Source organism: Mya arenaria, chromosome 16 (assembly GCF_026914265.1).
Source record: "Mya arenaria isolate MELC-2E11 chromosome 16, ASM2691426v1".
Taxonomy (NCBI): Eukaryota; Metazoa; Mollusca; class Bivalvia; order Myida; family Myidae; genus Mya; species Mya arenaria.
This window is the reverse complement of record NC_069137.1, coordinates 37,374,583-37,435,530: the sequence shown is the minus strand read 5'-3', so window position 1 is coordinate 37,435,530 and position 60,948 is coordinate 37,374,583. Positions and strand designations below refer to the sequence as shown.

Sequence of the window (60,948 nt, the reverse complement as noted above, 5' to 3'; positions counted from 1 at the left end):
CTCATTTGAGGATTTATAATTTGCAAGAAGTTGTTTAAGATTTTCACAATACCTTGAAAAGTTTCATATTCCATTGAAGAATTTGATGTATAAGCTATCAAATGTGCCTACCATTATCATATTAATATTGATATCCTTTTTATGGCAATTTTTTCTGAATCAATTATATAAAAAATATAGCAAACATTTTGCAGTTGATTATAGATAAGTAATCATGGGTTTTAAATGTAAAAGTGATTCAATGTTGCTATTGCTCATAATGCTATAGTTTTCAAAATATTGGGAATCATTCAGAACATAAATTTCAATAAATGTGCGTCATATCTTTGCGTAAGCCTGTACGATCAAGTAATTTAGTAAGGCATCTTTTGAATTTTATTTATTGTTATATCGCTATCATGCAAATAGTTAATTAATCATGCACGCTATTTAGTTATTTATCTCATATTCAAAGCGGCGTAATAAAGCCGAGCGCCCTGATTATTATGGCAACAATGGTCTTAATCTATGATAGACTTTTGTAACGTTTCCTAAAGTATTCAACCTTCGGTTATTGATTCTGTTTGTATGTTTGCTTCAAATTTCAATCCTTTCTTTATTCATTCGTAAAATGTGATAATATTATATTTAGATAGCAGGGTATTTCTTTCTTCTACGCGATCATTGACGCCTTTGTTCACATTGCAAATGATGCCAACCAATTGAACAAAACAGAATTATTAAGTTTTTGAATAGCTTCCAAATCAGTTATAAATTTTAAAGTTGATTGAAGACCTTTTGTCATGCATATACATTTTTCGAATTTTGAGATTTAAGATATTTAATTACATTTAATTGGAATACATTGCAGTGCCGATTAAGCTTTTGAAAAATAACGCTTGGAAGTTAGTTTGAAAAAGAAACGTGTTTAAGGGCTTATATAAAAAAAACAGGTATTGTTATTGGTTATTTAATAGTAAACATTATTTGCCAAAAAGCTTTCCCAGATTAAATGCTTCATTACGATAGTACCTGTCCTACAACGATTGGTAAATGTTTTGAATCTGAACTTATATGTACAGTTTAAAATATATAGGTTATTGCCTTGTTTTTTGATTGCGATTGTATATAAAATACAATCTCCTGTGTCAATAGGGGAAGGCAATAACTCCTAAGCGTTATAATATTTCGTTTAAGTGTATATACTGTATTTATATCTAAAGTGATTTGATTTATTACGTGTTGCGCCAATATTATTTAAATAGATTATTGTTCATACTCTAGGCTTATTAATGTGTACAAAATGCATAGTATGTAAAGGAGCGTATATGTGGCCTTATTAGGTGAGCTCTTTGCGTTCGATCATTATCTTATTGAGCAGATTAGAGGTAAATAATATGTTGGTATATCATCAAAAAGGTCACCATTGTATGGGATAGTTCCCAACCATGAACACGTTCGTTCACTGGTGCTCTCAAACACGTCATAACTGGTTTCAAGCCCAGGCAATTGTTATAAGAAATGTTTGAATCGTCTTCACAGCCGTGCTTGAATTTTTTAGCATGATAAGATACAAGCATGAACTCTGATACAAGCAAGTAGGTAATTTAAATTACTACTGATAGATTGTATTGTAATTGATAGTGCTATCGATCAACACTTTGTTTAATGATACATTTAACAAAATAACATAAGATTACAGTTTTCGATTGCCTACGTCTAATCTTCATGCAATTGGTACTCGATATTTACCAGGTAAACGTTTCAAAATGGCGGGAAACTGCCTCAAGATGAGATGGATCAACTGAATTTTTTTTTTAAACTTTAGCATTGTTATCAGGGGCACATTAAGTGTGACTAATTTACAATTTACGAATGACACATTTTGTTTTCTTAATGTCCACTACATGTTTGAAAATGGTTTGAAGACTTACGCATGCCTAAAAATACCCATTTAAAGTTTTGCACGGGCGGATGGGTTTGATTGTTCTTTAAAGGGCCACTCAGTTCACCTGAACTGCCTGAAATGTTTTTAATAGTTTGAATTGTGAATCTCACAATACACATGTGAGACTCGTTTTGAGCCCTATATCATATTGGTTTCAGAATGGCGGGACGGCTAACTGAAAAACAAAAGGATCAACTCGAAACTTGGATTGGTTCTGGACCCAAGACTTTTAAACTCATATACAACATCACACGGGTCGAATGCAGTGCCCAAGAATTTCACCGAACATGCGACAACCAGGGGCCCACCGTGACGGTTCTCTATAACCCAGAGGGCTCCGTGTACGGCGGGTACGCTGGTATTAGTTGGCAGAGCAATGGAGGATACATGGAAGATGAGAGCGCGTTTATCTTTCAATTGATGTACTCAGGAAAACTTGTTTTGAATACATTTCGACCCAAAGACGCTTCAAAGGCGTTGCGGTTTCAAGCACAGGACGGTCCTTGTTTTGGTTGCCCAGATTTACTAACATTTACCGGTGACGTGGCGATGTCTGTTGAAGGATACTTCTGTCTAAATGGAAGAGTTTCTCTAAATAATTATTATAAGGACAAAAGTGTTCCGAACACAAATATAAACAACGGACATACGAAGACTGCTGAGATTGAGGTTTACTCTATCAACGGTAAAAAAACACAACAACATTGCTATTTAGCTTCAATCAATGCTCGTTCGTTCACTTTTCATTCATTTCACATCGATGAAAAATGTTTTCTGTTCATTTCTGATTCATATGTTTTAAGAACCGGTTAACGATATAGTATGTATTTTGCAACTAAACAATATTGTCCAAATAATAACTTATAGCTATCGTTAACACTTCTATTTGAAAAGAACTTTTTAAATTATGTTTTAACATTACCAACTATCAACTTATCTACAGATGTTAAACTACGCCCGGAAACGAAAGCTTTTATTAGCACCAAGAAAACGCAATGTACAGGTTACATTTGGAGAAACGCTTTGGACTTAACTGATGAGGTACAGTTTTGATAGTTGGTGGAACTGTATAAAGGACAACAGTATAACGTTTTAAGAGAATACGTTAATTGGGATAAGCCAGTCGCCATTTGTCGACAAATAGTCTATGAAAATATGTGTATCGTGTTATGTCGATTTATTATAGTATGATATTTTATGTATTTGTCTTAACAATAGTACTTTTTGATTTAATTATGGATATATTCCTATTTAGGAAATATATAATTATGAACATTCAATTCAAACATAGGATGAAGTCAGATTATCAAAATGTATTAACATTCAAATATACTCTGAACGAGAAATCTTTCGGAAGCACTAATCATTGTAGAATCTTTACAAAACAGTCATTCATTTAAATAAAAAGGTTTTGTTATCTTAAATAGTATGTGTGTAACGCTTATTTTGCAGACAGTGAAATCCCTCTGCCAGGAAATCAGAGAAGTCAGACCGAAGACTGGAACTGACGTCACAGACTTTCGTTTGCTGTTGATTGGTCCAATCGGGGCCGGAAAATCAAGCTTCATCAATACTGCCATGTCCGCTTTCACCAGTAGGGTCATGCACAAGGCTCCTGTTGGTACTTCGGAAACTGGGCTTACCAAACAGGTACAACAAAATGTTCAAAGTAATAACCCTTTACTGATAGAAAATAGTCAATGTATAACATACTATTATATAGATGTACACCTTACGTAAAGAGATAGCTCATCCATTGAATGCATATATGTCCATATATTAAATGTATACATTTATCAATTTCAGTTCATACCTTATCAAGTATGCGAGACGGACGGTTCGCTTCTGCACTTCCGTCTTTGTGACACGCCTGGCCTTGGAGAGACTTCCTCAATGGATGCAATCAATTTGCACTTTCTTTTGGACGGACATATACCGCCATCATTTGAGGTCATTAAGATCCTAGTCTTGATTTTTTTCATTTAGAAAAAAAAGAGTTCTGTTTTACTGATTTACAACATAGATTATTCAACTTAGTAACCTGGAAATGAATTGAAGCTTTACAATGTTTTTTTTTTCATTTTAAACCAAAAAGCATACTGCTTTGAAGGTTGGGCAGAATTCTTTCTGTAGATTTACAATTTTTAAACTGTTAAATCGCTTTTTCCGTTTGTGTGAATTAGTATTAAACAAACGAAGATCTTAAACTTTGTTTGATAAAATCAAAGTTCTTACCTTTATATTTTCAAAGGAACGCGTGAAATTATAAGATCGATGAAGCGTCATCACTATGTCCTTTCCAATCTACTTTTATATTGTGGAACTTCAAAGCAGCTAACTCTAACGAAACAATTGCTATTTTCGATGCTTCAATCTTAAATCACTCTTGCATATCTTTTTTTTTGTTCAGTTTTCCTCGTCGCGACATGTGAGCGCAAAGACTGTTGGCTATATTTCGAAACCTGCACTAGCACAAGAAATTCACAGCGTTGCTCTTGTGCTAGACGCCTCCACAGTCAATGGAATGTCTTCAACAGACACATCTTTGCTTAACTACTGCAAAAGATTGATATTAGAAAAAGGTATGACCATATTTTCTGTTCAGTACACAGTCTGTAGAGATGCAGATTCTATCACATGTTCAGACGTGAATTAAATAAATTGATGTGTCAGTATTGTTTTTCAGTTCGAAATTAAGATCGCTACAATGATTCTAATTTTAGCCATACCTTTCGTGGTAATTTTGACCAAAATCGACAAACTTCACGAAGAAATTGCAGACAACCTAACTGACGTATTTAAGCGTCCAGAGGTCAACCAAGCTGTAGAAAAGGTCAGCGAGGCGCTGGGTATTCCACCAAACCACGTTTTTCCTGTGAAAAACCACTACCGCGAGGTGGAAACAGAAATGTCAGTTAATGCTCTTTCTCTTATGGCGCTTCGGAAGATGGTACTCTTGGCATCGGATGTTTTGGACGTACGCACTTCCAGTAGCAAAGAAAATGAAGCGGATTCAGCCGTGACAGAAACTAATTATTTTTACAGATGAAGCGACATTAACAATTAACAATGAAGACAAAACTTAAAAAATGTTATTTCTGGATGTTTTGTCTTTCCATTACAAACCGTCCACAAAATCAGGAAACCATTGTATATTAGTTCAGCCTAAAATATATAATATGGTACATGTATTTATTTCTAGAAAGAAAAGTCGAAGGTATCGTTTTAACCACATCATCAATCGTTACCGAAATCAATGACATGGTTTCTAAGCAACCTGATTGTTTTGTAGAAGCTTTAAAAATCCATTAAGTTGTATATGTTGTCTTGTGTGTGTGTGTGTTTGTGTGTGTGCGTGCGTGCGTGCGTGCGTGCGTGCGTGTGTGCCGTTATACAATAGACAATGTTCTTCACCGAGGTCAAGCACTATGTGAGTAAGCGAGCCTTACATAATTTCGTGACGAGTTGAATAAAAGTGTGTATTTTATATCATGACGAGTGTCAGACTCTTTTTATCAGAGGCGTTTTCCAGTGAATAATAGCAAAAACGACTTACCTGTTTCATCTGCTCTAGTGATGTGCCGAATATCGCAAAGCAGTGCCACTTTCCGCGCTACATGCATTGCAGAAATGTACTACCCGGAATAATTTAGAATCATGGATACATCCGATATTATTTTAATCCGTTAATACGTAAAATGCATACTTAACATACATCAAGTAAGAATTACAACAAAAACCCTATACTTTTAACGATTTTTTTCACTTCAAAAAGTGACATATCAAGTTTGAACACATTAAGTTTCGAACGTCTAAAAATGTTTCTAATCAAAACACCAAGACACAATACCACGCTTTCATCGTTAAAATAAGAAAGAAATTACACTTTTGACTTACTAGAATATTGCAAATAAAGAAGTTCTTGTTTGTTCACAAATATGCGGATTTATATGTTTTCTGACCAATAAAAATAAAGCAATGTACACATTTGTAATACAGGAAAATACGTGATTTATTTAAAAGTATGCGTGACGGAAAATATCACTTTCAATGTAACTTTAAAGTAATTTTGCTGATCAGATTTCCATAGTATTTGGTTTGCAGGGTTCTGACTTAATTAATGTTGTTGTTTTGGGTTTTATTTAATCCTCTTGAAGGAGAGGAGTAAACAACCCTTATCATAATGTTGTTGCTGAGATAATAGATGCATTTGTTATACAAAAGCTGTTTTAGTTTCGTTTTCATGATAAAGTTGTTGCTTTACTTTGTTTGCATACATTGCATATGCGTTTGTTTTTATGTTTACTTCTTTCATTTGAAAGCTGTGTTGTAGTCTTGTTTTCATAATTTAGATTTGAATTCATTTCATATGCGTTTGTTTTAACATTTGTTGATATATACTTAAACAGCTGAGGTAAAAAACACATAATGTTGTGGCTACAGTTTTAGATACTTGTTTTAATGTTAAAGCTATGTTAAAGCTTTGTTGTAGCATTATTTTTACATTCTAGTTGATGTAATTGCATTTGAGTTTTTTTTTTACATTTGTAAGATATGTACTCAAAAGATGAAGTAAAGAACATAATGTTGTGCTACAGTTTTAGATACTGTATTAATATTTAAGCTATGTTGTAGCATTCTTTTCATAATTAGTTCGATTGAATTAATTTTAATACATTGCAATTGCGTTTGTTTTAACATTTGTAAGATATGTATTAACATATTTGAAGAAATATTACTAACCATAATGTATTGGCTATAATTTTAGATACTAGCTAAGAGATAAAGCTTGGTTTCATAATTAAGTTGTTAGTTAATTTGAATACATTGTACTTGCGTTTGTTTTAACATTGGTAAGATGTGTACTAACATATTTGAAGAAAAATCTAACCATAATGTTGTGGCTACAGTTTTATATACGTTATAATGTTAAAACTGTGTTGAAGTATTGTTTTCATAATTAAAATAATTTGATTAGTTTGCATACAACGCACTTGCGTGTATGTTTACAGTTTTTACAATGTTTAGATATGTTTTACAACTACTTCTCAATGCACTCTTCTTCACGCTCAAAAAACTGTGTATTCTCGCATAACTATGTGTTTTCCATTATTATGTATTTTCGCATAACTGTGTGTTTTATGTACATTCTAATATATAAACTAAAATTTCGTATCTGAAGACTGGAATAAAAGTTTGATGTTATTTACGTTTTAACATGTGAATAAGTCGTGCAGATAACGCTGTATAATTATTCAATGTCAGTGTTGCTGTTGTGCGCAGTACTCACTTGTTTTAGACAATGGTATTTTACCGATTGGGTGACTAAAATTTTGAGTGCGTTATTTATTTCGGATGTTCAAAATATTAAGATAAAAATTGAAAAGCATCAGTGCAATATATTATTCGTTCCATTTTCGCACCTTTCAGTTTTAATTTAGACAACAATGAAGTTTATTTTAAGATTTATTCTAAATTAGCTCGATTTTGATGAAAGCTGACAGGTTTATAGTGATGTCATGCTCGAGTGCGTTTCCGAGATAGAAACCAGTACTTCTGTTTATTTTTAGAAATACTGAGGATTACCCTTGAAGGGGATAAAGTCCACCTCTTAGGTGTGTGGCGGACACTCATACCACTAGACCAAATATTACCCTCGATGATGATTTAAGAATATATGCAATACTGAAGCCGTTTAAAACGTCAGCACTTTCGGAGACTGGACGGAATAGGTTTATGTTGCACTTCTATGGCAATATCAGGGTCCCAACAATTTCGCTATCCAAACACGCTTTAACAGTATATACGAAGTATTTTCACTTGCGCGAGTGCGAATTATTTGTCTTTCAAAGACAATTAACTTCATAGTCAATGACTTCAAAGACACTATTTTTACATCTTTAGAAATTTTCTATATGGCGAAATTTTTCAGTTATTGAGCCCGATTTGTAATACTGGCATTTGGGCCTAGAACTATTTTTCAAGAGTATTTGCCAATTTTAAATAGTTCCTTTAAATGCAGCAGCAACGTGATTGTGTAATCCGCCAAATTATTTACTTCTCATAGCTGATAATTTTTATTTCAGTTTATGTTTGTGATATCTTATTGTTAAATGAAAACATGTAAGTTTTCTTATTTATATTTCCGTTGATGAGACGATGTTTCCATTGCATAATCAATATACTAATTTAAATTATATATTAAAGCAGAAATGATTTGATTACAAAACAAGCAGTGTTCGATATCACTTTATGTGGCGAAAAAGACAAAAAGACTGCAAACACAATTAAAGGCATTTCAACGATACAATTATACAGCAAAAACTACAGGGACAAGCCCATTAGTCAAACATTCAAAAATAAAACCTGTAAAACATGACAATAAACTATAGACACACACGCACAACACACACAAATATGAACACCACACACAGACCACACACTCATTAAAATAGCTTAATCGATACATGATAAATGATCAATACGATGTACCATTAATGGCAAAAAAACCTAATCCATTTGTTGAACATTTCATCTGTCTTCTATTCGGGATTTCCGTTTACAGTCACAGGCAACCTAGTGCTCCTTTACTTTTATGCTTATATTTGAATTTACGAAATATATGGAATCATGTCATTTGAAATATTTCATCTAGATCTGTAAATCAACATACTTAGTGTAAATATTCTAAAATGGTCCAATGACAAGGGTATTATGTTTATGCGAGTAAACAATTCTTAAAATGTTTATCAATGGAGTAAATGAAATATTTTTTAAACGTATCTTAATTTAGTAAATCTTATTTTCCCCAAATTAAAGACATATTGTCCGCCTCAAAAAGGCATGGGCAGTTAATCAATACAAACAAATCACTGATCGGGTATCACCTTACCCTATAATACTAAGTTTTGTGTACTGAAATATGTCTCTTGGATTAGGGTATGGTAATCTCTTTACCAAACATCGCCAAGACTGTTCAAAGTCTATGCAGTATCAGACTCGGTCACTTCGTTCGGCTCCGTTGGACATTCTTCTTTGCTGAACATGCGCTCCTCCAGGAAATCCGAGGCCATGAAAATCATCTTCTGGAGCGCCATAAGAGCAAGTGAGTCTATTGACACTTCTGTTTCTACCTCAGTGTGGTTGTTCTTCACCGGAAACACGTGGTTTGGTGGAATACTTAGCGTCTCGGATGCTTTGTCTACAGCGGCCTTGACGTCTGAATGATTGAAAACGTCTGCCAGATTGTCTGCTACTTCTTCGTGAAGTTTGTCAATTTGTGTAAGAATTACCACCAGTGGTATGCCTGAAAATCGAAATCATATGAATTCATGTTAAGGTAAATTAAGGAAGGAGGCTAAAATGCCTAGTTTGTTTTAAAAGCAACTCTCCTTGCATTGGTAAAGAAAAGAAACAAAGGTTTGAATTTAAAAGCCATTTGACTGCTCCCGACTAACTACCTAATGTCGACAGAGTTAAACCTTTCTCTTTATTTACATAAATCCATCAACACAACAAGCCTAAAAATAAAATTTCAATTGCCTCACCAATGCTTGTTGGCAAAAACGGATTTTTAAATAATTAGAATCAATACAGCTTTGATATAAATCTTTGACGGTTTATCATTGAAACAATCATTTTGTTAGCATTTTTACATAATTTTCGTTCGACATATAACCGTTTCAAAACCTATACATGTCCCTTTAACTGACAGTCCTTTTTGTTTCTCTCTTGGATGCGATCTTCCTGATTCATTGCTGATATTTCTAGTACAAAGCAACAATAAATGCGATCTAACAGTGAAACAATAAATGCGATCTAACAGTGAAACAACAAATCCGATCTACCGATTTCACTGCTTATATTAATAGTTTATGATAAAACTAGATGTGGTCCACCTGGTTTAGACAACTAGATAAACATAATATAAAGCATTTACCTTAAAGATCTGAATAACACAATGCTAGTTACACTGCCTTGGAAATGAGTAAAGATGTTGAAGTAGAATTTTACCGCTTTTCAAACGTCAGTCCCCAAGATTTAATATCAATAATTCTAGATTAACCATTAAACTACAGGGGCAAGCCTAATTGCCAAACACTTTTTAGAAACCTAGAGACATTATGGTAAGACGGAAACCGACAAATGAATATTGGAACAAGACATAAAAATATAACAAATAAAACAAGTTTCGCTCAAATATCACAACACTTACCGTATTATTTTACACAAATGTAAGATATGAAAATTAGGAAATTCTGTTTTTATACAAAACAGAAAGAACAATTAAATACTACGATGAAAAATACAAAAATACTTGAAAATACAACCATGTACGAGAGAAAGCCACAGTCGAAAACTCGTATTTTCATCTTCATAATGTATTTCCCCAAGTGTATACTGTATCGTATCAATTAAAATACCTTTTTCTTGTACCATTTTCTTGCAGTCATTCAGCCAAGTTGTGACTGCTGGCGACATATCGCTGAGGGTTGAGGCATCTAATACAAAAGCAACGCTGTGGACTTCGTCGGAAAGAGTTGGTTGTTGAATAAGTCCATCTGTCTTGATGCTCACATGGCGAGAAGGAATGAACTGAAATGACATTTGAAATAATGATACATATACATACGAGAGAAATTCAAACACTATACGTACAACATTTAATAGAAAGAATAATTACATTTATATAAATGTGGACGAAGAACCAGGACATTAACGACTACACTTTGAAAGGAGAGCAATAACATTAACAACTACACTGTGAACGAAGAGCAAAGACATTAACGAGTACACTGTGAACGGAGAGCAAAGACATACACGACTACACTGCGAACGGAGAGCAAATACATTAACGACTTCACTGTGAACGAAGAGCAAGGGCATCAATGGCTACACTGTGAACGGAGAACAAGAAAATTAAAGACTACACTGTGAACGGAGAGCAAGGGAAATTAAGGACTACACTGTGAACAGAGAGCAAGGACATTAACGACTTCACTGTGAACGGAGAGCAAGGACATTAACGACTACACTCTGAACGACCGAGAGCAAGGACATTAACGACTACACTGTTAACGGAAAACATGGACATAAACGACTACACTGTGAACGGAGAGCAAGGACATTAACGACTACAATGTTAATGGAGAGCAAGGACATTAACGACTACACTGTGAACGGAAAGCAAGGACACTACCGACTACATTGTGAACGGAGAGCAAGGACATTAACGACTACACTGTGAACGGGAGAGCAAGGACATTAACAACTACACTGTGAACGGAGAGCAAGGACATTAACGACTACACTGTGAACGGAGAGCAAAGACATTAACGACTTCACTGTGAACGAAGGTCCAGGACATTAACGGACTACACTTTGGACAAAGGTCCATGACTTAAATTACTACATTGGAGACGAAGACCCAGGACATTTATGACTACACTGTGGACGAAGGTCCAGGACATTAACGACTGCACTGTGGATTAAGGTACAGGACATTTACGAATACACTGTGGGCGAAGGTCTAGAACATAAACGACCACACTTTGGACTAAGGTTCAGGGAATTAACAACTACACTATGGACGGAGAGCTAAAATATTAATGACTTCATTATTGACGCAGGTCCATGACATTAACGACTACACTGTGGACGAAGCGCCTGGACATTAACGACTACACTGTGGACGAACCGTCTGTACATTAACGACTACACTATGGACGAAGGGCCAGGACATTAACGACTACACTATGGACGAAGGGCCAGGACATTAACGAATACACTGTAGATGAAGGGCCAGGACATTTACGACTACACAGTGGACGATGAACCAGGACATGTATTGCTACATTGTGGACGAAAGACAGGACATTTATAAATGACAACACTGTGAACGAAGAACCAGGACAAAAACGATTTTTCTGAGAACGACGCACCAGGACATAAACAACTTCTCTCAGACTGAAGAACAGGACTTAAACGACTACAATGTTAACGAAAGACAGGACGTAAATGACTACACGGGGGACGAAGGACAGGTCCAGTTAACATTTACCCCAGCTGCATTGAAAGGTTACCATATATAACCCTGTCAAGAAACTTTGACTTTTAAACAATTAATAGCGATGCAAATATAGGTTGGTTAAAAGGAAGAAAAACAAGAGATGTTTGTCAAACATTATGCCCCCCCCCCTGAGCACCATGTTATCAGGATTATATGGACAATTGAATGAAATATGCATATACCGAAATGACAGCTGATTTGTCACTGACATTGGATGCCGTTGAGGCAGTTTTAAGATTATGAACATTCATAGTTTGAGGATAGAGTGTGTTATGACCATGACCTTTGACTTTATGACCTCAAAATCCATAGGAGTCATCAGCTGGTCATCAAAAATCTAAATGTCAAGTTTGAGGGCCATGGGTGCAGGCATTGACAAGTCATCACACAGACAAGCTTTTTTTGTTCAAGGCCACTGTGACCTTGACCTTTGACCCGATGACCCCTAAAATCATAAGGGGTCATCTACAGGTCAGACACAAATCCAAAGTAAGTTTGAGGGCCATGGGTGCAGGCATTGTCGAATTATCACTTGAAACATTTTCGCATTTAAGGTCACTGTGATCTTGACTTTTGACCCAATGAATCGTAAAACCAATAAAGGTCATCTCCTGGTCAGGCCACACTTCCATGTCAAGTTTGATGATGATAGGTTCAGGCATTGTTGAGATATCACTGCAAGAAGATTTGTTAACTTTTTTGCATTAAAGGTTACTGTGACCTTGACCTTGGCCCGATGACCCCCAAAGTCTTCGAGGGGTCATCTATTGGTCAGGCCCAACCTTGATGACCATAGGTCCAGGAACGGTCAAGTTTGCTTTCAAGGTCACTGTGACCTTGACCATTTGCCAAATGACCCCCTAAAACAATAGGGGTCATCTACTGGTCAGGCCCAACCTCCAAGTCAAGTTTGAGGGCCATGAAGGCAGGCATTGTTGAGTTATCACTGTGACAACCTTTTTATCGTTCAAAGCAGTGATTTTTTTGAAAATAATTTTACCGCCTGTGCCTTTTGAATTGGGAAAATAAGCGCGTTAAGTCTCCAAATTGGGAAAAAAGGAATTGTTGTTAAACATATACTGTAATTATTTATTTTTTTGCTCTTACTAATGTCATTTAATACATTAAAGGGGAAATACATTTAAAACTAGGTGCTACACATTCATAACTTTATAAAACATAAACTTTAGATACAGAACTACATAAAACAAAAGTCACAAGGTGTTACACATTAAGACTAGTCTTTCTCATTTTTGCCATCCAATACTGTTACTGAGGCTAACAGAGAAGCACATGGATATACTATTAACAACCCCAATACAAATGTCTTCTATTGTTGCTCAATACAAACACAGCAATATTTCAGTAAGAAATCATATTCTCATCAAATGGAATGGTCTAACAGAGAAACACATTAATGAACATTATCAATAAATTCTAATACAACTGTCACATATTGTCACTCAGTAAAACTGTACTAAAACAGCACTGTGTATATGTAGTAAAACTTTTTCATATAGATATTTAAATGGAATGATCTTGACTCATTGTTTCAGATATTCTTTGCTTATCTCAGCTTTCTATTTCTATGGCTATTGTGGGACATTTTGGAAATTATACCATTTTTAAACGTTTGACAGCTTAAACCGGAATATAAACAAACTCTAGGTCAGCTGGGCGATGTTATCGTACAAAATAAAGCGTCTTTTTAAAACCGGAACAAAAACAAACGTCACTGTCATCTGGGCGATTATTCCGTGCAAAATAAAGCGTCTGCGCGAATTTATAAAATCGTTTATGTAAAATCGCGTCTCCAATAGAAATAACATCAATACAAATTTCAAATAAAATTTGCCAGTTACAATTTAAAATTATTCAGTTAGTTTGGGAAAAAAGGAACAAAATTTGGGAATAAATGACGACTTTTTGGGAAAAATGGACATTTTTTGGCGAGGGTAAACAGCCGATATTCGGCAGTAAAATTGACGAAAAAAAATCACTGCAAAGTCACTGTGACCTTGACCTTTGGTCAATGACCCCTTAAATTAAAAGGGGCAATCTACTGGTCAGGCCCAACCTCCATGTCAAGTTTGATGGCCATGGGTGCAGGCATTGTTGAGTTATCACTCGGACAACCTTTTACCATTCAAGGTTACTGTGACCTTAACCTTTGGCCCAATGACCCCCCAAAACAATAGGGGTCATCTTCTGTTCAGGCCCAAACTCCAACTCATGTTTAACGGCTATGGGTGCAGGCATTGTCGAGTTATCACATGGAAAACCATTAACCATTCAAGGTCACTGTGACATTGACCTGTGGCCCAATGACCCCCAAAAACAAAAGGGGTCATCTACTGGTCAAGCCAAACCTCCAAGTTAATTATGAGGGCCATGGGTACAGCCATTTTTGAGTTATCACTCAGACAACCTTTTACCATTCAAGGTCACTGTGACCTTGACCTTTGACCCGATGAGCCCCAAAATCAATAGGGGTCAGCTACTGGTCAGGCCCAACATCCACGTCAAGTATGAGGGCCATGGGTGCAGGCATTTTTGAGTTATCACACGGACAACCTTTTACCATTCAAGGTCACTGTGACCTTGACCTTTGGCCGGATGGCCTCCAAAAAGGCCCAATTTCCATATCAAGTTTGATGACCATAGGTGTAGGCATTGCTGAGTTATCACTCGGACAAGCGTTAAAATTATTTTACAATTAAATGTCACTGTGACCTTGACCTTTGAACCGATGAGCCCTAAAATCAATAAGGGTCATCTACTGGTAAGGCCCAACCGTCATGTCAAGTTTGATGACCATATATCCAGGAATTGTTGAGTTATCATTCGGACAAGCTTTGGTCTACCGACGCACCGACCGACCGACCGACCGACCCACCTACCGACCGACCTACCGACCGACATGTGCAAAGCAATATACCCCTCTTCTTCGAAGGGGCGCATAATAACATTAAGCATATAAGAGTGTGTTGATTTATTTAAATTCTAACCTGAAATAAATTCGGTAAGTGTCCGTCTAGAAGGAAGTGCAGGTTTACAATGTCCATTGCCGAATGTTCGCCGATACCTGGTGTATCGCATAACCGGATGTTGAGACAAGATCCGTCTCCCTGACGAACTGGGTAAGACTTGTACTGGAAATGATATACATATTATCAACAAGTACATTGTAGAATACCAAAACAAAGTATGAAAACTATGTATACGGTTTTGGTTTTATTAGAATATACGCGTTTCTTTAAGCTCAATTTTGGCGAAAGCTGATAGCTTAATCCCGTTTACTGTGGGTTTTAACCTGTTCTTGTGTCTATTTTGTGATGTAATGAATAGTATCCATAGTGGAGTTCAAACTCTCCTTGGCAAAAGACGAACACCTAAATCATTACACCACTCCCAACCTTGAGTATTATTAGGATTTCATTCTAAAACAACATTCTCAAGCTTGACACTGCATACGCCAGTTATTTGAGTCCCTTTGAAGCACCATTTAAGCATATGTTTTTTCAATTCTGATTTCAATTTTGTGTCCAATTCACGCTCCCATAAAGTACGTTTTTTGCAAACTTATTGCCAAATATAAGCAACATTTATGCAAATGTTCTTGAAAGTCTATTGCAATTTAATGTCCCATTAAAGCACCCTTGTCGCATACATATATAATACCCCAAATAAATGAAATACCCTATTTCAGCACTTTTAAACATTTGCTCTTGCAAGTCTCATTGACATTTAATGTCCCAATTAAGCACCCTTGACGCATAACTTATGAATATTACTAGTCTCATTGACATTTAATGTCCCATTTAAGCACCCTTGACGCATAACTTATGAATATTACTAGTCTCGTTGATATGTAATGTCCCATTTAAGCACCCTTGACGCATAACTTATGAATATTACTAGTCTCGTTGATATTTAATGTCCCATTTAAGCACCCTTGACGCATATGAATATTACTAGTCTCGTTGATATTTAATGTCCCATTTAAGCACCCTTGACGCATAACTTATGAATATTACTAGTCTCGTTGATATTTAATGTCCCATTTAAGCACCCTTGACGCATAACTTATGAATATTACTAGTCTCGTTGATATTTAATGTCCCATTTAAGCACCCTTGACGCATAACTTATGAATATTACTAGTCTCGTTGATATTTAATGTCCCATTTAAGCACCCTTGACGCATAACTTATGAATATTACTAGTCTCGTTGACATTTAATGTCCCATTTAAGCACCCTTGACGCATAACTTATGAATATTACTAGTCTCGTTGATATTTAATGTCCCATTTAAGCACCCTTGACGCATATGAATATTACTAGTCTCGTTGATATTTAATGTCCCATTTAAGCACCCTTGACGCATAACTTATGAATATTACTAGTCTCGTTGATATTTAATGTCCCATTTAAGCACCCTTGACGCATAACTTATGAATATTACTAGTCTCGTTGATATTTAATGTCCCATTTAAGCACCCTTGACGCATAACTTATGAATATTACTAGTCTCGTTGATATTTAATGTCCCATTTAAGCACCCTTGACGCATAACTTATGAATATTACTAGTCTCGTTGATATTTAATGTCCCATTTAAGCACCCTTGACGCATAACTTATGAATATTACTAGTCTCGTTGATATTTAATGTCCCATTTAAGCACCCTTGACGCATAACTTATGAATATTACTAGTCTCGTTGACATTTAATGTCCCATTTAAGCACCCTTGACGCATAACTTATGAATATTACTAGTCTCGTTGACATTTAATGTCCCATTTAAGCACCCTTGACGCATAACTTATGAATATTACTAGTCTCGTTGATATTTAATGTCCCATTTAAGCACCCTTGACGCATAACTTATGAATATTACTAGTCTCGTTGATATTTAATGTCCCATTTAAGCACCCTTGACGCATAACTTATGAATATTACTAGTCTCGTTGATATTTAATGTCCCATTTAAGCACCCTTGACGCATAACTTATGAATATTACTAGTCTCGTTGACATTTAATGTCCCATTTAAGCACCCTTGACGCATAACTTATGAATATTACTAGTCTCGTTGACATTTAATGTCCCATTTAAGCACCCTTGACGCATAACTTATGAATATTACTAGTCTCGTTGACATTTAATGTCCCAATTAAGCACCCTTGACGCATAACTTATGAATATTACTAGTCTCGTTGATATTTAATGTCCCATTTAAGCACCCTTGACGCATAACTTATGAATATTACTAGTCTCGTTGATATTTAATGTCCCAATTAAGCACCCTTGACGCATAACTTATGAATATTACTAGTCTCGTTGATATTTAATGTCCCATTTAAGCACCCTTGACGCATAACTTATGAATATTACTAGTCTCGTTGATATTTAATGTCCCATTTAAGCACCCTTGACGCATAACTTATGAATATTACTAGTCTCGTTGATATTTAATGTCCCAATTAAGCACCCTTGACGCATAAATTATGAATATTACTAGTCTCGTTGATATTTAATGTCCCAATTAAGCACCCTTGACGCATAACTTATGAATATTACTAGTCTCATTGATATTTAATGTCCCATTTAAGCACCCTTGACGCATAACTTATGAATATTACTAGTCTCGTTGATATTTAATGTCCCAATTAAGCACCCTTGACGCATAACTTATGAATATTACTAGTCTCGTTGATATTTAATGTCCCAATTAAGCACCCTTGACGCATAACTTATGAATATTACTAGTCTCGTTGATATTTAATGTCCCATTTAAGCACCCTTGACGCATATGAATATTACTAGTCTCGTTGATATTTAATGTCCCAATTAAGCACCCTTGACGCATAACTTATGAATATTACTAGTCTCGTTGATATTTAATGTCCCATTTAAGCACCCTTGACGCATATGAATATTACTAGTCTCGTTGATATTTAATGTCCCATTTAAGCACCCTTGACGCACATGAATATTACTAGTCTCGTTGATATTTAATGTCCCAATTAAGCACCCTTGACGCATAACTTATGAATATTACTAGTCTCGTTGATATTTAATGTCCCATTTAAGCACCCTTGACGCATATGAATATTACTAGTCTCGTTGATATTTAATGTCCCAATTAAGCACCCTTGACGCATAACTTATGAATATTACTAGTCTCGTTGATATTTAATGTCCCATTTAAGCACCCTTGACGCATATGAATATTACTAGTCTCGTTGATATTTAATGTCCCATTTAAGCACCCTTGACGCATAACTTATGAATATTACTAGTCTCGTTGATATTTAATGTCCCATTTAAGCACCCTTGACGCATATGAATATTACTAGTCTCGTTGATATTTAATGTCCCATTTAAGCACCCTTGACGCATAAATTATGAATATTACTAGTCTCGTTGATATTTAATGTCCCATATAGCACCCTTGACGCATATGAATATTACTAGTCTCGTTGATATTCAATGTCCCATATAGCACCCTTGACGCATATGCATATTACTAGTCTCGTTGATATTTAATGTCCCATATAGCACCCTTGACGCACATGAATATTACTATTTTCGTTGATATTTTATGTCCCATATAGCACCCTTGACGCATATGAATATTACTAGTCTCATTGATATTTAATGTCCCATATAGCACCCTTGACGCATATGAATATTACTAGTCTCGTTGATATTCAATGTCCCATATAGCACCCTTGACGCATATGAATATTACTAGTCTCGTTGATATTTAATGTCCCATATAGCACCCTTGACGCACATGAATATTACTAGTCTTGTTGATATTTTATGTCCCATATAGCACCCTTGACGCACATGAATATTACTAGTCTCGTTGAAATTAAATGTCCCATATAGCACCCTTGACGCACATGAATATTACTAATCTCGTTGATATTAAATGTCCCATATAGCACCCTTGACGCATATGAATATTACTAGTCTCGTTGATATTAAATGTCCCATATAACACACTTGACGCATATGAATATTACTAGTCTCGTTGATATTAAATGTCCCATATAGCACTCTTGACGCATATGAATATTACTAGTCTCGTTGATATTTTATGTCCCATATAGCACCCTTGACGCACATGAATATTACTAGTCTCGTTGATATTAAATGTCCCATATAGCACCCTTGACGCACATGAATATTACTAGTCTCGTTGATATTTAATGTTCCATATAGCACCCTTGACGCACATGAATATTACTAGTCTCGTTGATATTTTATGTCCCATATAGCACCCTTGACGCATATGCATATTACTAGTCTCGTTGATATTTAATGTCCCATATAGCACCCTTGACGCACATGAATATTACTAGTCTCGTTGATATTTTATGTTCCATATAGCACCCTTGACGCATATGAATATTACTAGTCTCGTTGATATTTTATGTCCCATAAAAGCACCCTTGACGCATATGAATATTACTAGTCTCGTTGATATTGTATGTCCCATAAAAGCACCCTTGACGCACATGAATATTACTAGTCTCGTTGATATTTTATGTCCCATATAGCACCCTTGACGCATATGAATATTACTAGTCTCGTTGATATTTTATGTCCCATAAAAGCACCCTTGACGCATATGAATATTACTAGTCTCGTTGATATTTTATGTTCCATATAGCACCCTTGACGCATATGAATATTACTAGTCTCGTTGATATTTTATGTCCCATAAAAGCACCCTTGACGCATATGAATATTACTAGTCTCGTTGATATTTTATGTTCCATATAGCACCCTTGACGCATATGAATATTACTAGTCTCGTTGATATTTTATGTTCCATATAGCACCCTTGACGCATATGAATATTACTAGTCTCGTTGTTATTTTATATCCCATAAAAGCACCCTTGACGCATATGAATATTACTAATCTCGTTGATATTTTATGTTCCATATAGCACCCTTGACGCACATGAATATTACTAGTCTCGTTGATATTTTATGTCCCATATAGCACCCTTGACGCACATGAATATTACTAGTCTCGTTGATATTTTATGTCCCATATAGCACCCTTGACGCATATGAATATTACTAGTCTCGTTGATATTTTATGTCCCATATAGCACCCTTGACGCATATGAATATTACTAGTCTCGTTGATATTTTATGTTCCATATAGCACCCTTGACGCACATGAATATTACTAGTCTCGTTGATATTTTATGTTCCATATAGCACCCTTGACGCACATGAATATTACTAGTCTCGTTGATATTTAATGTCCCATATAGCACCCTTGACGCACATGAATATTACTAGTCTCGTTGATATTTTATGTCCCATATAGCACCCTTGACGCACATGAATATTACTAGTCTCGTTAATATTTTATGTTCCATATAGCACCCTTGACGCATATGAATATTAGTAGTCTCGTTGATATTTAATGCCCATATAGCACCCTTGACGCACATGAATATTACTAGTCTCGTTGATATTGTATGTCCCATATAGCACCCTTGACGCATATGAATATTACTAGTCTCGTTGATATTTTATGTCCCATATAGCACCCTTGACGCATATGAATATTACTAGTCTCGTTGATATTTAATGTCCCATATAGCACCCTTGACGCACATGAATATTACTAGTCTCGTTGATATTTTATGTCCCATATAGCACCCTTGACGCACATGAATATTACTAGTCTCGTTGATATGTTATGTTCCATATAGCACCCTTGACGCATATGAATATTACTAGTCTCGTTGATATTGTATGTCCCATATAGCACCCTTGACGCATATGCATATTACTAGTCTCGTTGATATTTAATGTCCCATATGGCACCCTTGACACACATGAATATTACTAGTCTCGTTGATATTTTATGTTCCATATAGCACCCTTGATGCATATGAATATTACTAGTCTCGTTGATATTTTATGTTCCATATAGCACCCTTGACGCATATGCATATTACTAGTCTCGTTGATATTAAATGTCCCATATAGCACCCTTGACGCATATGAATATTACTAGTCTCGTTGATATTTTATGTCCCATATAGCACCCTTGACGCACATGAATATTACTAGTCTCGTTGATATTAAATGTCCCATATAGCACCCTTGACGCACATGAATATTACTAGTCTCGTTGATATTTAATGTTCCATATAGCACCCTTGACGCACATGAATATTACTAGTCTCGTTGATATTTTATGTCCCATATAGCACCCTTGACGCATATGCATATTACTAGTCTCGTTGATATTTAATGTCCCATATAGCACCCTTGACGCATATGAATATTACTAGTCTCGTTGATATTTTATGTTCCATATAGCACCCTTGACGCATATGAATATTACTAGTCTCGTTGATATTTTATGTCCCATAAAAGCACCCTTGACGCATATGAATATTACTAGTCTCGTTGATATTGTATGTCCCATAAAAGCACCCTTGACGCACATGAATATTACTAGTCTCGTTGATATTTTATGTCCCATATAGCACCCTTGACGCATATGAATATTACTAGTCTCGTTGATATTTTATGTCCCATAAAAGCACCCTTGACGCATATGAATATTACTAGTCTCGTTGATATTTTATGTTCCATATAGCACCCTTGACGCATATGAATATTACTAGTCTCGTTGATATTTTATGTCCCATAAAAGCACCCTTGACGCATATGAATATTACTAGTCTCGTTGATATTTTATGTTCCATATAGCACCCTTGACGCATATGAATATTACTAGTCTCGTTGATATTTTATGTTCCATATAGCACCCTTGACGCATATGAATATTACTAGTCTCGTTGATATTTTATGTCCCATAAAAGCACCCTTGACGCATATGAATATTACTAATCTCGTTGATATTTTATGTTCCATATAGCACCCTTGACGCACATGAATATTACTAGTCTCGTTGATATTTTATGTCCCATATAGCACCCTTGACGCACATGAATATTACTAGTCTCGTTGATATTTTATGTCCCATATAGCACCCTTGACGCATATGAATATTACTAGTCTCGTTGATATTTTATGTCCCATATAGCACCCTTGACGCATATGAATATTACTAGTCTCGTTGATATTTTATGTTCCATATAGCACCCTTGACGCACATGAATATTACTAGTCTCGTTGATATTTTATGTTCCATATAGCACCCTTGACGCACATGAATATTACTAGTCTCGTTGATATTTAATGTCCCATATAGCACCCTTGACGCACATGAATATTACTAGTCTCGTTGATATTTTATGTCCCATATAGCACCCTTGACGCACATGAATATTACTAGTCTCGTTAATATTTTATGTTCCATATAGCACCCTTGACGCATATGAATATTAGTAGTCTCGTTGATATTTAATGCCCATATAGCACCCTTGACGCACATGAATATTACTAGTCTCGTTGATATTTTATGTCCCATATAGCACCCTTGACGCATATGAATATTACTAGTCTCGTTGATATTTTATGTCCCATATAGCACCCTTGACGCATATGAATATTACTAGTCTCGTTGATATTTAATGTCCCATATAGCACCCTTGACGCACATGAATATTACTAGTCTCGTTGATATTGTATGTCCCATATAGCACCCTTGACGCACATGAATATTACTAGTCTCGTTGATATTTTATGTCCCATATAGCACCCTTGACGCACATGAATATTACTAGTCTCGTTGATATTTTATGTCCCATATAGCACCCTTGACGCACATGAATATTACTAGTCTCGTTGATATTTTATGTCCCATATAGCACCCTTGACGCACATGAATATTACTAGTCTCGTTGATATTTTATGTTCCATATAGCACCCTTGACGCATATGAATATTACTAGTCTCGTTGATATTTAATGTCCCATAAAAGCACCCTTGAGGCATATGAATATTACTAGTCTCGTTGATATTTTATGTTCCATATAGCACCCTTGACGCATATGAATATTACTAGTCTCGTTGATATTTTATGTCCCATAAAAGCACCCTTGACGCATATGAATAATTCTAGTCTCGTTGATATTTTATGTTCCATATAGCACCCTTGACGCATATGAATATTACTAGTCTCGTTGATATTTTATGTTCCATATAGCACCCTTGACGCAAATGAATATTACTAGTCTCGTTGATATTTTATGTCCCATAAAAGCACCCTTGACGCATATGAATATTACTAATCTCGTTGATATTTTATGTTCCATATAGCACCCTTGACGCACATGAATATTACTAGTCTCGTTGATATTTTATGTCCCATATAGCACCCTTGACGCACATGAATATTACTAGTCTCGTTGATATTTTATGTCCCATATAGCACCCTTGACGCATATGAATATTACTAGTCTCGTTGATATTTTATGTCCCATATAGCACCCTTGACGCATATGAATATTACTAGTCTCGTTGATATTTTATGTCCCATATAGCACCCTTGACGCACATGAATATTACTAGTCTCGTTGATATTTAATGTCCCATATAGCACCCTTGACGCACATGAATATTACTAGTCTCGTTGATATTTTAATGTTCCATATAGCACCCTTGACGCACATGAATATTACTAGTCTCGTTGATATTTTATGTCCCATAAAAGCACCCTTGACACACATGAATATTACTAGTCTCGTTTATATTGTATGTCCCATAAAAGCACCCTTGACGCACATGAATATTACTAGTCTCGTTTATATTGTATGTCCCATATAGCACCCTTGACGCACATGAATATTACTAGTCTCGTTGATATTTTATGTCCCATATAGCACCCTTGACGCACATGAATATTACTAGTCTCGTTGATATTTTATGTCCCATATAGCACCCTTGACGCACATGAATATTACTAGTCTCGTTGATATTTTATGTCCCATATAGCACCCTTGACGCACATGAATATTACTAGTCTCGTTGATATTTTATGTCCCATATAGCACCCTTGACGCACATGAATATTACTAGTCTCGTTGATATTTTATGTTCCATATAGCACCCTTGACGCATATGAATATTACTAGTCTCGTTGATATTTAATGTCCCATATAGCACCCTTGACGCACATGAATATTACTAGTCTCGTTGATATTTTATGTTCCATATAGCACCCTTGACGCATATGAATATTACTAGTCTCGTTGATATTTTATGTCCCATATAGGACACTTTATGTTCCATATAGCACCCTTGACGCACATGAATATTACTAGTCTCGTTGATATTAAATGTCCCATATAGCACCCTTGACGCACATGAATATTACTAGTCTCGTTGATATTAAATGTCCCATATAGCACCCTTGACGCACATGAATATTACTAGTCTCGTTGATATTTTATGTTCCATATAGCACCCTTGACGCACATGAATATTACTAGTCTCGTTGATATTTAATGTCCCATATAGCACCCTTGACGCACATGAATATTACTAGTCTCGTTGATATTTAATGTCCCATATAGCACCCTTGACGCACATGAATATTACTAGTCTCGTTGATATTAAATGTCCCATATAGCACCCTTGACGCACATGAATATTACTAGTCTCGTTGATATTTTATGTTCCATATAGCACCCTTGACGCACATGAATATTACTAGTCTCGTTGATATTTTATGTTCCATATAGCACCCTTGACGCACATAAATATTACTAGTCTTGTTGATATTTTATGTCCCATATAGCACCCTTGACGCACATGAATATTACTAGTCTCGTTGATATTTTATGTTCCATATAGCATCCTTGACGCACATGAATATTACTAGTCTCGTTGATATTTTATGTTCCATATAGCACCCTTGACGCACATGAATATTACTAGTCTCGTTGATATTTTATGTTTCATATAGCACCCTTGACGCACATGAATATTACTAGTCTCGTTGATATTTTATGTTCCATATAGCACCCTTGACGCACATGAATATTACTAGTCTCGTTGATACTTTATATCACATAAAGTCACCATTTAAGCATGCGTTCCTTTGAATTGCACCGTCCCATTTAAGCATTATTAGGGCCTGTGTTCGTGAAAGTGTCATTCAAATTAAGTGATCCAAAAACCAGAATATCAATCACTTTCAACAGTTGATTTAAAAATAAAACAATATGTTTCTCGGATTTAGTACAGACAGGAAATTTGAAACTGGTGTTATATTCTTCTTGGAGTTACAGTAGTAATAAACTCTGAATAGTGAGACACGGTCAAGTTCATTCGATACAAGGCATATTAAGCACTTCGCTAGTGAGATGATTGTGAGAAATATAAGGTTGGATAAAAAGAAACTCACTTTATTAGTAAGGCCACTGGCCGAGCCACCGACAGCGGACTTCTGCATTACTCTATCGGCAAAAGCTGACATGACAGTATTAATGAAACTGGATTTTCCCGCACCAGTAGGACCAACAAGTAGCAACCGGAAGTCAGTGATTCCACTTCCTTTTGGTGGAGTTAATGACGCAAGCTCTTCTGTCATCTTAGACAAGTACTGAAACATGACAATTGCAATGTAACTCAGTATATTAACTAAACATAAAGAAACAAGAATGCGCCCGTTTCAATACTTAATTACAACCACAACATACATTAAAGGGACTAGACACCAGATGATACAAGTGCAAGAAGAAAAGAAAATTGTCAAAAACTTACATATGATTGACATTATTGGTACAACGCATTGAATCTTACTTACTGATTATCACACTGATTACGACACATGCATCTTTCGATGTTGGTGCGCATTGTTCCAATTCGAAACTTACAAGGGTTGTCTACCACGTAGATCCCAGTAATTTAAAAATAGCGTCGGCACACTTATATGTACTCATAAACATACATGATTGAAACTGGTCAACTGCTATGCGCTATTCGAAACGGGGAAACACAGATGAGACAATATTTGAAAAAATAATGTACTCGCCCATTTTTGGACCATCTGGGCGTCTAGCCCCTTTTAATACCTAGCTAGATCTTATTTAGTATAATAAAGCAATAAGACCGTCTTTTTTTATAAAACCCACAAACCGAAAACATTTTATTACATAGGTATTGATCACTGTTGTGTACCTTTATTTCAGTTAAAGCATACCTCTTCATTAAGAGTTGGTGTTTTTCGCCATGGTATTTGCTTGGGCGTTGATGTTCGAGCGTCATCTGCTGGTAGAAAAATACACATTTAAAAATTGTTATTGTTTGTAGACATTGGCATGTTAACATTATGACGATAATTTAAAACTGAATAAGACAATGCGTACAAAAGTGAACAAATAGGAATGTTATACTCAAAAATATATTTCAAAATAAATAACGTTATTGAGAAAGCAATAAATCATTTACGCCCCGTTTATACTAATAATTGTTTTAACAAATACATACTATGTAAACAAAAAAATTAAAGTTGTACACTACAATATTTCATAACAAAAATGACTCACCGGAAACAGCGTACACTTCCATCTCCGTGACAACCATGCTCCCGTTGTTGATGGCGTCGTTAGAAACGTTGTTACTGTTATAATATGTTCCTAAAGTAAGTCTGCCATTAAGAGAAAATGTTCCGTCTTTATTCACTGAAATAGTGTCTAAAAATGGTTCGAAATCTGGATGACCAAACAAGGCACTGCGATTAGAACCGAAGTACAACGCTTTCGATGCATCTTTTGGTCTAAATATATTCACAACACGTTTTCCCGAGAACACCAGCTGGAAGATGAATGCGGTGTCATCCATGGTGTAACTCCCAGTACTCTTCCAATTGATGCCCGCGTATCCACCATACACAGAACCCTGTGGGTTGAGGAGAACCGTCACGGTAGGTCCTTGATTGTCACACTTCCGGTGAAACTCGGCGGCGCTGCATCCGTCCCTTGTGATGCTGTATAGCAGTTTAAAGCTCTTCGGCCCACAGCCGATCATGCCTTCTAGTAGGTTCATGTGTTCTTTGGTCAGTTTTCCCGCCATTCTGAAACGTTTAAGATGCATAGTGAGAAGCAAAATAAACGTTTACTTTGCGAATACATTTCAGCCACTTGGTCCGTATTAAATTAAACAATATTAATTCAATTTCATAACATAGTATATACAGTGCACAAAAATATTATTTATCATATATGTATATATGAAGCCTCTTTATTTAAAAGTGTACCTTTTCCATAAACTCAACAAGAACTGTTTTATTTCCAATGGTACAAAGAGTTACAATGCTTTTACATTTGCCTTTATAAGAAATATGGCAATTCGAATTTAAACCTGAAGTAAGATATATTAAATTGTCGAACGAAAAAGATATGCTGATGTGTGTATGGTCTGTTTGTCGTGTTTGTTTAAATGTGTAAGTTTGTGTATCGCGTTACCATGTGTTTATTTTAAACAGGGTTTATATTTGACTGTTTGAATACGGAGCTTGGCCCTGTGGTTATTATTGTATTATGAAGATGATTCTATATAACGCTACCTGGATATATAATATCAAAGGTGATGTTGAAAGGAAAGGGCACAAGTCGATTCATGATTTACTGCAGTTCTGAAGGGATGCATATGCATAGTTAGTCGTCAAATACTCGTTCAAGTTTCGAAATAAAATTATCTTTCTGAGACTAAATCAGAAATCAGACTTATGATCATTTGTAAATACGGGCCCAGGCCCAAAAATCACGAAAATAAATGTATCCAGTCTCAACTGAGAACAATTTTAAAATATTGTTATGATTAAAATTGAACCGCATCGTGTGAATTAGGGCGGACATAAATATTTCAAATGATTTAATCAATACAAAAAACACTTAAACAAACTGCTTTTAAAGAATTGGCACATAATTTTCTCTCAGATTTATGACCATTAGTTTACTATTGTTTCCACAGCAACCATAAATTTCGTACCGGCTTATATTGACTACATTCATATAAAACAACTAAAAGTATTCACTAGTTGTAGTATTGATAATTTAAATGTTGCACGTCATTTAAATTATGTACTTTCGTTATGACGTCATGTGCTTGACGTCAATTTATGTATTCGAAATGCGTACTACATGGTCTCACTTGAAAACACGAATAATGCGTAATTAAAGTGATGTCGCCATGATTGTTTCAGTATTATTTCCTTTAAAGTCATTTGATTGAAATCGCCCATGTAATAAAACAAACAAATTTGTGTATGTCCGAAGGCCCAAAATCACGCAGTGTGGCTCTATTAATTATAAAAACATATGCCGAATTGGCATACTTAACTTCAACAAGAACAAGATTCAAATCAACAAGAACTTGTCCAAATTGGCGTTACGAGTTGAGTTATTACCTTTTATGCGATACACATGTAGTTGATCTTATTGACAGTTTACAAAAACAACCTGCTTAAAGTTAATATACGAACGTACCGTGAACACAAAAACAGTATCATCAAAACAATTTACACTGTTAAAACAAATAGAGGACATCCTGATAAGATAACATTTTTATTTTAACCAAGGAGAAAACTGTGTAGATTATATACAGTAGATCTAGAAGTACTGTGATACAATAGATTGTAGTAGCGGGCCAAAGATGGCAAACAACACAGATTAATGTCAGAAAAGGTTTAATAAATTAAGAAGCAATAACAATATATATCAAACAATATTCGACTACCCATCATAAAAGTATCTGTTTACTCAAATGATAATGATTCCCTGAGTATTTTATTCCAGGTGTCTTGCACCCGCATAATAAATTAAACATATTATGGGTTAACATAAAACAATATAAAAGTGACAATGAAAAAAACAAGTAAATGGTAAACATATCAAGATGTAATGAAACACTATAAAGCAGAATTCTTTCTTTATCTAATTGAAGAATGATGCACGGAATCTAAAGCAAATTGTTATTATGTTCTTGATAAAACACTAATTGTACATTAATAAATACGAATTGAGTATTACACATCAGACATTAACAACACTGAATATACAATTATCAAAACAACAAATAAATCTACCTAAGCGTACCTTACTATATGAAGTATTCCTATGCAATAAAAACCAAAAGCGAAAGTAGATTTTCAGAAAATATAGGGGACGTTACTCGATTAACTTGAAGAAAATATCATCAACTTTCGGTTTCGATTGTCAGACAGAATTGAGTAGAATGATTAAAGGATTGTTTACTTAACAGGTATTATTAAAGCAAAAAGACGCTAAGTATATTTATTCTTTAAGGGTATCACTTTGTTTTATATTGAGGAATAACGTACTGTATACAGTACGGTGTAATGTATACGTCTGAAAATGCGTTAGAACTGACTTAGAAAATAAGAGTACTAAGAAAAAAGAAGTAAATAAGAGTACTAAGGAAAAAGAAGTAAGAGTTTTTAAGAAAAACAAACGGAAACGTTCTTTGTTCGGAATCTTACAGTTGCTGTTCGTGTCAAAAAGTAGGAGATTTTAGTCAAAGTGATCGCTATTTTACTTGTTCTGGTAATCAAAATCACAACTCAAAGTACTAAAGTTACTGAAATCCGTGCTTCAGCTCCCTGGAAGCCCTCCCTCTTAAAAGCTGTTATGACCAGAAGATAACTCTGGTTCTCAGTTTTCCTATATGTTAGATGTATCAGGAAGCTCTATGGCACAAAACCTGGACGTGGGCTGTGAACGTTGAATAAGAGAAAGGGCTTTAATGTTCATAACTTAATAATAAGTTTATGTCTAAACAAAATAAACCCTTTGTTTTAACATTCGTCTTTAGAGCCTTATTTTGATAATAACAGTAATGATCAAAATAGCGATGATAATGATGGTAATGATAATACTTTATAATGATATAGATTGTATAACTCGATTATTAACTATATTTTTTATTTCAATTGCCAATATATGCATTTAAAATATTTTTTTATTTAATGTAATGTAATTCTGTCATTATATTTGTATTATTTGTTTATCTTTATTTGTATCTTGTCCATACCAAATTTTACGTGGCTCGACCTTATCCGGTTATGCAACAAGCCTTCATTTACAATATTCTTTATAGGAATTTTCAGTGTCAATTTTTGTGTACAGTATTATTGAATTACTTTTTAAGTTATTACATTTACATTTTTATCGAATCGACTGATAATCGTTAGTTGAAAAACGACATTTCTTCGACCGAAGAAAGAACGTGGCCATTTACAAGGAAGATACAGTTTACAGCGTCCATTCCCGAATGATCCCCAAGACCCGGCGTGTTACAAAACCGGAAGATGGTCCGTCTCTCTGACGTACTTGATAAGGTAGTACATGCAGTACACTAGGTCGGATTAACTTTATGGATACATTTTGCAAAAATGAGTCAGAAATTTACGATGTGTATTTTGTAATTAAGCGTGTATGTCGAGAACATGTATTCTGTCGAAATCGTGTGCCTTGTAACATTTCGATGCAATATAAAACAATTAAATGCTTCTACCTTAGTCAGGTAAATTGGTTATGAACTATGAGTAAAACACATTGATTGATTTTGTTATTCTGTACCTGTCAGCAAAAGCAGACATTATAGTATTGATAAAATGAATTAGTTCAAGTACGATATAAAGCGCATGCTAAAAGAATTAGATCTTTAAAAGACTTGCTTGAAAACGCTTCTAAACGCTGGTTACATTAAACGTCTCACTGGTGCTAGCGTATTCTAGCCCATTGGCATATTGATATGAACCAAATGAATCAATTAAAGCTCATGTTGACATACAAAATAAACTTTCACCATCGGTTATAAAACCCATGGCCTATAATACAATAAAATTTGGCTGTAAAATGTCAAAATGCCATTTTTTAAAACATCATCATTTAAGATAAATGACACTAAAATCTTTCTTTTTTTCAAATTTTGCTATTTGTCTAGAAGGTTCTTTTAGGTCAGTTAGGGATGAAACAAGTTGTCTCAGGCCTAATTTGCCCTTTAGTTAGGACAATTTAAATCTCCCATATTGTTCATTGTCTGTGTTTTATGGGTCTTGTGCGTATCGTCCTTGGTATCATGTATACCAAGATATATTCGAATAACTTCGAAGATTTGTAAATTATTGCCAAGGTTAAAGTCTTTGCACTTCTAATACGGGGTCACCGACTTTTTTCGTCAAACTACAGACGAGTTTAAAACAGACAGATTAAAAAAACGCCCTATCCTTATTCGGCTAAACAAAACCATCCTGTAAAATTATATATGATTTCTTTCCAAAAAAGTATTAACACTTTTTGAAGTATCGAACTTTTATTGAGTATTCAACAAGCATACAGAGTTGACAATAGATATAAATAATAAAATGAAATGATAAAAACAAACTGAGTATATTCCCCTATTATTTTGATTGTCAATGCACATGTGTTGAAGTGATCTCTGAAATGAATGTTCTAAGTTAAAGTTAAGTCTACTAGGCTTGCCGCTGTAGTTTAGTTACACAAGTGCCAGAAGCGTTATCAAACGAACAATGCCAGGGAATGAGATGGTTATCCTTTTGTCCCTCCTCAGGGACATTTTCCGTATGCGCTTTGAAGACTTATTAATAATTATTTCTTTGCATTAAGTGCCAAATCTTTAAAACACTTAATACAACAACTACTGGACGTAAAGGTCGAGCCAGCGAAGATGTAGTAAAACAAGAGATGTTTCTAAAACAGTGTACTCCCAAAGGATCCGCTTTGTCAGAAGCATGTTGGGCATTATATAAAGATGATTTTCAAGACATTTCTGAAATGCATTAATTTGTTATGGTTCCATAAAGCTTTAAAACATGAATACAAACATTTCGACCTTTGACCTGCGGACAAAGTTTTCATAGTAGTGTTGTTTCTGTGAAGTTTTCCTTTGACCTACTGACCTAAACACGATGTAAAAGTCATCTTTGAGTAAAGACCAACCTTGTGCCAATGTCCATTGTCTAACCGTTCTCGAGTTAATGTGTGAACAATGCAATCATTAGAAAATCATGCATGTGTGATTCAAGTAAGAAATATTCAGAAAGGCCCACCTGAAATTCTCAAGCCCTTTAAACAAAAATGTTCTAGTTTGTTACAAACAAAAAACGATTTTCAGACATTTTGGGCCTAGCTTTCTCCAACACTTAATAATATTTTGACGTTTGTTTCGAATATTCCAACATAAATCGTCAAACTATATAGTGGGAGACCGTTAGAGCTTTTTTTAACGTGTCTGTGCATAGCGGAATACAATAAACAAGAGAAACACAATCATTCCGTAGCAACCGATATCATATAAAATGAAATTAATTACATGTGTGTATTTTAATGAGACGCATAAATTTCCTCTCATATACGATACAACCGAAATCGAAAGTAGGAAGTAGGAAAATCCAAAACGATAGGGGGCGTTACTCGAGTTACCTTAATATTTGCCACTTTCGGGTTAGATTCGCAGAAAAGAGTGTAATAACAAATTAAGTGAGATATATCCAATAGTTTCTAAAGTGTTTCAAGCGGGTTTGTATTTTATTTTATTTCGTTTTCCTACTGTTATATAGCGTTAATTTTCTTTGAATGTGTGCAGGGTTTGGTAATGTTTACGTTATTAAACATAGTTGACTATATTTAATTCAACGATTGTTTCAAATGCCTCTTAGCTGATTTTAAATTAGTCACCTAGTTTAAACGAAAAAAAGATAATTGATACAGAACGTTGATTTTCAATTCTTATCGTGAAATGTATTTCTGTTCTGCGATGAATATTTGGAAAAGTGTTACAGTTGCGCTAGAACTCCGAGTAGCGTATATCAACAGTGTTTTCAAAGGCTTGTTACGTTGTTGGTATAGTTATTACCGTTACCTGCAAAACGCAATCACTAATACAGTATGGATAACTACAATTTTGAACTATTAAAGAGTATCAAGATTTGTTTTCCTTTGTCATATAAAATATGGAAAAGGGAATGCCAACATATAAAGGTTTTACAACTGTATATCATATAGTTTCTAGAAACAGCTTTTTCAATATTATAATTAAAAGATATCCTTAATATATACATATTTTACAGATAATTGATGAACGAAACGAAACTTTAAAATGAAATATTGAACCTTAAAAATACATATTTAACCTTTTAGTTTTTATAGCGTATGTTTTATGTCAACTAGTGTTTTGATATATAAAGTAAAAGTCCATTCAAAAGTAGCATTTCTTTAAAAACTTTAATATCATATAAAGCGTGCATTGTCTACAGAATCTAAACATATCTATTTTTATTTGTTAAAAATACAACGTTGGCTACACTTATTTCAATATATCACCAGAACGCCACAAAGCATTGTTGTTTTAACAGACTATTTGGAATTCAGGTATTATACTTTGTATAGTAAACTTATATCTTTTCTTTCGTTTTCAATAGGTCAGCCCTGAGAAGCCTATATAAGACCAATCTAAATCTATAGAAGAAATCGTTGACAAAATGTTTTCTGGAAAAGATATGACCGTTGTGTACCTATGAAATCCTGAACAATTTTCTTTGCAGTAACAAAGAGCTCATACGCAGTCAGTGTGTTAAATAATTACTATATAAGTATAATTTAGCACATATATAGAGAGGCTAAAAATGGTTGCGACTTATTAGTTTTAGTTATAATTTATTTCTTTTTTGGGCTCACTTTATGAATGGAACATTTTCAGAATGGAGGGAAAATTGACCGAAAGTCAGATGGACCTCCTGGAAGTTATGATTGGCTCTGGACCGAAGCATTTCAAACTTCTATACAGCATCACAAGAGACGCTTGCAACGCCACTGAATTTCACCAAAGATGTGACAACCAGGGTCCAACTGTGACTGTCCTTTACAACCCACAGGGTTCTGTGTATGGGGGTTACGCGGGGCTGAGTTGACAGAGCTCCGGGGGTCACTTTAAAGATGACACCTCCTTCATCTTTCAATTGATGAGCTCGGGAGAACATGTTGTTAAAACGTTCCGACCGACACAAAATAGTAATACATTGTATTTTGCGGCGCAGCGCAGTGCAGACTTTAATGATTTGGTCACTTTCACAGACTCTGTTTGTAGAAATGAAGATTGAACGTTTAACTTTAATGGAAGACTTGCCTTAGGGAATAGTTATAAAAACAACAACATATCTAACGAAGCCATCAACAACGGGAATATGGTTGTCACGGAGATGGAAGTGTACGCTGTTTCCGGTGAGGCGTTTTGTTATTTCGTTCTCTATGAAGAAACTACGTTTCGCTCAGCAAAAATCCATTTCCAGTTGTTTTTTTAATTTCATTCTTTTACTTTTACGTTCACCGTGAATAGCAATTCACTTAATTCTAAAATAAGGCGTGTACTTTGATGTTTAAACAAACGCAACACGTATTTTATAATACACATTTATTAAACAGTTTTGATCCATACAGGTGCAGATGGCAAGAAACGTCATCGACCTTGGCGGAAGTGCAGTGATTTTAGTGACGAGGTAAAACGTATTCTTCTTATAAACAATGGTAAAGGAAGTATGTAAAGGGTTAAAAATCAAGTAACCCAGGTGAACAAGTTTACATGTTTTTTCCGATTTTTCAAACCCTTACCTTTGCAATTTAATTATTTTGCGTTAAGATTTATATTTCTGTTTTGTTTTGTATAATTCCCCTTTGTATAGGAGACTCGTATTGATAAATATGCTATTAGAAGCGATGTTATCTGTATAAAAGAATATCGGATACTAAGCATATTATTTTAAGGACTTGGTATCATTTAAAAGTCGGCATTATATATCGAGAAATAAATGCAAAACCTTATACTCTAAACATGTTTTTTTAGCAGGATAATATCACAAAACTACATTTTATATACATTTTTGTATTGTTATCAACCAACTGACGTCCAAATTATGTGGGGTCACCTGGCATCCATATTCAACTTTAATTGTTATTTATACATATGCATTTCATTGTATAAAATCAGATAATTTATCCATGGGTACGTTTGCAGGTAGTTAATTAAAGTTGTGCATAGCTTGTGCAACAACTTTCTATGCTACTTTATAAGATTAGAAAAAGCATGCAGTCAACGTCCGAGTTCCTTTATTAAAACGAATAATGTGTTGTGTTTAGTGTGTAGTGTTCTGTGCACTGTTTGTTTATTTCTTAGCATTGATCCTTGGGCCTTGTGTTGGAGAACTGGCCCTATATATAACAATGTATTATTTATGCTTTGAATTTATAAAACATACATAGCGATGGGTAGTTACAAAGCACTACACGTAGGACAGTTAACTTATAATTTAATTGATAACCGATGACATTCATCGGGCAACATAAATTTAGTGACATATTAGACATGTTTTTAACCAACTTTTATACATATTATGAAGCCGGAATTCTATAGTGAACCCTTTATTCATATATCCTGATGCTTTCAGTATATCAAACTATTAACAGAAGAGTTAGCGCCATTGAGACCACCCAATGGAAGTGACGTCACCAACTTCTGTTTGCTGCTGATTGGTCCTATCAGTGGGGGGAAATCGAGCTTCATCAACGCAGTTCTTTCCGCTTTTGCCGGAAAAGTGATACAAAAGGTTGCAGTTGGAGAGAGCGAGCAGGGGGTTACCAAAAGGGTAAACTTTTGAAATCTCAAAGAAAGGTACTTAGGCGATAGTTATCATGGAATACCTAGAGAAGGGATCATGCAAATGTACTCATGATTTTATTAGAAAATATAACTAACCAAAGTTTTAATGTAAGGTGAGATTCTATCCTACGGTTTCGTATGTAAACTCTTTCAATTTCAGTACGTTCCTTACCAAGTACGCCAGGCGGACGGTTCGCTTCTCCGGTTACACCTCTGTGACACACCGGGTCTTGGGGAGAGTTCTGGGATGGATGCAATTAACTTGCACTTCCTTTTGGACGGTCATTTACCGCATTGGTATGAGGTAACCAATTACTCAGCTGTTTTAGTTTATTGAAATGTTGCACTACAATAGCTTACGGTAATTATAAATTAAGTATTATCATTTGAAACTTATATACTGGATAAAAGGGACGTTTAGAAACCGGCCAGAAATCTTGCTGTCCATAACCGAATGATCGTTGTATTTTACGACGATTTCTTACGGCTATTTGCCATTGTTTTAAGATTAAATATTATAAGTTAACCATAGTGTCAGAAAGAAAACCATGCAATATGATGTTATTAATCATCATCCATTTTACGAATATAATTTATACATATTTCGTAGAGATAAAGTAGCTACCTGGTAAATTGTTTCAGTTTTCCCCGTATCGTCACGTAAGCCTAAGGAGCGTTGGTTTTATTTCAAAACCTACACTTGCACAAGAAATTCACAGCGTCGCTCTTGTGTTGGACACATCGACAGTCAGTGATTTGTCGCCGACAATCAAGTGTATGATAAATGACTGCAAACGATTGATATTAGAGAAAGGTAACTATATTTAATTCAAGAAATAAATAAAGTTACTCGTTATTCGAATGCTTTAAGAAATATTGAATACCAATGAAACATTGGTTAGCATAAAATACTGTCAATTTTGATTTGTTCACATTTAGGCATTCAGCTCGTTGTCATTCTTACAAAAATCGACAAACTTCACAAAGATATAGCAGACGATCTTGCTGACGTTTTCAAGCATCAAGTGGTCAATGCCGCCGTTGAAAAAGTCAGCGAGATGCTTGGTATTCCACCAAACAATGTTTTCCCAGTGAAAAACTACCACAGTGAGGTTGAAACGGAAGTGGCAGTACACGCGTTTGCTCTTATGGCGCTCCGGAAGCTGATCTGCATGGCATCAGATGTATTGGAGGAGCGCACTAACGACAGTGATGATAGAACAGCCGGATCAGGCGAGGTGAAGGAATCTGATACTGCCTAGGGTGCTTAAATCGAGATGAAATTTAAGAAGAATCTCAATTAAGTCTTATTTTCAGCTTACCAACCACTAACAGTATGTGTTGTCTTATGCCGAGCGGACATGCATGCTTTGTATAAAGCAATTTCAAAGGACAAAAACGTTTTTGAAAACATGACTTTTGTGTGTTTAGTTTTAAATAAAAGTTCAACATAAACCAGTTATTATATATATAATTATATATATACCAGTACCAAGTACAGATTTCGAATCTGTATGGATAGCAAAGTTCTGATTACAATAACTTGTTTTTACAATACACAAGATGAGAAAGGTATATCCTACTTCAGTATAACAGCAAAAGCACTGATCATAACGATACCAACGTTATTCAAATATTTATATGTTTAAGTTAACCATACTAACGTTAACAGTGTATACGTTGCCGAAAGTCAATTCAAGTGAAGTCATCACATTTATTCACTCGTATTAATGCACACCATGAATAAATGAGGTAATTGATAAAGACAATACAAATTGGGGTTTTAAAGATATAACCTTCATTCAAGTTTATCAAATATCTAAAATACGTAATGAATTAGTTACCGACATATAAAAAAAACTTGGTAGTTTTGTCGTATTATCGTCCTAATAATGATTGAAATTAATTCGTTTGCATTAATTACATGTGCAATCGTTTTGACATGATTTGAGTGTGTTTATTTCTTTCTAAATAACAGATCGGCATTTACTAGTTATAACACTATAGTACTTATATCTGTATTAAGGACAGATTTTGAAACTAATTTGTTCTCAATGACCTCTTTTTTATAACGTGTTGTTGTCTTGGCATGTGTTTAGAGTCATATGTTTTTGCAGGAACAGAGCAAAAACGCTAGCCATAATTATGCCAACGTTAAATCTAAATGAATTCTCTTTATCAACATTTGAATGTTGTTGAATAAGCATCGTCCGTCCCTACCGATATTTGAAAATGATATTTCGAAATTTATACCAAGAAGGTGTCTTAAACCATATTTACAATTCAGCATATGAAAAAATATAGATGTAATTGCAATGCCGCAGTGTTCATTATTGATTTGCGCAATTGCAATTCAAATTTAAACAACAGCGCTAATTTGAGAATACATATTGGCGGCCATATCACATTGATTCCGCTCGGTTGAATTGACGGAATTAAAAAGTGATGTAATTGATAGGTAATTCCTTTATTTACGACAATTCTGCTTATGATCGAGCATTCGTTGTGATGCGGCGTTGTGTGGAACCCATTTCAAGAATAATTATTTTACATATCTTATGTATGAAAATGTTTGAGTCTTACTTTAACAAAAATGGCATTTTCCTTTAAGTTCAATATTTTTCAAAATAATATTACTATATATGTTGTATACATTGAATCCGTTTATTCGCATTGTTCTTCTATTTATTTAAAGGATTCAATGACAGACTCAAATGCTCTCTAACATATTTTCTGACAGCAACTTGACTGTAATGAAGCAATTTAACTTACCTTACTGAAAAGACACTTGAAAGTAATTCGCAGGAACTCACTTTCTAAAACTTAGCCTTAAATCATTTATTTTCCATAGCTTTTCTATCCCTTTTCAACATAAAAGAGCATTTTCTGTTACATTAAAAAATGTTATCGAACGACTCTGGTTTAGAATTATTTTAATGTTTTATCAAATGACACAACCATTCTGTTCACATTTTACACGAAATTATATTATCCCATGTCAAAATCCTGTAAAACGTGAACTAGTCCCTTTTACAATAGATATAATTTGGACATTTATTGATTTTTTATTTAGCTTGTCCAACTGAACTATCGCAAACACTTGCCTAACTGTTATAACTGTATGAAGCGAAATGTATCGGCAAAGCCCCTTTCTAAATTTTAAATATACGGTTTAAGTGATTTAAATTTTGACAATATTTTTTTTATCAACTATGAAAGGTAGGCAATTTCTTTTTTCGTGGAGTTTGTTTATGGGCCGCCCACGTCGTCCATCGGCAACATTGTGGCTCCAAAGGACGTTGTTAAAGATAACTGTGAGTTCAACCTCATAGACGAACTCAATGAACAGTGATAAAGCAACCATATGGCATCTGACATATAACACCATTTAGAAAGAAGTTTAAACGAACGAGGCATCGCAAGCGTCTTTGTTTAGATAGACAAGTATCGATGCAGCAATAGTCCGCACAGAGTTAGGTCAAAGCCCCTAAAATTTTCAATGACGATACTGTAACATCCGTCTCATACGTTTAAAGTTAAATGATTATTAACTGTCGATGATATGTGGTGGATCACTGCTTACACCAAGTAGTTTACCCGGTGAGCCAAAGTATATCTGTGGTGAATCACTGCTTACACCAGGCCTAGTGCCTGGTGAGCCAAGGTATATGTAGTTTAATAATGATCAGTGATGAATATTCGAAAACGCAAGTCCGTTTCTCAATTAAACGTTATTTATTCAAGTTAATCTCAACTCCACAAAGCTAAGTCAATAATTACAATTGCGGACATGTTCAGTGGACAGTTGACGAGTTGATCAATAGTTTAATAAAGTTAAGTTCAATGTAATTATAATGATTATTTATTCTTATATAATAATATGCGAGGTTCATTTACTTAATAAATGTGCGCGTTGATTTAATTATAATACGTGTCAAAAGAATATACCTCGCATGTTTGTTTTCAAGATGTTGAAAATAGTTCAAGTTTCAGAAATGTCAACTGTCAAGCTCGAACTTGACACTTCTTATATACCCGCAAGATGCTGCAGCAATGCTGCAAGGCTTTTGATTGGTCTGCAGGGCTGCAGCTCACATTTGCAGGTGAGAAGAAGGTGCCAAGGCTCGAGTACAATAAAACAAGTAAATATGAAAAGTCTTGCAAGACATTCATAATAATAGATACATCAATCGATCGAGAATGACAAATTGCATCCTATTCGAACACTTAATTAAACAATCTAATTATAATGAAACAAATATCTTAATGCTGCAGAAATAATATTATCATTCATCCGCAAAATAGTGTCATAGCAACAATCGAATCAAATAGTGCGCTCGCAGCATTGTAATTGTAATCTGTAACATGAGCACATTTATATAAAACATTAATAATAAAATTATGCTTGAAACAATTTAACTTTACAATTCATACAGGAAAAGTTTACTCCAATGAATAAATATCTAATAAATATTACTGCGCTGTAACCCAACAGTTAAAATGGCGGACATATTTGTGACAGTCGTGTGTACTTCAAATTTATAAACGGGTTATACAGCTTCGATTCAAGGTATACTTATGGAATTTATATCTGAATTGAAATTGTAATTATCAACATATTCATTTACTACAAGACTTCTGGAATACTCATAAAAGAAATGGAAAAACAGCGATAAGACAACAGAGTGTAAGTAAATTCGGATATCCGGACAATTGTTAAAATATAAAGGGGGTTCAACATATTACATTTCCCCCACCTTAAAGATATATTATTCTCCTGAATAATGAATTTGAATGAAACTGATTTTAACAATTTAACAAAGATTTGAAATATGGATCTTTCTTAAATGTAATAATTAAAACATTTTTGAAAGTAAAAGAACACTTGAAAATTTACATCTTCTTTCTTCAGAGACGGAGCGGCACATCGGAAATCGCTAGATAGACATCATCATCACGGGAGTCGGGGGCCAGGGACAGGAAAGACTGAACAACGCTCTGCAGGAAATCTACGGGGCTCTTGATTTTGCCAGAGGCGATGTCCATAATGGCGTTATGATTGGTGTATGCCATCTTCGTAATGGGGTTACGTGTTGGAGGGATAATGGATCCAGGAAGCACAAGGCAGTGGTAGCGGAGAAGGAGTTCCTCTCTAGAGGGCAGGGGTTCTTCGGTCCGTTGGATGGTTCGGGAGATTAAAAGGTGTTCAAGTAACATGGTCCTCTGATCGCCAGTCAAAGTTTTCCAGTTGGATGGAGGCCATGTCAAACCGGGTCCTAAAGTGATGGATTGTGGTTTTATAGATGTCCAATCACGTTTGCCTGGTGGAAGAAGGGGAATTCGTCCAGTGAAGAGGAGTGACTTTGCACTACTCTCAAGAAGTTTTGTGGAAGTTAGTGGAGTTGGGATGTATTCTGGTGGGAAATTGTTTGTGTTGGGGGCATCTGTGGCTTCTTGAAATGTTAAGATGGAGTATTGTGTGTCTGTTGTTGGAGGTACGGAACGTCTAGTGGGGTTAGTGTTGTCGCTCAGGTGGGGAACTGTAACTAGGTGATCTTGCGATGGAGATTGTGTGACGGGAGTGTTGAAATCCGAAAAGGGGGAGGTTCCATTGAAGGATGCGATGCCGAACAGTGATGTTGCTGAAGGTAACAGTGATGGTGATAGTGGTGTGGTGGTCTCGTTCAGATGGTCATTCCAGATGGTGGCTGAGAAAGGCTTTTCTCGTGGTGAAGGTTGAATTGTAGATGGTTTTCTATCTGGAAGAGCTGTGGTTTCGGTAATGGATGAGTCAGTGAAACGCGTGTTTGATGATGCTGGTGGTTTAGAATGATCATGTGAATCTCCATTCGATGTCACTGTTGTAGCTGATTTCTTGTGTGGTGATCGATTTGGGGGCGTGTTGAGATCTGGTGTGGTGGGCGCGTCAACTAGAGGTTCTGAAATGGAGATGGGGGTTGGCGATCGCAGATCATTCAAGTTGAGTGGCATGGATACTGTGATTGATGACATTGGAAGTGCAGCTGAGTTGGATGTCGTTATCGGTTTGAACTGGTGCTTCTCAGGATGACTGTAGGTACTACTGCTAGGGGTGGTGTATGTACTGGTGGTGGGGTTGAAAGTGGAAACAGGCTGTACGGAGTAGATAGGAGATGCAATTCTAGCAGTTTTGAATGAAGGGAGGGTCTGTCGGTTCAGTTGTTCGAATGTACTCTTTGCTGATACCAAGAATAATTGAAGTCTGGTCAAGGGCGTCTGGCGCAGGTAACCAATTGCCACCAGAAGGTATCGACGGGACTTGGCAAGAGGTCATCATACGGAGAAGACGGGCGTTTAATTTATTATCAGATAAGATGTTAGGGTTGAAATGTGCCTTGATAAGGTCTTCTCCAACCTGATAGATGACCTCCACGTGGTTGGTGCTCATCAGGACAGAGGTGATTGAGTGCTCAGTGTTTTTTCTTTTTAGCGCAGGTTTCAAGTGTGACCAATGTCCTTCCCATACTCTGGAGGTGTTGTGGGAAATTGCCATCTTGGAGATAAGGGAGCGCATGAGGATGGCCTCTTCGGACGAGTACTCTGTTGCAGGTTCAATGGAGAGGAAGGTTTTAGGATTGGTGCAGCAGTAGGCGAGATTTGATGTTGCTAGAAGTTTTGGGGGGATGGAGGAATGTTGGTGTGAATGCTGGCCCCGGATGTGCCGTCGTAGATCATGTGGATATTTGAATTCATTAGGAGAGGAACAGCACCAAGGACACATATATCTCAACCGTTGGTGGTCAGTTTTACTGATGTGGTTTTGTAGCTCTCGCTTATTCGCGAACAAATTGTCGCATACTTCACATTTCCAGTCTGCAATAGAAGAAGAGGAGTCTGGTTGAGTATCACATACTCAGAACTCAATATACATTAGCCAATCTCTCAACTGTCCACCATGTCCAACACTTAGATAAATGCATTTCTTTCAACATCGTATGTCGAAAACACTAATATAACGCGGTCACGGTTGATCAGGCCGTTCTTCCTACAAATGTCGGGTGCACCCTATAACAGGAACCTCGCAGGTTCAAATAAAACTCGACGATGTTGTTAATAATTTTATCTCTCTAATAAGTGTCAATCCGCAGATTAAGGACATGTGCTTCACTTGACCAGCAAGTGGAATGTTTTTGGTTTGTTTTCGCTTTCTATTAAATGACGATTGTGGTTCAAACCAAACCAGACACCTCTGTACTTCTTGTGTTTGATAATGTGCCTTCAAGTGTATATCTCCTCTTTGTGAATAATTCATGTGAAACAGTGTTGTGATTCTATATGCTGTGGTGTCTACCATATTATCAATTTATTTTTATACAAATGTACATACACTGTATATACGTGGTGCAATCTCAATTGTCTTTATAATGTAGCAATATTATGTACATGTATGGGTTCTAATATCCCCGTTGTGCAGTGTTATGATGTTGTTCAGCAGGCTTATTTCCCTGAACAATCGACAGTGTAATAAAAACGAACAGCTTTACGCATTAAGCATTTATTTACAATTATCTATAGGAATGGCGTATTAACCCTGCCTATATTTCTTTTAGCATAACAATTATATTTTCAGCCATGCAGGTTTATGTGAACCCCGGTACAATCTCAGACGGTCTATGTGAAAGGGTCTGGCCAGGGACCGCTGTGATGTTTTCACGAAGTACACCAAGTCGTCAATTTTCCCTGTCACCAGACATGGGCCTTTCCACTGGGGTGAAAGCTTACTACAAACCCCGACTCGCTTTCGCTTGTCAAACAGCCAAACCGCATCCCCTTTGATGAAAGCGCGACGTTTTGCAGTAAGGTCATAGTGACGCTTCCGATATTGCGCTTTGACACGTAAAGTCGTCTGTGCCATCTTGTGAATGGTTTCAAGTTCATTGTGGAGAGCTGAAACATATTCGCTTATAAGAGCCACATGGCTCATCAGTGTCAGGTGGCAACCCAACACTGGCTTGAAGAGGGAGAATTATTTCCCTCCCAAAAACCATCTTATTTGGGGTCACCCCAGTGCTGGCATTCGTAGAGGAACGGTATGCCAACATTACTTGTGGCAGAAATTCATCCCAATTTCGCTGATTTTTATCACAGTACATTGTAAGCATTACGGCAAGAGTGCGGTTGAAACGCTCAACATTACCATTTGATTGTGGGTGTTGTGATGTGGATTTTGTGTGATGTATTTGAAGAAGTTCAAACATGTCAGAGAAAAGCTTTGACGTGAAGTTTGTTCATAGATCAGAGTGTACTTGCAAAGGGACCCCAAAACGGCTGACATATACATCAACAAAAGCTTTTGCAACAGTTTCCGCCTCTTGATTGGCAATTGGGATGGCTTCTGTCCATCTTGTGAAACAATCACATACCACAAGCACATAGCAGTTGCCTTTGCTGCTTTTGGGGAGTGGCCCAAAGATGTCAATTGCCACACGCTCATTTGGTCCTGAAACTCCAGCGACGCCAAGCGGTGACTTTGTTGGTTTCGATGGTTTGCGAGACGAACATAAATCACATTTGTTGCAATAATCCTGCACATCGTCCTTCATACCAGACCAATAAAATGTTTGGCGTAAACGTTCGAGAGTTTTGTTTACGCCAAGATGTGCAGCTGACGGAATGTCATGACTGTATAAAAACACTTCGGCTTTGTGACTGTCTGGCACAACTATTTGACGGTGACTTTTGTTGCTGTCATCATACCAAATTCGATACAATATGCCATTCTGAATTTCTAGTCGGTCCCACATACGCCAAAGGGTTTTGACCACTGCTGACTTGTCACTAACAGATGACCAGTCCGGTTTTGAATTGGCTTCCATTGCTTGGATTATGTAGCAAAGTGAAGTATCATTTGATTGGGAACAGGAAATGTCACTTGATGACCAATTGGGAATTTGGGCCATAGTTGGTTTTAGTGTTGTGTTGTTCCGGACACTCGATCTAGTCACTACACGGGCAGCAGGTATATGTGGGGAGGTTAAGGGTTCAAGAACTTGCGTAACATCAGAAATATCAGATGGATCATCAGAACATGAATCGTGTTCTTCTTCGTTCCCACCTTGTTGTTTTGCGCACTTTGTACAGGGTGCTCTTGACAGCGCGTCTGCATTTCGGTGTTGTAGCCCTGGACGATGTGCTACTGTGAGCGTATACGTATCTAGCTCTTCGAGCCATCTAGCCACTTGGCCAGTGGGTTTCTTCAAATTTCTCATCCAACTAACTGCTGCATTGTCAGTGCGGAGCAAAACTGGCTGACCATATAAGTATGAGTGGAAAGCTTTAAGTGCATTTACCACAGCCAGGAGTTCTTTACGAGTGACACAATAAGACTTCTCATGACTATTGAGGCTCTTACTATAGTAAGCGATGACAACTTCTTGACCATTTTGACATTGTGATAGGACAGCCCCAGTAGCCATATCACTTGCATCAGTGTCAAGAATGAAACTTTTACCGGCAACAGGGTAACCAAGAATTGGAGATGTTGTGAGAGCAGTCTTCAGCCTCTCGAAAGCTTGTTGACATTCATCAGACCACTGGAACTTAACTCCCTTATTTGATATTTTGTGTAACGGTTTGGCAATTGCTGCGAAACCACCGACAAATCGACGATAGTAGGAACAGAGTCCTAGAAAGCTTTTAACTTCCTTAGCAGATCGTGGTGTTGGCCAATCTTTAACCGCTGAAACCTTTTCTGGATCTGTAGCAATACCAGTCTCAGATACTATGTGTCCCAAGAACTTGACCTTTTGTTGAAAGAACACACATTTCGATGGCTTGCACTTTAGGCATGCTTCTTGTAGGCGCAAGAAAATGCGTTCAATACGTTCAAGTCCCTCTTGCACAGTTTTGCAAGGGACAATGATGTCGTCCATGTAAAGCAGACAATCAACCCATTGAATACCTCGTAAGACGTTCTCCATTAGTCTTTCAAAGGTGGACGGAGCATTGACGAGGCCGAAACTCATTATCGTAAATTGGTACAGCCCCATCGTTGTTGAAAAAAGCTGTTTTCTGTTTGTCATGCTCGTCCATAGCCACCTGCCAATACCCTGAGTTTAAATCCATAGATGAGAAGAACTTTGACCCTGAAAGAGCATCAATACAGTCGTCAACTCTCGGGAGGGGATAGGCGTCTTTTATCGTGACTTCATTGAGTTTGCGGTAGTCAACACAGAACCTGGGACTACCGTCTTTCTTTGTTACTAGCACTACCGGCGATGCCCATGGGCTTGAGGATGGTTCAATAATGCCACGTTTCAGCATTTTATCAATCTCCTCCTTTTCAGTCGTTCGCTTTCCTATTGGAAGTCGACGAGGTGGTTGTCTAATGGGTGCTGCGTTGCCTGTATTAATGGTGTGCTGGACAAGATTAGTTCGGCCTATATCTTCAGATGATCTTGAAAAAACATTTTGATATTTTGTGAGTAACTGTACAAAATCAACCTTTTCATCTTCATTTAGATGAATTGAGCTTCTCTCATACATATCAATGAGATGAGGAGGTAGCGTGTCACAATTTACTTGTTCTTGCGCAACAGCAATACGATATGTCTCTTTGTCAGGGTCAACATACGACTCGCATGTACCCAAGTTGGTGTTTTTATGGACGGTAACAGGAGAAGTTCCGTAATTAAGCATTGTAAGAACAGGTTCACTGGATGTATCAACGATACCACCTATGATGCAAATTTCTTGCTTAGCCATGAGATGAAATGATGGCTCAACATACCCTGGTGTTGTCAGATGTTCCTTTTGCGGTATTTTAACGGGTACCATCATTTTCGAATGAGGTGGGAGTTTCACAGTTTGTTGGAGCTCAACACGACACACTTGATTAGCTCGACCGCCAGTCCAAAGAGGGACAATGTTGTCACCCATGACAAGACATGAGCGTTTGTAATTGATACTTTCTACATGAGAACGTAGAAAGTCCTGACCAAGAATACCATCTGCTTCAATACCACATACAACAAAGGATTTATCTATACGCTCTACGCCCATTTGTACTACAAGATTAACAGAGCCAGTGACACTGATTGATTGCCCATTGACAGATTTAAGACAGTTTTCCATAGGACGAAGTTGAAAAATTTGCTGTGAACCCAGCTTCTTGAGTGTGTTTTCTGATAGAAGAGATGTAGTGGCTCCGCAGTCAATTAGAAAATTGATTTCTGTAGGACCAACATTGCAAGTAACATAAAACCCATTATCATGTTCATTGAATTGTGAACCAGAGCGAGCAGTATGCACCTCTTCTGATTTCACATTTGTTTCAGGCCTTTGTGTAAGAAACGTCGACTCTTGGCCCATAGTGTCGACGCGAACTAGTTTTCCTGATTGTTATATGTGCGCCTTGACACATCGTTTGAGTGTTGTGATCTATACATGTTTGTGTCATTAGAATGTTGTCTTTGTGGATAGTTTGCTTGTACCCGACGGGGATTAGCTGTATACTGTGACCTGTTTCTAGCCTTCCTGTTTTGGGGACATGTCGCCCACAGATGATCAGACATATTGCAGCCAAAACACAGTCTTTGTGTATTTGTTTGTGTGTGACTGGAGTTATTCTCAAGCTTATCAAGACGTGTTGCTATTTGTTTAAGTGTGGTTTCTATCCCATTATCAACATCAACTGCTCGGATATGTGGTAGATGTGTACCCACTATAGACTCGTAACGTTCTATGACTGTTACGGCCTCATTTGTTGTGGTGCAGTTGTGATCAATGCATCTACACTTCATTTCAATTGAAATAAGTTTGTAAAGTTGGTTCAGTGCGAGACGCTCTTGAGATTGGTGGTCAAAATCAGTGTATGCTTTTTGGGCAAGTTGACGGAGATCATCAGCCAGAGAAGAAATGCTTTCTCCTTTTTGTCTGTGTCGACTTTCAAATTTATTTAACCATGAATATTGATGGTTCCCATTGGTGCCGAACCTCTCTGATAGCCTTGAAGACAATGTGTGATATTCACGACGCTCGTGTTCGGTCAAAGACATATAGTAATTTCCGGGCAATGCCGCGCAAGTTTGATGCTAACATCAATACTTTAGTGCGATTATCCCAACGAGAAAGCTCGGCGCAATCTTCAAAGTGTGATGCATACACTTCGAAACTTAGTGACCCGTCATAGGTGTCTGGTTTGATTGAGAATTTTTGCGCGTGCATCATCGGTGTCGAACGGGGTGCGAAATCGCCGCGATTTGAGTACGAGTTATCAGTATGCACGGCATACTCATTAGCGTTATTCGTACACTGATCATAAACATTTCTATCAGATTTGAGATGCACGTGACGTCTGTCGTCGGTATGCTGAGGGGTACTGTGTGCATTCATAATTTCACTTGCCGGCATCGACGGGCCGGTTCTTGACCGGACGTTGCTACTTAGCGCTTCTGAATTTGAACGATGATCACGCTCGTGTTGGATGCTAGACATATCAATGAGATTGTCATTTTCCTGAGAATTTGCGGTGTGATCATTATCTTGAATAAGATCTAGATTATCAAATGAAATCTCAGGGTCAGGTGATGACGTAGCCATTTTATTCTTCTCAACTACTGAACTAGAGTGGTGTATTAGTATGAAACAATATTAATCTATGATTAAAAGTTTAAATGTTGCTCTTTATTTCCTACTAGATCTATATTTCTCGTGTACTGAATTAATATCTCAATTTCATATACACTCAATAAACGTATGAAACAGTGTCATTGTTGTTGTTCGTATCACACAGTTCTCATTTAATGAAAACCGCACTTCTGACACCAAAATTGTAACATCCGTCTCATACGTTTAAAGTTAAATGATTATTAACGGTCGATGATATGTGGTGGATCACTGCTTACACCAAGTAGTTTACCCGGTGAGCCAAAGTATATCTGTGGTGAATCACTGCTTACACCAGGCCTAGTGCCTGGTGAGCCAAGGTATATGTAGTTTAATAATGATCAGTGATGAATATTCGAAAACGCAAGTCCGTTTCTCAATTAAACGTTATTTATTCAAGTTAATCTCAACTCCACAAAGCTAAGTCAATAATTACAATTGCGGACATGTTCAGTGGACAGTTGACGAGTTGATCAATAGTTTAATAAAGTTAAGTTCAATGTAATTATAATGATTATTTATTCTTATATAATAATATGCGAGGTTCATTTACTTAATAAATGTGCGCGTTGATTTAATTATAATACGTGTCAAAAGAATATACCTCGCATGTTTGTTTTCAAGATGTTGAAAATAGTTCAAGTTTCAGAAATGTCAACTGTCCAAGCTCGAACTTGACACTTCTTATATACCCGCAAGATGCTGCAGCAATGCTGCAAGGCTTTTGATTGGTCTGCAGGGCTGCAGCTCACATTTGCAGGTGAGAAGAAGGTGCCAAGGCTCGAGTACAATAAAACAAGTAAATATGAAAAGTCTTGCAAGACATTCATAATAATAGATACATCAATCGATCGAGAATGACAAATTGCATCCTATTCGAACACTTAATTAAACAATCTAATTATAATGAAACAAATATCTTAATGCTGCAGAAATAATATTATCATTCATCCGCAAAATAGTGTCATAGCAACAATCGAATCAAATAGTGCGCTCGCAGCATTGTAATTGTAATCTGTAACATGAGCACATTTATATAAAACATTAATAATAAAATTATGCTTGAAACAATTTAACTTTACAATTCATACAGGAAAAGTTTACTCCAATGAATAAATATCTAATAAATATTACTGCGCTGTAACCCAACAGTTAAAATGGCGGACATATTTGTGACAGTCGTGTGTACTTCAAATTTATAAACGGGTTATACAGCTTCGATTCAAGGTATACTTATGGAATTTATATCTGAATTGAAATTGTAATTATCAACATATTCATTTACTACAAGACTTCTGGAATACTCATAAAAGAAATGGAAAAACAGCGATAAGACAACAGAGTGTAAGTAAATTCGGATATCCGGACAATTGTTAAAATATAAAGGGGGTTCAACATATTACAATACTGAGGCAACCAATAATTGAAATATTAATTGAGAGCTTTTGATGCCGTCAGAACGAACCAATCAAACGATATTGTCCTTCCCGCCTTTAAGGCTTGGTGGAGAGTCCATAAAACTTGGACAAAAACACGTGCGTATTGAGATGTGTAGCTTAGAAATATAAAACAATACAATGGAAACAAAATGGACAAGCCCAGCAGCCGATTGAATAAATCAGTTGAATGGGTCAACAGTAATAATGGAATAAATATGGACCAATCAATACACACTTCGACTAACTGAAACTTACAATTGGCTACTACAGACGCATGTATTTGAAATGCCATAAAGGTCTATGGCTTACAAATGCAAAGCTAACGACAATTTTACAACAACCAGAGATTAAATCAACCTTTGTATGTCGATATTAATTAATATTAGGAAAACCGACCAGGAACGGCCGTTTCAAACAGGACATACATTATTACTGTGATGTCCATTGTAAGAACTTAATTTATTCATTAATTATTATTGAAAATGTCTAAATAAGTTAGCATTTGTTGTCAACGGCAAATTTCATTTTTCTTTTCATTTTTAATACCTTGCTTAGCAGTTTGGGACAACCTTATTTTTAAATTTCAATAAACAATATTATCGTCAACGAACAATAATTATTCTGCTCAAGAGAATGCGATGGCTGTAGAGAAAGCCGTTCACATATAGATGTGTAACATTTCAAAATACTTGTTTGAATATTTTACATTGAGAAACACAATCTTAATAAACCAGTGTGCATATTAATTAAGACTTGCAGTAATACCAACACTGGTGAAAACACTTATTTTTCATACGCTTTATTATATTGATATTCACTGGATGAACTTGTATGCTTATGTCATGATTGGTAATCATTGTAAATTCAAGTGATCCTTTTGGGGAACTTAAACAGTTATTCGACTCGACTCGTTATGACTTTATCAAGGGTCATTAGCCGCCCGATGATCCCGATATGATCTTACTGAAGCGGGAACTAGTCACACTAATGAATCGTCGACATATTTTTTAATGAATCGGTTTCCACAATGTTCTTTAAATAGGACCTTCAACTGGTTGTAATGGATTTATAAAGTGTATATCAAGAACCTAACAAAGCGGACGAAATTCTAAAAGCGTGTTATGCTTGTTCAAAACTATCAAAACATAACATTTACTTGATAATATCATAAACAGTTGTTTTTTTCAAAAATCTTAAAAAGTCTGCCGAACAATAATGCTTTACTTTTATTGAGATTTTTTTCTGATTTCTGCCATCTCTTTGGTAACCCGATAGCTCTACGCTTTCGCTTTTATAGTCGGACATCGTGCTGACTATAATTATTTCCGTATATATTGTCTCATTATGGAATTTTCTATCAAATTCGCCCGCTAGCTAAGTCGTTAATTCTGATGTGTTTTGCCTCTCTTTATTGAACTTTTAAAAATACTTTCACTAGAATTAAGTTAAGACAACACAAAATTGTGTCTAAGCATTTTTTTCTTTCTGACTTTTCACTTTTGTTGCCGTATTGTGTATTTTATTTCGTAATTCCTGAAAACGTATGCATTAATTCGAGTGAACATGTTTAAATTTGACTAATTTATATTTAACATTTTCGACAATAGTCATATACCCTGATAACGATAGTTTTGTTGCAGAATACCTGATCTCCAAAAAGTTTTTTATCCTAGCTGACTACATTTGACAATGGAACACATTGCCTTAAGCGAGAGCTCTATTTTTAAAGTTGCACTTTCCTGTGTCATTTTTGTTTTCAAATATTTAATCCTTTCAATTTTTGGATATGTCTTCTTTTGTAAACAAATGAACATTATATATTTTTATATCATTAACGGATTTAGTAATGATTAAAAACAATCAAAATATATAATTAATAGTTGGTTATCGCTTGCTACATCCTGATTTTGTCAATCCATTTGATAATTTTTGACATTATACCTCCCTAAATATGTATTACATGTTTTGACTTGAGAGACTGGTCATAGAATTTTGTGGGAAGGATAATTTTAAAATCGCTCATAAGTAAAAAATGTTCACGATTGATTTAAAAAAAAACATCATTTTTTGTGTATCTACGATTGTTATTAGTATGGAAAGTGAATGTGTCTGCTTATATAACCGACCGTTCAGTGTGCTTAGTTCATGCCTTACATATTTCTACTCTTTATTTTGGACTGAAATTCTGTACAGGTGGCTGCTTACCAAATATATTTATCTCTTCGATCAAGGTTGAGCACCACCTACGAAAGTACCCCTTCTCTAAAGTGATCACATGAACTATTTCCTTGCGCATCCGTTCAATTTTTGAGAGGTGAATAATTTGACAAATTCTTGAACATTTTTGAAGAACATAATAAAACTAACCAATGTGATTGTTTTAAAATTAACAGAAAGTTTACTCTTGAATCTTTATCGCATTTCAATTAACGAGCTCGTCAGAAAAAAACAAAAGTTGCTTACTGTTACCATTCAAGAAACGGCTTCACTGGAATTTTGTTCGTTTTGCATCTGTTCATGTTATGTAATGCTTAATATGTGACATGGTAAAAGGACCGCCCGGTTAGCTCAATCGGTAGAGCGTTGGACCGTAAATCGGACAACCCAGGTTCGATTCCCGGTCGTTGTGATTGGTTATGAAATCCTTTCTACGACCATTCGGACTGTACCACTGCCCCTTGCATATACAGAAGTTGTCAGTTCCTCGCAGAGGTGAAGGCACCTGGTACTTGTTAACCGACTGAAAGTCAGCCCAGGATAGGTGTGCGGTGGTTGAATCGACACTCTGGGATTCTTCAATGTGCTCACGCCGGGACCCGGAGTATAAACTACTAACACCACCACCAAGGTATAAGGAATACACATGATATGTTAAAACGATTATTTCGGCGGACGAATACAAAAGGCATAGAATAAATCACTTATATATATATGATTTCTTATAGGTGTATATGTAGATTTACTGGATAATATAAATATATATTATTCTCTGTCGGGGTTTTATCGCACGAAAACTGATTTAATGCTTTAGGAGTTTCACTAATGATAGCCGTACCATTTTTTTCACAGAGGGATGATTCCACTGATGTTAAATGTTAATGTCCTATGTCTTTTAAAAGGCATGTGGTTGTTCTCGCCTTGTTGACATATAGCATGTACTGGTATTCTAATTAAAGTAATTTCAGCTTAATGAAAACGATCTTTGTTCATGTAAATTACATTATAAAATGTGTGTGCTCCGGATATTGGTTTCTGTGGCGTTGGCTGTCTTCGAGTATCGCATTTCCGTCGGTGTAGATTGTCAGATGGGGTTAGCCGAAGTGAAGAAATATGAAACTGTTTAAAATCTTCGAAGCTCAATAATGAGCAGTTAATGAAAGTTACAGGGACTCTGAACGAGTTCAGTGTTGTTGATTTGTTTTCAGTAAACCGTCGACAAATCATATCTATCATCTTATACAAAGTCTATACACATTTATGGATCGGGATTTGTGAGAAGACTATAGATTTTTTTCTGCGATGAAGTACATAATCGTGTATTCAAATCATTAAGCATGACCTGAGTTTCTTTACTTCTAATGAAAAATAACAGGTTTCACTCTTTAATCCATATACTGGCTATTCAAAGGATCAACCAATCGATCGGTAAATGTAGCATCAGCTAATAACTCCGTCCTTTGTAGACAGTTTTAAATATATTGTCTTATGTTTGTGTAAATGTATCATCCACCTACTTACCCAACTTGTGTAGAAGTGTAGGCGTGTTTTCTTGTGTATGCGTGTGTGGTTGCGAACGCACCCTTTATTGGTATTGTCTTTTTGTCACATTGGTATTCCGCTTCATTTAAAGCTGCACTCTCACAGATTGAACGTTTTGACGACGTTTGTAATTTTTGTCTTGGAGCGAACGAATATTTGCGGAAATCCATCAAAATCAGTTGTATAAGAATCATTACAAAAAATGAGATCGCAGATGTTTATATTTAAGCTAAAAAAATAGATGTTTTATGCATTTCTCTCAAACCGTTAGTAACGGTTTTAACCGTAAAACATTAATTTTCGATCGGAAATGTCAAAATCTATGGTCTGAGTTTTTGTAAGCAATCTTATATCATTGGTTTGCAGATATTTACGCAAAAAGTTGCCCTTTCCAAGACAAAAAAATAAAAAGTTGTAATAATGGTAAATCTTTGAGAGTGCAGCTATAAAAGTGAAGCTGAAAAGACAAATTTCAAAACGACTAAACTGCACTTTTTATCTTTAGTTAAATACGTATGAGGCGACATGGATACAATATCTTCTTCAATAAATATGTTCAGAACAATGTCTTTGTACTTTTAATTCCGAAGCAGACACTTTAAATCACGCTGAGATATGTATGCTTACTTTACATATACATGTATTCTAACTATCCCTGTATAGAAACCAAATGACAATAAATGACATTTTCAACCCATAACTACTTGCTGTGGCTCCAACGATTTCTCGTCGAGTATAATCATTGGGGAAAAGCACAATGTCAAAGAAAAAACTAATAGATTTGTTTATTGAAGGAAGCAGTGATTTTCCTACCTATTTAAACTCTCTTGAAGACAACAGATATCATTAAAACGAGAGATTCCATAGTAAACGCGTATTTGTATGATGAACTGAAAACGATCCATTGCAAATCATTAAAAAATAATGATATGACGACTATTTTATTCGATTAACATATATTTCTTGGACTTATCGAAAAACAATAGAATATAAATTATTATCAAAAACTAATACATATTTCGTACATGACAGAGAAACATCGCGAAGATATCGTCATTGTAGGTTTTATCTAATCCGACATAAAAAAGAGTAAATTCAAATTCATTCTGTAAATAAACTTCTGTATAAGAACTCTTTTTGAACATTTCATTTCTAAGTAGCTCATGCTTATCACTAACGGCACAGACAACAGCAGGACGATGTATTTGACAAATGAAACGCAAACTGTGAACATGACCTCTCCGTTCAGCGATGATAACTTCAGTACGTGGATTAAGGTGCTGTTCACTGTGGTCAACTCTCTAGTAGTCGCATTTTGTCTGCTTGCACTCGCCGCACTCAACCGGACGAAGAGAACATCGAAGAATGCAAGGTAAGTATTACCCAATCATTAGTAATACGGATGTACAAGTCAAATATTGTTATTGTATAAGTTCAATAAAAAAATAACATGTCAAGTTCACTTGTTAACTAGAACATCAAATCTGCGAATTTAGATAACCTTTCTGACATAACGTGTCAAATAACATGGGGTTTTTTTTCTTTTTCAAATTTTATTCAACACATACAAAAAACAACAATATTATAATACATGAAATGCACTAAATCCTTAAATGATGCCGAAATATTCGGCAAAACTGTTCAAACATCTGTTTGTGACTCTATGCTTTTTATAGTATGAGAATAGAATGACAAATTCATTTTTAAAGATATGCATAATATCGACATGTTCTCGTCTACTATCGCTGATGAAATATGCTTTATTTACGCTATAACCTAGAGTGGCGAATATAAGGTTTAAATAAAAAATATTAAGGATTATTAATATTATATCCAAGTACAAAATATTCAATCTTTCTTATATTCTTGTTTACCCCGTATTTTGAAAAGGCATTTGAAAAGATCTGCCAAACAGAGTTGACTGCTAAACAATCTATGAAAACATGTTCATACAAATGACATGTTTTACAGGAAGAGGGATTGTTTTCGTATTTATAATGTTACAGTAGCAGTGAACGCTTTTGAATTTAAAGCCTCTGTGCTTTTTAGGAGTCAATTATTAGAGAGAAAAAATAAAGTGAGTATATAATTATGATATAGTCTCAGATTATGTCTGATAAATCCTGAGGTCCACACGATGGTTTAGTAAAGAATGTGTTTTGGAAATACCAACAAAATTCATAACTGGACCATTGACTCATTATATGCTAATGAGGCAGTTAAGTGGGCGGAGCATAACGCTTAGCAAATAATACGTGAGCATTTGCCAGAATGGACTGGATAAATAACTAGAAATATACTGAACATTTCAAATGAAATTTAACATACAGAAATTAAGCTCCTATTCATAATAGATATGATACAAGTATTTTTGAATGAAAAATTATCAATGTTCTTAAGTATGACAAAGTAAATTGTGGCAAATCATTAGATGTGTTAAAACTGAGATACAAAAAGCTGGAACTGTTGATATTTGCTCAAATATCGTTTATGACGACGACAATTTTCAAATAAACGTGACCAGCTTTGTTGTTGCATAATTGGTCGCTTGACATTATCACGTGATGTTATCAATGTATGGTTAGCATGTAAAATGTATTTACCCCGTAAGAAAATTCCGGTGGTCTATTGGTTATGCTGTTGATTATCTTTAGGTATTTTTCTTCACTGTTTCAGCGCGGGTTCGCCTCAAACTTAAACCAACGTCCTTTTTTATCACACTGGATAGGCATCTCCGGTCAATTCAGCCGTGCTGAAAAATTCCACCGTGCCAGAAGAGTCACGCGCTGTGACGTATTACTTTTTATTCCTTTCAGTATACACTTAACAAAACCATTATTTTGAGATTTCAATAGATGAGTTCCATTAACATTAACTTTACAAAAATATATCTTCAAAACAAAACAAAAAACACTTAAAAGACGTGATAATGGAGGAACTCCTTGACGTATGCAGTGAATAAAAATTACTGCGCGTTTCGAATGCGCTTTATTTTGAAATGCAAAAAATGCGCTTTACCATGTATTTTTCACATATCCATTTTGTGTGATTGTTCTTTTATCTTTTTTTCAAAAGAAAACATCTGTTAATCAAGGTATAAAAACAACCAACATTGAACCACACATAGGCAGACAGCGAACCCTACGATTATTTTCCAGTAGTAAGTTGGTTTCAGAGTAGGCGATTATGTTTGAGTTGTGTGATTGCTTTTGGGAAGATGAATACAGATGCTAAATTGCCCTGATTGTATTTGCCTTATATTCCCTTATCATAAGGATCTGTTAGAAACTCATATATAAGTGGAAAGAGTAAAAAGTATATGGCGATTAAATAAAACTATACTTATCTCGGCCACTGTACCACATCAAACTAGAATTATACTATACAATTGACATCCCATTGAGTGTCTTGACTTTAAATTATTGAACAATGAATTTGATCAAACACGATGATCAAACAAACACAAATAATTTAAGAAATTAAAACAATACAAGATTTTTTCCTAACGCAATATTACATAATTCTGTAAATTGGTATGCGAGGACTTTCATACCCGTCACTCCTATCCATTTCTTTCGTTTCCATTATTACAATGCTCACATTTAAACACCAAAATAACCATGCAATTGTTTTCAATTAGTTTATTTGGTCATCTGAACTTGGGTAAGGATGTGCAATCCGTAATTTCGAAAAACAAATTGGTAGGTACTGCGTTAGATAAATATTACACTCGCATATAAATATATTTCTTCATGTTCCATAGGAGTAACACGGCAACTCGTTTAGCATACATATTATTATCGTTTACTAATATCATTACTAAAATAATGTGTAATTGGGATGTTATTACAATTACATTTATAGTACTTTAATAAATGTATGAAGTTTTTACTGTTCTTTTCACTCTCTTTTCGCGATTTTTTCAATGTCGATAAGTTGTTTGTAATTGTGGTTTCTGTTTTTTTATAACATAGCTTCATATAATATTTCGTTCGTCAATAAAACGAGTTTCATATGTTGAGCAATGAAAATTGTTTATTTAATTGCTTGCACCTTGAGCCAGTATTGATTTACTTTAGTCGTAAAGTGAAAAGGACATTGTGTCACATTTGCAATGTTTTATTTTCTAAATTGAATATAACATATAAAACACTGTAAATGCAATACAAATATGCTGAAATTTATGATGTTATAACAGATTTAGGTTTTCATGGTCTCGACTAAAATCCCTTATCATCGGCATTAAAATCGGTATTTCACAAAGACCATTAAATTTCATAAACACGGGATTCGCCATACACCAGGTGAAATTAAAGATTCGAATTTGTTGTTGCAGGTTCCTGTCAAGTGTCCTGATAACCATGGATGTTTCAGCTGTGATCGGATTTACCATTCGAAAATTCACCGATGACCAAACTGCCAATGTAATGATTCAAGTGATCAGCGGCAACTTTGCCTGGCTAGCCTATTTAATGATCGGGATAATGTGTCTTGAACGACTCGTAGTATTTACCTGGCCACACTCTTATATCAGAATATTAACCACATCAAATGTTAAGAAAATTGTATTTTGTATATTGCTTCTTATGTCGACTTTATATTACTTTGTACGTATCGGTGCATGTTACCTTACGACGCCACATTTTACGTGGCTCGACGTCATCCGATCATGTAACAAGGCGTCTTTTACAATGTTCTTTGTAGTCATTTTCAGCGTCATAGTGTTATCAATAGTTTGCTACATAAACATATTTAAAATTGTGAGAGTGGAGCACATTCCTTCAAAAGCCGGTCGATTCAAGAGTACAGCAAAGTCGCTACAACATTATAAATCAACAACGATTGTGTTTGCATATTTACTTGTAATCATTTCAACGTCGATTGCTATAACTATTATTTTATCCCTTGGTTTTAACACAACAGGATTGCAACAGCTATTGATGGACGGTGTTTATACAATCAACTGTATGCTCGACACATGTTTGTACGTGTTGTGGTTCCGTGAATGTCGAATGGAAATTCTCAAGATGGTGTCTCACTACTCTTCGGGAATAGAGGACAAGGTTGAAAGGATGCGCTTGGAAATATTTCATGTGGTCACTATAGAAAATGGGACAACCATTCCAACAAACACGGACCCAAATATCGACTGAACGAACAATGGCTTTACCCAACCTTGAGCATCAACTATCGACTTTAAGTTATCGACGGATACGCTTGTTTAAAGTGACACTCTTATTCAAAATCAATACATACACATGTAAAACAAACATAAATTTTAAGTGATACACCCTCAACTACTTACTTAATAATGCATTTATGGAAACTATTAATTAATATTCACAATATTATAACTGTGTATTTAATCTGAACCACAAAAAACTGAAAACGCCAAAATATTAAAGGATATGTATATTTCAACATTAACTTAAAAGTGTTTCCACTCTACCGTCAAAATACGTTCAAACTCTACCAGTAAAGTATGTTTCCACCCTACCGTTCAAGTATGTTTCCACTCTACCTGTAAAGTATGTTTCCACTCTACCTGTAAAGTATGTTTCCACTCTACCAGAAAAGTATGTTTCCACTCTACCTGTAAAGTATGTTTCCACTCTACCAGTAAAGTATGTTTCCACTCTACCAGTAAAGTATGTTTCCACCCTACCGTTCAAGTATGTTTTCACCCTACCAGTAAAGTATGTTTCCACTCTACCTGTAAAGTATGTTTCCACTCTACCAGTAAAGTATGTTTCCACTCTACCTGTAAAGTATGTTTCCACTCTACCTGTAAAGTATGTTTCCACTCTACCAGTAAAGTATGTTTCCACTCTACCAGTAAAGTATGTTTCCACCCTACCGTTCAAGAATGTTTCCACTCTACCAGTAAAGTATGTTTCCACTCTACCAGTAAAGTATGTTTCCACTCTACCATTAAAGTATGTTTCCACTCTACCTGTAAAGTATGTTTCCACCCTACCGTTCAAGTATGTTTCCACTCTACCAGTGAAGTATGTTTCCACTCTACCTGTAAAGTATGTTTCCACTCTACCGTTCAAGTATGTTTCCACTCTTCCATTAAAGTATGCTCCCACTCTAACATTAAAGTATGATTCCAATATACCGTAAACATATGATTTCACTCTACCATAAGAGTATGTTTCAACTCTACCGTTACAGTATGATTCCACTCTACTATTGAAGTTCGTCTTCACTCTTCCGTTAAAGATTGTTTCCAATTTCCCATACGTTTTGAAGACATTTTTAAAGCATGCCTAAAATCACGTGATATATCGAAGAAAAAGATATAAAGTAGAGTCTATAATATTACACGTTATGACACTTGGCTAAAACCAATACAAGACAACATCAGTTCCAAAATAGAGAACACAAACTTTAATAGCCTGATTGTACTGCTCTATAATATGACACGTTATTACAAAGAAATATCAGTTCCAAAGTAGTAAAAACGCATTTTAATAGCCTAGCCTCATTTAACTATTTTATAGTAATATACGTAATGACACTAGGAAGAAACCAATACTAGAAAATATCAGTTCCAAAGTAGTAAAACGCATTTTAATAGCCTAATTAAACTGCTCTACATGTATAATATGACACGTTATGACACTTGGAAAAAACTAATACAAGGAAATATCAGTTCCAAAGTAGAAAAAGCGCATTTTATTAGCCTAGCCTCATTTAAGGACTTTATAGTATTATACCTAATGACACTAGGAAAAAAAACAATACAAGAAAATATCAGTTCCAAAGTAGTAAAAACGCATTTTAATAGCCTGATTAAACTTCTCTACATATATAATATGACACGTTATGGCCCTTCGATAAAATGAATACAAGAAAATATCAGTTCCAAATATGACACGTTAAGAAAATTGGATAAAACCAATACAATAGGTTTGTATTGGTTATTAGTATTGCGTTTTGATCCGGAGGTTGTATTCGACTCAAGTGGATTTTTGCAGATTTGGATTTCAACGAGGCGCTAGCATAGATCCTAAAGCTACACAAAACAGGTTATGCTTTCTTAGTAGAAACAAAAATGTCTAATTTTGTACATGACGTCATTTTTTTCGGGCTGGTCGTCTTACCTTGAAGGGACGGCGTAAGAAAGACATTCTTAATAGCAATTCAAATCGGTTTTTATTTCCTTGAGATTTCTGTTATTCACAATGCAAAATATATATGTTTTGCAACTTAGACCTCGAGGAGGGCATCGATGACGAGTTGCTGGTCAAGGGATTTTGTGGTGTTGTCTACGGTTACGTCAAAGGTTGAAGGATACTCGATACATTCATGAATTGAAAACACGAATATAAAGTATATTAATTACAAAATAAGTAGAAATTGTTTATGATCTCAAAGAGAGCGACCGCTATATCAGCTTCCTTCATCCATGTTTTATTATATTAGACTGAGTCGAGTGATTAAC

The 60,948-nt window shown here is 35.6% G+C and overlaps 3 protein-coding genes across 7 annotated transcripts; 2 read left to right on the top strand and 1 right to left on the bottom strand.

Annotated features, from left to right (window-relative positions):
* Positions 1-791: 791 nt before the first annotated feature.
* On the top strand, positions 792-7,316 carry LOC128222285 (interferon-induced protein 44-like). The gene is made up of 7 exons (XM_052931249.1): positions 792-932; positions 2,086-2,612; positions 2,871-2,968; positions 3,380-3,577; positions 3,734-3,877; positions 4,338-4,509; positions 4,651-7,316. Exons 2-7 carry the CDS (start codon positions 2,087-2,089, stop codon positions 4,974-4,976), a joined length of 1,464 nt encoding a protein of 487 aa, XP_052787209.1. The 5' UTR covers positions 792-932; position 2,086; the 3' UTR covers positions 4,977-7,316.
* Positions 7,317-8,160: 844 nt separating this feature from the next.
* LOC128222061 (interferon-induced protein 44-like) lies at positions 8,161-32,367 on the bottom strand. Of its 3 annotated transcripts, none has more exons than XM_052930831.1 (7): positions 32,317-32,367; positions 26,508-27,034; positions 26,162-26,229; positions 25,364-25,561; positions 15,005-15,148; positions 10,351-10,522; positions 8,161-9,233 (listed from the first exon to the last, which is right to left on the bottom strand). In XM_052930831.1, exons 2-7 carry the CDS (start codon positions 27,031-27,033, stop codon positions 8,911-8,913), a joined length of 1,431 nt encoding a protein of 476 aa, XP_052786791.1. In that variant the 5' UTR covers position 27,034; positions 32,317-32,367; the 3' UTR covers positions 8,161-8,910. The 3 variants fall into 3 exon arrangements, with proteins under 3 accessions (XP_052786791.1, XP_052786793.1, XP_052786792.1); XM_052930833.1 differs by having other exon boundaries at positions 26,162-26,226; XM_052930832.1 differs by lacking the exon at positions 32,317-32,367 and adding an exon at positions 29,058-29,093.
* LOC128222062 (interferon-induced protein 44-like) lies at positions 29,159-37,093 on the top strand. Of its 3 annotated transcripts, none has more exons than XM_052930836.1 (7): positions 29,159-29,223; positions 33,703-34,223; positions 34,440-34,498; positions 35,444-35,641; positions 35,816-35,959; positions 36,298-36,469; positions 36,595-37,093. In XM_052930836.1, exons 2-7 carry the CDS (start codon positions 34,187-34,189, stop codon positions 36,915-36,917), a joined length of 933 nt encoding a protein of 310 aa, XP_052786796.1. In that variant the 5' UTR covers positions 29,159-29,223; positions 33,703-34,186; the 3' UTR covers positions 36,918-37,093. The 3 variants fall into 3 exon arrangements, with proteins under 3 accessions (XP_052786796.1, XP_052786794.1, XP_052786797.1); XM_052930834.1 differs by lacking the exon at positions 29,159-29,223 and adding an exon at positions 30,134-30,319; XM_052930837.1 differs by lacking the exon at positions 29,159-29,223 and adding an exon at positions 32,349-32,522.
* Positions 37,094-60,948: the final 23,855 nt, after the last annotated feature.

What these genes read in the sequence shown, in the direction of transcription:
- LOC128222285 (XM_052931249.1), top strand. Translation starts at nt 2,087, where the DNA reads ATGGCGGGACGGCTAACTGAAAAACAAAAGGATCAACTCGAAACTTGG. An exon ending in CTTTGGACTTAACTGATGAG is followed by an intron (nt 2,969 to 3,379) that starts GTACAGTTTTGA and finishes CTTATTTTGCAG; the next exon opens with ACAGTGAAATCCCTCTGCCA. An exon ending in AAACTGGGCTTACCAAACAG is followed by an intron (nt 3,578 to 3,733) that starts GTACAACAAAAT and finishes TATCAATTTCAG; the next exon opens with TTCATACCTTATCAAGTATG.
- LOC128222061 (XM_052930831.1), bottom strand. Translation starts at nt 27,033, where the DNA reads ATGGCGGGAAAACTGACCAAAGAACACATGAACCTACTAGAAGGCATG. An exon ending in GGAAGTGTACGCTGTTTCCG is followed by an intron (nt 26,230 to 26,507) that starts GTGAGTCATTTT and finishes TTTTTCTACCAG; the next exon opens with CAGATGACGCTCGAACATCA. An exon ending in CACCAACTCTTAATGAAGAG is followed by an intron (nt 25,562 to 26,161) that starts GTATGCTTTAAC and finishes GTCATGTTTCAG; the next exon opens with TACTTGTCTAAGATGACAGA.
- LOC128222062 (XM_052930836.1), top strand. Translation starts at nt 34,187, where the DNA reads ATGGTTGTCACGGAGATGGAAGTGTACGCTGTTTCCG. An exon ending in GCAGTGATTTTAGTGACGAG is followed by an intron (nt 34,499 to 35,443) that starts GTAAAACGTATT and finishes TGATGCTTTCAG; the next exon opens with TATATCAAACTATTAACAGA. An exon ending in AGCAGGGGGTTACCAAAAGG is followed by an intron (nt 35,642 to 35,815) that starts GTAAACTTTTGA and finishes TTTCAATTTCAG; the next exon opens with TACGTTCCTTACCAAGTACG.